Below are 72,089 nucleotides of genomic sequence, written 5' to 3'. Positions count from 1 at the left end.
ATGTGATAGTTGTCTATCACCTTTTTTGGGATAAAGTGACAATTGTTTTGATCAAACAGTAACTCTTGGTATACTAGTGGTAAACAAAAATATGATGTTCTGCATAAAGTCAGAAAGTACCAGACATCTATGCTAACAGGGACTCCGTGGGTGCACTGAATTTATGAAGAAACATAAGCTTCCTCTCATCTATACAACAGTGCCACTCCCTTCCCCAAGGTTGTCCATTTTTTTTTTTCTCTACAGTACCACATTAGTGCAAGGAGTTGCATTCCGTTCTCTGCATCCTCTTTGCCCTCTCTTGAAGGCCTAGCAACAACATATCTTTGATGGTGGCTGGCATTGAGCAATGTATACTAAACAGGTTCAGTACGGTCCACCATACGATGGCTGTCACTGTCCATAACTTCCATATGGAATTTAATGCGAGAGAAAATTGAAACTGCTGATCGGAAAATAAAATTTGCATAGAATGCAAGAAATCCTTAGAGCTGGAATGGAAGAGCTAGAACAGTCAAATAGCGGAAGATGTAGAAGCAGGGATATCATGGCCTTGCAGACCCTGAACCGATTAGGTTTCTTCATAACGGTAGATAAAGTGGTGGCATTGTTATTCAAAGGATAAAGAATATGACATGCCGCGGTGTGTTAGAGAAGTGGTAAAGGTTTGTTGTATGTGGGTGTATGACCCAAAAGTTGGTTTTCCTGTTTTCCAATGAAAATTCTTCATGACTTCCCTTTCTAGTTCAAATTCAATGACTCAAATAATTGTGATGTATGATAGTCATAATGGTTTTATGGTATTGGTGGGTCATTTTAAAAGAAAGGAATCTCAGACGTTTCGGAGGCAAAAGGAAGAGTTCACAAACTGAAGTTCAATTTCTTTTTCCTTTTAGCTTTTGGTGCAATATGCAGATTGTATATTGATAGCTCTTAGATTTCCTCAGTTACCTCTCACATTAGACTAGTAGGAACAGATTTTTTGTAAGGTTCGTGGATTTGGAAATAGATACACTTGTAAGGATATCATGATGTAGCGCACAACAGAATATTTGTGCTCCTTTTGTTTCAATAAGATGTTCACTTACCTATCAAGAAAAATAATGGTTGTATGCTATTTGTGATGTAACATAGCACGAGTGTGTGTAGTGAGTTATTTCGTACTCGCGTTTGGCACACTTAAAGTCACTTGTTTCTCACCGTTAAAATGTCTGTTGTGCCAATGGTTTAGGAAATGTGCATGATTAAAGTCTGTTCTTGTTTCCTTATTTTTCTTTGATTTTTCTTAGGGTGTGTTTGTTATGGAGGAAAATGAGTAGTTTTATCACTTGTTTTCCCATGTTTGGTTGGTGAATGGAAAACTTTTTCCGGAAAATACTTTGTGTTTGGTTAGGTTAGTGAGTAGAATTTTTTTTTTGAAAAATATATAAGTTAGGAAAACGCTATGGGAGTGGGGGTGGAGGGAGGGGGTTGGGTTTTGGGGGGGGAGGGTGGTGGTGGATGGGTTGGATGGAGAATGTTGAAAAAGAATTTTGGAATTTTCCTCCAATTGGAGGAAAATGAATTCATGAGAAAAATATTTTTTTAAAACATTTAAGCCAACCAAACATGGAAAACATTTTTCTGAAAAATATTTTTCTTCATACCAAACACACCCTTAATGTGGGTACTATGAATGTCTTCATTATTAGCTTTGCTAGTACAGTAGGTATCGCAATGATTACCAGCCGTTCTGCTTCTGTTGCTAGATAAAGGATCGACACAACGGAAATCTTCTATTGGATGAAGAAGGACATATCATACACATCGACTTTGGTTTCATGCTATCTAATTCACCTGGTGGTGTAAATTTCGAAAGTGCACCATTTAAATTAACTCGCGAACTCCTTGAGGTATATGCTGCCGAAGAATCTCGTGTCTAACTTTTTATTTCTACCCTTGTTATTTTATATTCTGAAGGTGTTTGATACAGTTTCTGAACATATATTTTTGGTTGATTTGTGCTAGATCATGGATTCTGATGCTGAAGGAGTTCCAAGCGAGTTCTTTGATTATTTCAAAGTAATATATTGTTCACTGAGATTTTATTTTGTATTTGGACTTCTTTTTCTATTCTTTGTGCTTTATGCTTTTTTATTTCCTGCCTTCAGGTTCTATGCATCCAAGGGTTTCTCACATGTCGGAAGCACGCAGAGCGTATAATTCTTCTTGTTGAGATGCTACAGGTAGACACTCATATACAGTTCCAGCTGCTAATTTTCATACATGTTTAAAATTATGTAAAATCTTTGTTTCTCATGTGTGGAATTTTCCAACATAGGGGGAATGGGGACTGGGGGCATTTTCTAGAACTAGGAAAGAATTTCGGGAAATGTCATGTAGTTCTAACGCTGCTAGAGCTTCCCATTTTTCAGTATCTTAGACATTCAGATGTGGCAGGTTGAGCCTTTACCAAGGAATGATTATTTCTCCAACTTTATTCTTTTTAGTCTTTTTTTTTAATAAGTAAAGATTTTATTATAACTGGTGCCAATATGGTACATAGAAAAAGTACAAGACCAGACTACAGCTCTTACTTAATTCATACTACATATTTTCTCCTAATAAGTGCAAAAAATCCAAATACTGGTCCATCTCATCTAACTATAAAACCAGAAATATAAATTTTTAATGCATTTGTTTTTTACTCTGGTAATATGCAGCCTCTTCCCCTCAAATCTTGCTTTATTTCGCTCCAGGCATAATGTCCACATTATGCAGTTGGGAATAGTTTTCCATATTAGCTTTAAGCTCCTTTTCACTCTCTGGGGTTGCCACACTTCCATATTAACTTTATTCTTTTTAATCTCTACAATACCATCGAATATGCAGTATAAAATATGGTAATGCTAGTTGATATCCGAAATTTAATATATTTCTTTGACTTGCCACGTATATCAAGAGAAGATCTGAAGATGTTAGTGTTTAGTATCAAAGAACCATGTGTTTGGAGCATCACTTTTCTTCTTCTTAATTAAGATTTTATAACTGTGAGAAACAGAATCGAGAAGCCAAAAATATAGCCTTGTATTTATTCAACATGTCTGCCATTTGTGTCTCACCAATTGGCAGGAGAGGAGGAAAAGTTAATCTCACATTCATATAGTATATTGTATTCATAGAGAAAATTCAATACAGTTATAGTTGGTTTATTGGGAAAAGCGTTTTGAGACTTCCCAAGATTAAAAATGGTCTACAACAAAGAAAGTATTTTTTCGCTGAAAGAGATTGATTGAAATATACTAGGCGAGGAAGGAGGATCTCCACATGGTATTCATTAACTTAGAGAAAGCATATGATAGAGTGTGCCCTTCTGGTGCACCCATGATACTCCTTTTTATATAGAGGATTGGGTGTAATTTGTGGAAAACCAGTTTTTTAGGTTTTCTACTTGTTTTGGTGTACCTCGTGTATACGGGCGCTTATTTTGCCCTCACATGAATAAAACTTATTGCTTTATCAAAAGAAGTCTCTCTAGCCGAGGGTCTATCGGAAACAACCTATCTGCCCTCCCCATGGTGGGGGTAAGGTCTGCGTACACTTTACCCCAGACCCCACTTGTGGGAACTCACTGGGTTTGTTGTTGTTGAACTTCAAAAGAAATGCGGAGAAAAATGTCCTTTCATGGTGCTTGAAAAGGAAGGAATTCAAAGAAGTATCATACAGGATATGTACGAGGGATTAGTAACAAGTGTGACGACAGAAGGAGGAGATTTAAAGGCGGTTCCTATAACCGTTGCTTTAGATCAAGGATCTACCTAAACCTCTGCTTGTTTGTTTTGGTTATGAATGAGCTAACTATTGTATCCCTGATTGAGTTACTTTAGCATACTTGTTCGGTCAAACAAGTTTTCGACGTTATGGAATTGATACATTAATCTCCTTGGAATAACACAGAATTTGTTTTCCCTCTATCTTTATATCAGGATTCTGGTTATCCTTGTTTCAAGGGTGGTCCCCGAACAATTCAGAACCTAAGAAAGAGATTTCATCTTAGTTTAACAGAAGAGGTTTGTTACTGGTACATAACTTCATTAGTTTTTTTAATTTTTATCATCCAATTTGTCATGATGCCCTCTTTGTTTTTGCCAGCAATGTGTTTCCTTGGTACTTTCTTTGATTAGCAGTAGCTTGGATGCATGGCGTACTCGCCAATATGATTATTATCAGAGGGTCTTAAATGGGATATTATGAGGTCAAATAGAGTTATCCACCACGAAAGGTGACGATATGTGTGAAGAGAGTCTATCACTAACTTGTTTGCAAGAGGTGCTTGGTTGGGAAAGAGCAGTTCTCTGATGCAGTCGGAGATTAAAGGATTGCTGTCTTGCCATTTGCTTCTCTTCCGAGGAATTTATAATTGTACCTGCGGATGTTGTATGAAATGTACCAGATGCAAGCTCTCCAAGAGCTTTACTTTCTAGTTTCACTCAATTTTCAAGATTATTGGACAAAGGCAAGGGTGTCTCAAGAATCGAGATTTTGTCAAGTATACCCATCTGTGGGTACATACTGTACAGAGCTGTGTGTAAGAGATGCAACAGAGGTGGCTAGCTGACAGAACGTCGGATAAAGCTGTTGGGATTGTTTGAATTTCATGAGTTTGCTGATAGGTTGTGGTGCAACATGAAATTTGGTTTGTACAATAGCTTCTTTGCTTTCGATTTTGGTTTTCATTCTTTTTTTCTTTTTATTTTGGCAAAAAGCATTACCTAGATAGCAGCATAGGGAAATTGCAGCCTTCTATTTCTTGATTTTCAGTCTGTGATTCTTTCTGTGAAGCAGCAGAGTTGTATTGTATCATATCTTTTGTTGACCACAGCTCTTCATAATGAAATTTATACCCCCTTTTGTTTTTACAGTATTTTATTTTCATTCTCCAGTTCAAGAACTTATAAAATTTCTCTTCTAACATCTTCTCATAGCTTAAGGCATCGGTTTGGTTTGCAGATTGGATATAAGGTTTTACCTGATTCAATCGAGGATTGTAATACTTCAACATTATTTTTGGTTTCGAGTGCTAGTGTTAAGGTTTAGAAGAACTATAATACCAGGGCATCATGCAAGAGTTTGGTTGAGTTTTAGTCCTTGGTTTGCTTCATGAAAAATGGACTATGTAAAAAATTTGAATCCATGTGTCGACATCTGTCCAGCCTGCTTTTATTTTGTATTTTACATCTTTTATTTTATTAGAAAATAGAAGATATAAGTATGAAGTAAAATTCTTGCATGATGATCTATAAAACGCTCAACCACTGGGAATGGAAAAATAATGGAATTTAAATCTTAGTGAGGTTCGTTTGATTTGCAAATAAGTTATATTTGAATTATAATATGGAAATTATAATACGGGGAATAATATTAATAGAATTATTTAGTGAATATGTTTTTATTGTAGATGTTCGATTATTGGATTGAAAGGGGGTACATTCGGTATAATATAAAAGATGTTTTTGGGTTTTACAATTAGCAAACTTGGATGACGTTCGTCTTCTTTAAGAACTTTGGGACAGCAGCCCTGGAGGGTACTTTTGTTATTTGATTATAATGTGAGAATTATTATACGAGAGTTAGATGATGTTTATTCAGTGCATATACTTTATTGGTAGATGTTTGATCCATAGGACAAAAAATAAGTTATATTCGTGTACAATATAAAACATATGTTTGGTTTTACATAGATATATTTAGATGAACTTTTATTTTCGTTTTTAATCTTGACAGTCTTGAAAGACATTGGGAGAGGAACTTAAGAGAAGGGTACTTTTGTTATTTGATTGGGTTACTCCGGGTTATATATATATAGAGAGAAAAAAACTAATATAGCAAATACTAACTCAATACACATTTGAAAATAATAGAAAGCAAAATATTATATGCCTCGTCGCTATTGATAAGTGTTAACACATACTACTATAATTCATACAATTGATTGGAGAAACAAAAGACTAATTATTATTGTGAATTAGTGACATAATCACTAATGAGAAATGAATGAGTGAAGTAACAATTTTCCGCGCTTACCTGACTTTGACCATGTCAACTTTATATTGTGTATGCTCATATGATCAATTTGGCAGCACCACTTTGTTTTGACAAATTTGTCATGGTCGGGTCATTCGTTTAAAGGGAAATATCAAATCTAGAGTGAGTGTACAACCTCCTGGCAAATTGAAGCGGCTACTCCACTGGTTGACGTTGCCAATGCTATCATACCCCTAGAGCGAATATTTGCGAGCAACGCTCGATATAAGAATGCTTTCCCTATTCCCCAGGTCCATCGACATAGAATAATCCAGCTCTTCTACAATTGACCCTTTGTAAAATTATTTTGAAAGCCTGCTCTTGTTCAGGATTTAATTTTGATTATGCTTCAAAATCTTCGTTAGATATTGATACATATATTTCTTCAATTATTTCTCTACATTTCGATGTTGATATGCCAATTGTTGTTCAAGTTTAGGAAGGTCAAATTTGTCGATGCTCTTGCCCATACTCTCCAAATGATAATTAATGTTCTTCAATGTACATTGTAGGTGAGTTGTGGCTGAGTTGTCATGTATCCTTCTAAAGTCCTCCGACATATCCTCAAAATAAGTTTCTCAGAGTGTTCTAACATCAGTAGGGTTACAGTGAACCAGAAGTGTTGCAAACAAACTAAGAAGAGCTGACAACATTTGGAAAATTCTAGCCTCGCAAGCATTCTGATATGCTGTTATCTGATTCTAATAACCCCCTTTCTTTAGCAACTTCTTTAAAGGTTTGACAATGTCTTCCATTCACAGTGAGTAAGTCTTTGAACAAAAATGGTCCTCTCATATGGTTGAGTAATAATCGCTCATAATACCTTCCCTCTCTCTAGGATTAGCTGCAGTATTGAGTATATGTTAATAATGCAGTTAAATCAAGAAAATGTGTGTAAATATGAAGACTAATAGTATATATCGTACCTGCTGCAATTCTACCAATTACTGACCTTGTTTTTCTTTTTGTCCAAATCTTATGCTGGGAATTCCAAATATAATGCTCGGAAAATTCTTTGTAAAGGTAGGTTTGTTGTAAGGCCCATATAGTTCGCCAAGGATTTAAGGTTTTATGGTGCCGATGTAGGCTAATTAAAGGTGTTAATCGAACGGGCTGGACTGGCTGAACAGGAAAAAAATAGCCCGTCCGGTTAGTGGGGCGGGCTGGTTAGTGGGCTGGGGTTCAAGGCTGGTAGTGGGTAGGGATATTCCGGGTTATATTTGGCATGTCCGGGTTCGGGCTCATCGGGTTCGAATCGGGCCGGGTTTGCCCCTCAGTATATTATGCTTTCTTGTTCAATGTAATTGATACTTAAGTATTTGCAAACTTTTAAATAATAAAATAAGTATTTTAAGACATAAAATTAAACTTTTAAACTTTAAAGTTTTAAATTTGAAATTTGAATTTTAAAATTTTAAAAATTGAAATTAAGTGGCTACATAAACTTATTTAATAAGACCAATATGTAAGGATCAAACTTCAAAATTCATTTCACATTTTCATCGTATAATAATACTTCAAATTAATTTGCAAGTTCTATTTTTATTTTTTTATTATTTTATTTTTGAACTTGCAAATTAAAAAATTTACAACAATTATTAGAAAAATTAAGAAAGAATAGTAGAGTATCACATGCTTTGCATCATTTTGTAAGTTCATCCATGTCAACATGAGGTTTTTGGTTTCCGGCATTGCTTGAATCGGAACCATGAACCATTATATCTCTAATTTCTGGGTCCTCCGGTTCATCTACCTCTTCACGCCCTTGATTTAGCTGTTCTGATCTTATCCAATCGCTGAAGCACACTGGAACTTTCAAAGCGTTGCTACCCAATGAGTGATGGTATCTCCTAGTTGCTTCCTGCTTTAAATACGCTCTCTGATGCAACTGTTGAAATCGGCACATTTAGCACGTGTCGAGCCATGGCCGAAAGAACAGGAAATTGATTTGAGTTGGTCCTCCACCAAGCCAGCGGTAGAAATTCCTTTGTGCAGGGCTCTGTTGCCTTTTGCAAGTAGAATTGGAGTTCATCAATATTTTTGCTACTGGTTTGTTGATGCTATTCTAGTGTAGACCAAATTAAATAATCTTCAACACCGTCATTATCCTCTATAGCACCAGATGCAGATGTAGAAACTGAACTTGCAGGAATATTTGCATTTGCATCTACTTCAGAAGATGCATCAACAATGTTAGCATAATAATTATATAAAGCTGGTAAATGTTTGTGTAGTTCGAAAATGCAAGTTTCAATATCAGGGGTTTCAGTTGGCCCAATATCCATATAAGCATATGAAGCAGTGATTAATTGGCGACAAGTAGCCATTTTGATATAAGGGTTTAAAATAGCGCCAATTAGGTAAATATGGGGAATAGGTCGCATAAAGAAATATTTATATCCTAGCATAACCAGCATGAAATTTTTGGAAGGAAATTTCACGGTCCAGTATGCAACCGCAGAATTATTCTGCTGACTGCGGATCCGTCGCGGATCCGGCCAGATCTAACCCAGATTTGGTGGAACAATTCGCAGTACATTTCGCGGATCGCATACCTTTTGTGCGGTCCTACCTGTGATCGCAGACCCGACTCAGATGTTAATTTTGGGAAAATGTTACCCGATCCTATTATAATAGAAAGAGGTAAGGGGGTCATTTTGAAGGGAGAATCTGATAGTTTAGAGAGAGAGGGGGAAAGCTAGAGAGAGAAGGAGAAGCTCTAGCACTTCTACACTTCAAATTCTTGATCAAGTCTTAGAAATTCAAAGGGAGAACTCACAAGGGCTTCTACTTAAGAGGTTAGACTTTATCCCAAGCTCACATGCAACATTCTATAATAAGTTTATGAGTATGATTACTATGATTGGCCTTATGAAATGGTGATTGGAAGCATAAGCCCTTAATTTCGAATTTGGGGTGCATGTGAAGAATGAGGATGCGATTCTTTAGTTGGGAGTATATGGATAGGAATGCATGTGCCAATGAAGGTTGTTGGGTATTTTATGACTATTGTAGATTGATTATTTGCTTTGGAATAGGTTATGGGGTGGAGGAATTCCATTGTCGAACCTTGTAGCCGAATTCGCATATTAGGTATTTGGCGAAATGTTTAAAAGACATATTATGAGATTTCCTTCTAATAATGATTAAATTGAACTATATTAATGTAGATTGAATTTCTAAGAGTAGTGGAACGCCGCAGTGATTCTAAGAAAAGCTTAATCTAGGTATGTTGGCAAAACTCCTTCCATAGAATCAGATTCCATGAATTCCTTGTGAACTCCAAGTATGGTTTGTCCAAGTTTTATTCCTATTTGTTTCAGATTATTTTTAATGATTGATTCACCCACAGGCTTATGATTTTAACTCATGCTTTAAATTGCAAATCACTATGCTTTTCCTTGCAATTACTTCCAACGTGTTTTGAACTCTTACATACTTATGAGTTGAAGCTATGACTTTTCCATTTTTTTTAAATGTCTTTAAATATTTTATGATGATCCATGACAAGTAAAGGGATGAAAGTATGAAATTTGAAATGCGGTCATCGTGCCAAGAATGATGATTTACATGTATGGCCAAGAATGCCAATGAAATGATAAGAGTTTAAGAAAGGCTATGATATATATAATCCTTTTATATGATAAATATTTTTGGGAGTATCGTTAGGTCACCGAGGAAGGGTGGGTTGTAAAGGCCTAAGCTCGAAACTACACATGCCGGTGTAAGAGTTTATAGAGTGATAAATTTTCGTTATGATATGTTGAGATTATTTCCCTTGATTGGGATGAGTTGATAGCCAACAAAGACCATATCGACGCATACGACATTGTGATGAGACGGCCTAGCCAATCGGCCGAAGATCGTATACCATGCCACGCACATGGTGGTATCGTATTTCTATGCCAACCCTCATACATTGGGACGAGACGTCTTAGCCGATCGGATTGAGATCGGACTCCATGCCATGTGCATGGTAGTGTGTCTGTACTAAGGATCTCCCAACCTAAAATTTTAATATTTACTTGAAGATTTACTTTGTTTTAACTTGGCATTTCGATATTATTGATTTTCTTACTGCTTTCATGCTTCTTTCCTTTTAATGTTGGCATTTCATTCCATGAGAAGGTATTTAGCTTTACATATTAGTACTATTCCATATATACTAACGTCCCTTTTGCCAAAGGTGCTGCATCTTTAGTGTAGCCAAGCGGTTCTTCAGCAAGCGGCATTAATCCTTGATAGCAGCTTACCATCTACTCAACAGATTTTGGTGAGTCCTATTCTATATCGGGGCCTTAAGTCATTTGATTTTGTAAATAATGAGGTATAGCCGGGGCCTTGTCACCGGCATTTTCATATTATATTCATGTCTACCTAGAGGATTCGTAGACGTAATGTGCGCTGTATTTTGATTAGGGAAACAAACTAAAAAAATTATAGTTTTCGGACATATTTTCTCTTTTAAACTATGAATATGTAACCTTTTTGTGATTAATTATAACTGAAGCTCCTTAGGTAATGAAATATGATGTTGAACTCTTTCATCCTCTCATTGTCTATCTCCTGTAATTCATTCTCAAATTGTTCATGGGTAGGGTTGGATTAGGCACTAAGTAGGCTTGGTTGAGTGGGGTAACTCGGTTGGAGTGCCGGTCCCGCTCCTCAAGGTTGAGGTGTGACATTCGTGCTTCCCTATCGAAGGAGAACATCCTAAAATACTCATGGTATGCTTGGCGTCGTCCCATGCGATCACATTTTGCAAATTGCAATTTTCCAATAAATACTGACGGTCGATAAGAGTAAATATTTCATATTTAATATTTAAACAAAAATATCAGCAACTATAAGTTTGTATCATAAATATTTGTATACCTGAATATTTGTCAGGGAGATGTAATTGAAGATTAAAAACTACAGATTGCATTTCAGATAGGTTGAATTCATAAATTCTCCACGATGCTTCGGGTGGCGAGACCCATCTTGCATCTTGATAGTTTTGAATCTCATCAATTATTTTTTTCTCCATCATCTGATGAATTATATATATATATATATATATATATATATATATATATATATATATATATATATATATATATATTATACTTATAAAGATAATTCATTGCTTTTACTCCCCAGCATACTTCAATATTTATGTGACAATAGTATCTCATAATCAAGTAAGAGTTATAAGTTATAACTCATTGGTTGTTCATTTCCATTCCATGGACAATCTCAAATCTTCCATACCTTCTTCTTTTGTAAGTAGGATATCCATCCTTCCCCTGTATGATTTATTGTTAAATGGGCGAGGATAATAATATTTGCATTGGCCATCTTGTATGCATGGACTCGTCGGACAGGGGTTCCCACATGGACCATGCATCATATGCTTGACTACTAATTCATGCATATTCTGTCTTGTTGGGAATTTTCTCTGGTATAAACTTATCGTATTGATTTGCTAATTTGCTCTTGTGGACTTCTTTTAGTATGAGAAAAAGATGAATGTGAGGTAGTCCTCGTTTTTGGAATTCTACAACAAAAACATGAGCTGCAACAATCCCAAATACTTGCTTTTTAAAAATTTGTTCTTTCAGATCTTGCAATTTCGCTCTGAAAACTCTAGTCACCAAGTCTAGCCTATCTTGATCAGTTTGACCTTCTCCCAACTGTTCTTGGATTTCCACCCAATTAGGATTACATATCATTGTTATGAATAGATTAGGTCTTCCAAAATGTTGAATCAATGCCATTGCATCCATATATCGCCTTTGCATATCCTGTGGGCCTCCAATGAAAGATGCCGGAAGCAGTATTCTTTGAGCAATTTTATCTCCTTTGTATTCTCCAGCCATGACACTATTAACTATACCCTAATAAATCGCTCTTCTAAAATTTGATTGTTCTTTTCTGAAATACACAAGCCTAGTTGTTTCTAGTTTTATGTACATGTCAATCACGAATTGCTATAATAATCTTGCACATAATAATAATATAGACATATCCGCTTCCCGCACTTGTAATTTATAACAATAACAACTTCTACAAGAAACATCGCCTTTTGTTTCGCGACCCACATCTACAAATATTATTTATAGTGATTATGCTTTATGTAAACGCAGTTATAATACTACAACAATTCAAAAATATTACCTTACTCCTTGTTGGCAAACATTGCATCTGCTGATATGAATGTTGTAATGTCATTGCTTATAGTTGTGGTGAAGTTCATTGTTCTGCGATGTTGTATTTTTGGCTGTTTCTGCTCAAATTCAGAGATCTACAAAGAATTCTAATGGTGGAAGAATCTAGAAGAAATGTGAAGAAGAAAGTCGGTGCTTGAGGAAATGTTCAAGCCCCTGTTCTATTGAACTCACTATGTCGTTATATACAGAGGAGCTAAGAATCTAGTAAAGGGTAAAAGGACTAATCTACCCTTTAACTTACGTTAACATCTATAACTACCATCAGCTATCTAACTAATCAGCTTAACAACTCAACTAACAAACTAACTGGTCACGTGCAAATCATGTGATGTTACAATATGCCCCCTCAAGTTGGAAGGTGTAAAATGTTGAACACTCCCAGCTTGCCAAGAAGGTGAATATGTTGAGCTGTTCCCAAAGCTTTAGTCAGTAGGACTGCCTGTTGCTCCTTAGTATTAACATGTACTACCTTAACTGTTCCTTCCTTGATCTTGTCTCAAATAAAATGACAATCAATCTCTCTGTGCTTTGTTCTCTCATGGAGCACAGGGTTTGCTGCAAGTTGAATTGCTGACTTACTATCGCTATGTATTGTGACTGGTTGAGTTATGTCTACACCCAACTCCTTGAATAGGCCAAGTAACCATGTCACCTCAGCAATACTGGCTGCGATACTCCTGTATTCTGCCTCAGCTGAGCTCCTTGAAACAGTCTGTTGTTTCTTTGACTTCCAAGAGATCATTGAATCTCCAAATTTGATGACATATCCAGTAACTGACCTTCTAGTATTCTGACATGCAGCCCAGTCAGAGTCACACCAATAGGTGAGGGTTTCTGCATAGTCAGACTTCATCAAAATCCCTTGTCCAGGAGCCATTTTCAAATATCTTACAACTCTTAAAGCAGCATCCCGGCGAGACCTTTTTGGTGATTGCATAAACTAACTCAATGCCTGCGCTGCATAATTGATGTCTGTCCTGGTAATGGTAACATATAAGAGCCTTCCTACTAACCTCTGATAAGCACCAGCATTCTGCAAAGGTGGATCCCCTGTGATCCCATTTGCCTGATCATATTCCATTGTTGTCAACTTGGAATTCACTTCCAATGGTGTGCTAGCTGGTTTGGCACCACTCAGCCCCATTTTTGAGATTAGCTCCAATATGTATTTCCTTTGATTCAGCAACACTCCACCTTTAGATCTTAGAACCTCAATACCTAGAAAGTATTTGAGTTCCCCTAGATCCTTTACTTTAAAATTCTGATGCAGTATATCCTTTGCTTTTTTCACTAGTGTTGAGATGCTTCCTGTAATGAGGAGATCATCCACATACACTAAAATGATCACTATTCCTTCTTGACTTCTCAATGTAAAGAGTGAGTAGTCATGGTGTGTGAACCCTGCTCTAGGTAATGCTTCAGTCAGCTTCATATTCCACTGTCGATAAGCCTGCTTAAGTCCATACAAGGACTTGAGCAGTCTGCATACCTTCTGCTCCCCTTGTCTTCTGAACCCCTCAGACAGCTCCATATACACTTCTTCATTTAAATCTTCCTGCAAGAATGCATTATAGACATTCATCTGAAACAAGTTCCAACCTCTTGATGCTGCTAGTGAAATGACAGATCTCATTGTGACCATTTTTGCCACTGGTGAGAATGTGTCATGATAATCTAAACCTTCCCTTTGGCTATATCCTTTTGTTACTCATCTTGCCTTAAATCTTTCAACTTCTCCATTTGCCTTGAACTTGATTTTGTATACCCATTTGGATCCAACAATGTTCTTACCTTCTGGTAAGTTTACTATTTCCCATGTCTTGTTGTCCTCTAATGCATTTACTTCTTGTTTCAAAACCTCTATCCACCTGCTGTCTTTCACTGCCTCTTTAAATGTTTGTGGTTCTATCAGTTGAGAGAACTTAGCCAAGTAGCATTTGTAGCTTGTACTAGTATGATCATAAGTCAGGTAGTTGGAAATAGGATAACTGCAGCTGGTTGTCTTCTTTGTTGTGACATATTCTTTCATCCATATTGGCTCCTTAACCTGCCTTGTAGACCTTCTGTCTGGTTTGGAAATCTCTTTCATCAGCATCTTCTTGTTTGTTGGCTGAAGTCTCTGCACCTTCCTGATGTTCATCACTATGTGTACCTGCATGAACAACATCCACACTGTGCATGTTTTGAGAAGCTTCCTGCATATCATCACCGTCTGTCTCCTGTAGAGTTGGTAGATTCCCTTGCAATCCACTTCCCTCATTGTCTTGTAGGCTCATCTCTCCTGCTGTTGGGATATTAAATGTGTTGACTCCTGTCTGTATGTGTAAAGGTGAGATTTGCAGTATTCCCCGATCCATGTGCTCCTGTGAATCATGTGATCTGTTTTCATCCTTCTTAGAGAAAGGAAATTCTGATTCCTTGAATATGACATCCCTACTTGTAAAGAATTGCTTTGTGGTCAAATCAAGCAGTATGTAACCCTTCTGTGTCTCAGAGTACCCCATGAGAATGGCTGCCTTGGCTCTCTCTCTACAAACTTATCTGTTTTGACTAGATTTGTTGCATAACACAAGCAACCTATAGTCCTTAGATGTGCAATATTAGCATTCTTGTGGTACAACAGCTCATATGGAGTTTTGCCGCCAGAACACTTGATGGCAACCTGTTGATCAAATATACTGTTGTCTTAACACACATTCCCCAGTATCTGGTTAGAATTGAACCCTGAAACCTCAAAGCCCTTGCAGTATCAAGTATATATCTGTGTCTTCTCTCCACTATGCCATTCTGCTGTGGAGTGTAAGGACAACTACTTTGATGAATTATACCAAGACCTGTTAACAGCTCAGAATATTGTGTATTAAAGAATTCAGATCCATTATCTGATCTTATCACCTTAATCACAATACCAAACTGATTTTGAACCATGGCAACAAATTGTCTTATTGCCACTATTGCTTCAGATTTTAGCTGCAAAAAGAACACCCATGTATACCTAGAGTAATCATCCACAATTGTTAGGAAATAGTGTTTCTTATCAAATGTAGCAATCTTATAGGGTCCCCATAGGTCCAGGTGTACAAGATGAAATGATATTGCTGTTCTAGACTTGCTTAATGGAAACTTCAATCTAGTCTGCTTTGCTAGTGGAAATATCAAACAATTTTCATGTGGCATCTCATTGTTTTTATTGTTTAAGCCTACTACATGTCTCATTACTGATGCAGATGGGTGACCTAGCCTGTTGTGCCAAATTTCACTTGAATCTCTGCTTGTCCTGCTCACAGCAATGCGTGCATTTATTCTGTTAGCTAAACCTCTGAGTACATACAAGCCTCCTCTTTCTTTACCAATCCCCTTCACCCTGCCATTCCAAAGATCCTGAAATACATAGAAATCAGGAAAGAAATTGGCATTACATTTCAGTTCCTTTGTTAACTTTGCTACTGAGAGCAAGTTAAACTTGAAATTAGGAACATAAAGCACATCTTTGATCTCTCTCTTGTCTAATAGAGTTGCACTACCAACATGAGTAATATCAGCTTGCTCTCCAGTTGGAAGATGTACTCTATCCTTATCAGTTTTCTTCGTGCATTTAACATCTGATAATAGCTCTAAATCAGAGGTGATGTGATGAGTAGCACCTGAATCTACAACCCATTCCTTCTCCTGTGATTTTTGTGTTACATTGCTCATTAGATATTTAACCTCACCTGCTCCTGCACTTGCTCCTGCACTTGTTCCTGGACCTGCCATGTTTGCCATGCTTGACTCAGGATGTGATTCCTTGTTCAGCAGATTTAGAATCTGATTGTACTGATCATTTGTGAAGTAGTGATGTCCCTTGTGCTCAGTAGCTCCAGAAGGGCCATCACTCATATCTTGCATAAAGAATGAACTCACATCTGCATTGTTAATCATAGCCATATGTTCTCTTCTCCAGCCACCTGGTTTACCAGCATTACTGCCATTTCCATCTTGCTTAGCAACATTAGGACTGTTTGATCACGCCTAACTATGCCTTATAAAAAGGACTAAGCGGTCGTTGCAAATATAATCTGGTTTACAAGTCCGGAGTCGAATCCCACAGAGAACTAAGGCTTAGCTATAGTTGTTCAATATCGCTAAGAAATACAAGCACAAACAATTTCCTAATTATAAAAGATTATAATGTTTATTTTTTATCCAATTAACTAACAAATACTAGAAAGCAATAAAACTATCAATTAACAAGGATAAGGGTTGGAGTCGAGATTAAGGAGGTCTAGAGTTATGATTTTCCCAATTGTCGGAATCCTTCCCGCTACGTTTTCTATAAATTCGCCTAAGTATTCTCTACCGATCATGAGCGCTCTGACTGTCGTAACTCTCTCCCGAGTAATTACCACAATTTACTAGACGCACTCTCCCGAGTTACGCTAGTTGGCTTTGTTTATTACAGCTCACTTTAGATTGCACCCAAGGCTTCGTTATCCCTAATCCCGCCTTTAAACCCGCAGTTATAGATCCCTCTTATACTTTGGGAGTGGTGTTGTTCAACAACTACCTAAATATGCACTCTCTCCCGAGTTATGCACACTAAATAGGCACAGCTAATTGAGGATCCTGTCAATTAACTACAACAAACACGTAGTTGAACAAATAGAGAAAATACTACGGCTCAATTATATAAAAATAACAAGAATATATCCTACAAAAGGTTCCATCAAAACCCTAGATAGCAAATTAGCTATTCATAATAGCATGTAAAACTACAATACTAAAAGTCATAACCAACAATGAAAAATAGGAAGAGGAAGGAAAAACTCGTAGAAGAATTCCCCGCCTTGCTCCTAGCGTGTTCTTGCCTCCAAGGGTGTTGTCTAACCCTAAAGTAGTGTCTCTCTTCTACAATAGCCTCCCTAGGTCTAAGATATGTCCCAAGTCTTCAAAATGGCATTTTTACATGTATTTATACCAAGTAGGGTCGGGCCCAGAGGAAAAAACCCTTTCCTGCGCGAACTAGGACCTAACTCTGTAAAATCTGAACAGCCGCGCCGCAGGCTGCGCCGCACCATGCGGCGCGGTAGTGCATTTTATCTGCAGCTTCATATTTTCGAGTCAGGCACAATTTTACACTGCTGCGCCGCGCCTTGCAGCGCCCCATGCGGTGCGACAGTGTAATTTTCTCAGAGTGAACTTATTTCGTCCTCTTTTAACATTCGGACTTGGTACATGACCTCCGAACACGATCCCGGCTTAATGTATTGGGCTTTTACTCAGACTTCAAAGTTCTAAATTGATCAATTTAGCTCCAAATTAGCTTTTGAGCTCAGGATCACTTCCTGCAAGGCATAAAACACGTACTAAGTGCAATTCACTATCATTTGAGCTCAAACTCAATTAAAGTGGAGTAAATTAGAGTGTAATAAGTGACTAAAATACGCAATTATAGCGTATCATCAACACCCCACACTTAAACCATTGCTCGTCCTCGAGCAATCAAACTACACTTTATATAGACACGACCTTTTTAAATAATTCTCCTAACTCATCATACCAAGAATATTTAAAATAGCCTAAGCACAAGAGTGTAACATCTTCACCTCAAGATTTGACTCACAAGTACCACGCATTATTCACAACTCACCCACTTACTCTAACATAGAGGTCACTGATATTACCTTTCTTTCATGAATCAAGTGCCCTCACACAACAAAAGAGAGGAGTTCCACACAATAAAATTTAAGAACACTTAGGAACTCAAGATAGAAAGAATTCACTCACTCTCAGAAATAACATTCATATGCCACAAAAGATGCACCATAAGCTTGCCCGTAGTGTACTACTCCACTAATCGAGCTCATTCAATCTAGGACCAATTAGGACTTTATTTGGTTGTAATGTAGGCTACGGGACGGGTAGGATACATTTAGATATAAGAGTGACTACACCTCCCTAAGCACTTTAATACATATACTTTAACATTCAAACCCAATACTTATATCAAACCAAAACTCCACCTTCACATCAATGTATATTACCCCATTCTTCTTTAAGCACACTTACATCAAGAGCCACCACTTATCAAGGAATTTTTTTCACAACAATCCAACTATTTTTTTTTCCAATTCAAGTAGCTCTTACTTTTTCAAAACAGTGCACCTTTCTCCTTATTTCATTAGTTCCACTCAAAAGCCAAACCAACCACCCCACACTTTAACTTTTACATAGATCATCACAATTCAAGTGCTTTTGAGAGGTAAAAAGGTTCAAATAGATAGTCCATTCAAACAAATGGGTAAGTCTTGTAATGTGGTTGCCAAAGAAACATGATTATAGGCTCAAAGGGGTTAACTACGATACATAACAATTAGGTGGGTAAAATATACATATCTGGCTCAACAAGGAAACGCCTATATCACTTCCAAGACTGAACAACACTACTATTTCGTTTTGCAAACACACGGGGCAAGTTCTAGGCATCAAATGCACTGCACAGAATAACACCTAAACCTCACACACACATGGCACATAACTCACTCAGGATTGGACTAATCAAGACACTCTTAGTCAAAGCAGTTAAGCAAAGTTAAAATCATACAATTTAAGGTACTTCTACAAGAGTAAAAAACTGAGCCTAAGCGTCACAACCAAAGTACTCACTATTCTCAAGGCATAACAAAGTCAAGAGATATTGCCTCAATTCAAAACACAACACAATGGCTCCTATTCCTAAAAAAACTAACTACACCCGGTTCAAATAAAACCCTTGGAAAAGAACCGTGGTTTAAAGAAAAACCAAGGGGTAATTGCTACACTACCTAACACAAAACAAAAAATCTTTTTAGTATTTTCTTTTGACTTACTTCCCTCAAGAAAACTATCTAGAAGATCCGTCATCAGGAAAAGTCCAATCTTTTAAAAAAAAATATTTGATTAAACGAACACAGCTAAAATAGCATGAAAAGTTACCCAGATAATCTTCTCACACCACACTTAAAATTGTGCATTGTCCCCAATGCACACCCATACATACAAGAGGGTAAAAGAAACTCCCTGGTAGGCCAAAGGCCGAAGCACTAGCAGTTCATGGGGTACTCAGACTTCTCCCAAGCTTGGTCCTTCGGGTGGGTACCTCACACTTAGTTCCAACCATTTGGTTTGCTGATGCATCCTTCCAATACCTTTGCTTTCCATTCTCCTAGAAAATAAAAAAAATTGACACTACAAAAATAATACAATTAAAAAAATAAAAAAATAAATAAAAGAAAGCAATAAAGCTGGGTTGCCTCCCAACAAGCGCTTGATTTAACGTCGTGGCACGACGTGAATCACTTTCTGCCCCCACTTTGAACTTATGAATCGGACCCCAAGTTTTGATTCTGCTCTATGATCATGCTCCTGGGGTGGTGGAACGAATCTGACTGGCCCAATAAAATAATGTAGTATTCTGCACTTCTTGGCCTTTATATGAGGTGTGTAATCCCGACTTTCTGGCAAGAAGAATTCCAGAATGTAAGCACTTTGTTCCTCATTCCTTGACTCCTCAAATGACTCGGACGACTCTATTTCCATAGCATCATCTAAACACAATGTGGAAAAATGCTTGGAGTGAGGACCAATGCGCTCAACTACATGAACATTGGGACTGTCTACATTCTCAACACTAATGACAATAGAGTCAACTAAATATGTATCCTCAATATCCTTGGTTGACTCTAGTATCTCTTCTACAACATCGACATCCTCAAAATCTAGTGCGATTGATTGTTGGTGTTCTACTCTAGCCTCCTCCTCTAGCTCATCAATTTCTGTATCTAATTCACGCTCTTCTTGGATACTATTCACAATATTGGCTTGTTGAGCATTAAAAACTTCAACTAGTTGACTCATGTGAACTTTCAAGTTGTGAATAGTTTCCTCCTGCCTTTCTATCCGCAGTAGTAATTTACTCTGTTGTTCCAAAATGCACTTTAACATATCTTCGAGCTTCTTTAGGTCAGCTTCCCTAGGTTCTTTGTTCCTATTAACTTCACCAGAAAAAGAAGAACCATCAAAGTAAGGGGTTGGGGGAAGGTAAGAAATATAAGCACAACCGTGAAAGTGACCATCTTGACCACCACACATATCACACACATTCCACACATAAGATTGAGTTGGTGCACAAAACTCGCTTTCAGGAATATTTTGATAATTTTGCCCTGGGTGGTTTCCTTCACAATATGCATAAGGAGGATCAAAAGTAGAATTACCAACAACAAAATTCTCATAATTCCATGATGTCATGTTTCTCAAATAAACAAATAAAATTAAAAAAAAATCAAATAATAAAATAAAAGTTCAAACTTGAAACCTAGCAATATGTACACCTACAACTACACCGTTAGTTCCCCGGCAACGGCGCCAAAATTTGATCACGCCCAACTATGCCTTATAAAAAGGACTAAGCGGTTGTTGCAAATATAATCCGGTTTACAAGTCCGGAGTCGAATCCCACAGAGAACTAAGGCTTAGCTATAGTTGTTCAATATCGCTAAGAAATACAAGCCCAAACAATTTCCTAATTATAAAAGATTATAATGTTTATTTTTTATCCAATTAACTAACAAATACTAGAAAGCAATAAAACTATCAATTAACAAGGATAATGATTGGAGTCAAGATTAAGGAGGTCTAGAGTTATGATTTCCCCAATTATCGGAATCCTTCCCGCTACGTTTTCTATAAATTCGCCTAAGTATTCTCTACCGATCACGAGCGCTCTGACTGTCGTAACTCTCTCCCGAGTATTTACCATAATTTACTAGACGCACTCTCCCGAGTTACGCTAGCTGGCTTTGTTTATTACAGCTCACTTTAGATTGCACCCAAGACTTCGTTATCCCTAATCCCGCCTTTAAACCCGCAGCTATAGATCCCTCTTATACTTTGGGAGTGGTGTTGTTCAACAACTACCTAAATATGCACTCTCTCCCGAGTTATGCACACTAAATAGGCACAACTAATTGAGGATCCTGTCAATTAACTACAACAAACACGTAGTTGAACAAATAGAGAAAATACTGCGGCTCAATTATATAAAAATAACAAGAATTTATCCTACAAAAGGTTCCATCAAAACCCTAGATAACAAATTAGCTATTCATAATAGCATGTAAAACTACAATACTAAAAGTCATAACCAACAATGAAAAATAGGAAGAGGAAGGAAAAACTCGTAGAAGAATTCCCCGCCTTGCTCCTAGCGTGTTCTTGCCTCCAAGGGTGTTGTCTAACCCTAAAGTAGTGTCTCTCTTCCACAATAGCCTCCCTAGGTCTAAGATATGTCCCAAGTCTTCAAAATGGCGTTTTTACATGTATTTATACCAAGTAGGGTCGGGCCCAGACGAAAAAACTCTTTCCTGCGCGAACTAGGACGTAGCTCTGTAAAATCTAAACAGCCGCGCCGCAGGCTGCGCCGCACCATGCGGTGCGGTAGTGCATTTTATCTGCAGCTTCATATTTTCGAGTCAGGCACAATTTTACACTGCTGCGCCGCGCCTTGCGGCGCCCCATGCGGCGCGGCAATGTAATTTTCTCAGAGTGAACTTATTTCGTCCTCTTTTAACATTCCGACTTGGTACACAACCTCCGAACACGATCCCGGCTTAATGTATTGGGCTTTTACTCAGACTTCAAAGCTCTAAATTGATCAATTTAGCTCCAAATTAGCTTTTGAGCTCAGGATCACTTCCTGCAAGGCATAAAATACGTACTAAGTGCAATTCACTATTATTTGAGCTCAAACTCAATTAAAGTGGAGTAAATTAGAGTGCAATAAGCGACTAAAATACGCAATTATAGCCTATCATCACCGTTCCATCCAGATTTACCATTATTTGTCCCATTCCAAATATTCCGATTTCCAGTGCCTGAGTTCTGTTGCCATTCACCTTGAGTCCTTATTCCTTCACCATATCTCCTTCTAGGAGCATAATCAGCAGGATAACCAACAATCTTATAACAATTTTCTTTAGTATGTCCCTTAAGGTGACAAAAGTCACATTATAGGTATTGTCTCCTACCTCTTCCTCGTCCTGCTTGCATAGCTAAAGGCTCTGTCTTATCAGAAGTTACAGCATTCACCCCTATTTTCTGTTGACTCTCATCTTGAATAATCATAGCATAGGCTTGATTTAGACTAGGTGCATTTGTCTTCATTAAAATTTGTCTCCTAGCTTGGTCATATGACTCATTCAAACCAGATAGAAACTGCATAACTCTCTGTTGATGTCAATTTTCTGCATGTTCTTTCGACTTTTCACAGCAATTAGGAAATGGAACCAAAACATCATACTCATGCCATAATTCCTTCAATTTTGAAAAATATATTGAAACAGAATTTGTTCCTTGAGATAATGTAGCAATTTCACAGTGTAACTGAAAAATCCTAACACGATTTACCTTGTTGAATCTCTTTCGCAGATCTTCCCATACTAAATATGCATCAGACGCATATACAACTCCACCTAGAAGCTCCAGTGCCGCATTATTCATGATCCATGAGAGAACAATGGCGTTGCATGTCTCCTACTGTTCAAGCAGTTCTCCTTCATACGCACTCCTGCTGTATCTACCATTAATGAAACCTAATTTCTTCTTCCCTCAAAGCGCTATTCTCATAGATCTGCTCCAAAGCCCATAGTTTTCGGTGCCTGTAAGCTTCACAGGTATCACGAGTGAGCTAGGATTATCGGAAGGTCCGATGTATAGTGGATGATTGTGGTCGATCGTTACATTTTCCGGCACGGACGAACCAGACGCCGGCACAGATGAATTTGACTCCGGCATGACTGAAAACCAACAAGCTTCAACAAATTTCGATTGAACAATGATGAAGCAGATCTAGCGTGACTTGATCTAGATACTCTGCTCTGATACCATGCTCAAATTCAGAGATCTACAAAGAATTCTAATGGTGGAAGAATCTAGAAGAAATGTGAAGAAGAAAGTCAGTGCTTGAGGAAATGTTCAAGCCCCTGTTCCATTGAACTCACTATGTCGTTATATACAGAGGAGCTAAGAAGAGAACTAGTAAAGTGTAAAAGGACTAATCTACCCTTTAACTTACATTAACATCTATAACTACCATCAGCTATCCAACTAATCAACTTAACAGCTCAACTAACAAACTAACTAGTCACGTGCAAATCATGTGATGTTACAATAGTTTCCTTATTCCCTGATGCTAGCCTCCTTCGCCTCTTGGAAAAAGAAAAGGAAATTGCAGCTGGTCATAACAACCACAATAGTGTTTGACCCGATGTCTATTCCCTCAATGCTCATAAGCAATTATTTCACGCTCGAATGGTACATTTGGATTGTTTTCATCTATCCAAATTGCTGCAATTTGATCTACAGAGGGTGTATTGTATACTCGTTGATCTGGAGTGGTATTTGCTGCAATTCGAAGCTGCAAATTCTAAAATATGGAATGGACTTTCAGCCGGCGAAAAGATTTTGCATATGGGTTTTCATCCATTATCTTCTTCATTTTTCTTACGATGCTGTTAGACATGTTAGCATGTTGAAGCTTTGATATTCTATTGCCTAACTCATTATCTGTATAAAAAAAGTACAATTGAAAGTAACATAGGTTATTATCAAGGGGGAGGGCAATTATGGAAGATCGTGATATGACCCTATGCCTTAAACGTGTACACTTCTTTCCTTGAGGATGCTAGTTCCTTATCAAGCTTAGCACCAAAGGATGTAAAAACAAATATACTATTATATGCACGAATATTTTTTCAGAACTCTCTAGCTTCTTCTGTATCAGCCACGAACAATTCATAGAGTTCCGGTGGAGCTTCTGTGCTTGATAATTTGATATATTCATTATCACAACAAAAAATTTTGGAGGTTCATATTGAAACCTTTAAGTATTACAGTAGATGCACTGGAAAACCCGTTTCAACTTATGAAGTTGTGATAATGATAAGTTGTAAGTAGTATGACCTGAACATATATCTCTGTTTTAAAAGGCAGAATTGGGACTCGCCCAGGGCTCGTCCCGAGGCGCAGCACTCGTAAAATGCCCCCGGGATTATGTGTGAGGCTTAGTTCCGTGAGACTTATGCCTCGGCCATTGGGGCATACGCCCCGGACACGCCCAACGCCCAGCGTACTGGGCTATCGCCTAATAGAACTTTATGCAATTGTATGTAACTAACCTTGTAAATCCTCAAATTTTCTTAATAAATCGTTGACTATTCAAAATTACTTTTTTTCTAATTATAAATGATTAAGTTGAGAGTATTTTATGTCATAATTAAAGTAAAAATTATTGCACTTTATCCACTAAGACTGCTATGATAGTTAATTTTAAATAAATCTTTTATTTAAAATGTATTTATTTATTAACTTTTGTTATGTCTTTACTATATAATAGTCCATAATTTTTTTTATAATTATTTTTCTAAATATTATTTTTTATACAATACTTATTAATTAAATAGCCCAGTATTAGCTAGTAACTATTTACAAATAATTAGTTATGATGGTATTGTATGGTGAAATATGTGTCACTTTATGAACTTGTTGAAACTTAAAAATGAACGATGCTTGAGAATCATATCTAAATTGTGAATTATGTTTTTATATAAATTCTCTTTCAAATACAAAGCATATTAAATAAAAGGAGTATTTTAAGAAAAATATCAAATTATAATATCGAAATTCTTTCAAGATTCATTACTCCTTAAGAGGTACATATAAGATTTCGTATCGAATGTATTACTTTTGATGTTTGAGTTGTAACGACGTTGCAGCTAATTTGCATATTATGATATATGTCATACTTTTCGTATTATTCATAGTTGAGTTATAATTTATAAATATTTTAAATAGATTATTTGTTATAATTTTGTGATTTTAATGTAATTTTTATGAATATTTTTTATTTTATACTATCTTAAAATTCTTGAAATTAGTAAAATTTAAAGATTCGGGGGACTTACGCCCCATATCTCAGGGCTTACACCTCGCCTCGTCAGAGGTAAAACGCCTCGGCTCGCGCCCCCGCCTTTTAAAACATNCTCGCCTTTTAAAACACTTATATATATATATATATATATATATATATATATATATATATATATATATATATATATATATATATATATGGGGATATACTTTAAATGACTTAAATATTATATTTTTAGAGAGAAAATTGTTGTAAAAGTAATACTTTAATAATTTAGATTCTATTTATCCCAACTTCATACTCTTCAGATAAAGCTCTAAATATCCAATTTGTATGTATACAAACAATTGAACAAAATGGACACCCACTTTCAACCATATACATAAAAGTCTTTAACTTTTATTTTACTATATGAGATCTTACCTGTGTAGCTTATTTCATTTGTCGGGTTTGGCATGTTCAATCACTTTATTGGCACAAGCAATGAATTTTTCTTTATTACTTGTCATATTAGTATTGGTGAACTTAAGCACAAATTTAATTTAAGGGACCTATACATAGTTGATCTTCTATGATAAATATATTCATCGAATAAAAGTTTTGAAAATAGGTGTATGAAATGTTAAGACTACTCATGTTGTTCCAATGAGAGGTTGAACACTCCAGAAGAGACTGAAATTTTGAAAAATAAGAGCAACAACAACTCTGTATATACACGTAGGATGATATTCTCAAAAAGGGACGAGAGAGTATACTTGGATGCTCCTGTCGCTACCCCAGTTTTCCCATCTCATGATGTCGTCATGACACCTAGTCTCTAAAACTAGGTAAGCCTAATATTTAATAATAACTTAACAGAAATAATCAAATAGAGATACTAAAGTAAAACAGATAAACTCATATAAACTTCAAAAATAGGATCTCAACAACATATTTCTCGAAATCGGTGGAACGGAGTTAAGTTCTACAAAATAATCTAAAACATCCACTTGTCACGACCCAAAACCAAGCCGTTGTGATGGCGCCTATCGTGGAACTACGCAAGCCACCTACTCAACCATTTCAACACAACAAAGCTTTGAAAAATATGGAAGCAATTAATATTTAAGGAAAACCTTTTAAAACCAGAATAAAATTCGCAACCCAATACAACTCTCTCCCATAACCGGGGTGTTATCAAGTACATGAGCATCTATACAGGGATATGGTCTAATACAATGTCTAGGGAATAAGAACTGAAATATAAATGAAAATAAGGAAGGAGAGTCAAGGTCTGCGAACGCCATGCAGCTACCTCGATAATCTCCAAAGATCCTGACTCCACAACTCAACAGCCGCCGTGACCGGAAGTACCTGGATCTGCACGAGGTGCAAGGTGTAGTGTGAGTACAACCAACTCAGCAAGTAACAAGACTAAATAAAGAGCTGAAGATAGTGACGAGCTACACAGTTTTAGTTCAATTTCAGTAATCTCAATATAAGAAAATAAGCATGCTTTCAAGTCCGTCAATTTAAGTCAAATCAGTTAATTCATGTCAAGCTCAAGCAAAACAGGATGTAATATCTCTCGGAGATTTCAAAACAGTGATATATGGTAGCTAAGAACAACAATAATGACATCAAATGCATCCTCTCAGAGCAACAGTCACTCAGCCCTCCCATTCACTCCAACCTCACAATCACTCTTTCCTCACAGTTACTCATTCCTCTTAGTCGCTCGGCACTCGGCACTCGCACTCAGTAGGTACCTGCGCTCATTGGGGGTGTGTACAGACTCCGGAGGGGCTCTTCAGCCCAAGCGCTATATCAAGCAATCATGGCATAAATCAATGAAACATGTTGTGACGTACAACCCGATCCCAAAAATATCCTCACAATCAGACCCTTGACCTCACTCAATCATCAACCTCTCCAGTCTCTCGGGCTCTCAGAAATCATGAAAATCAGCCCAAGCAGCAATTATATGATGTATCAACAAGGAATAATAGAGACTGAGATATGATATGCAAGTAAAACTGAGACTGAGTACAAACAACAATTAGCAGGTAATTCAACATGTAACACGGCCTCTATGGGTCCCAACAGTACCAGCACATAGCCTAAATATGATTTCTATCATGATGTGCACTCAAATTTCTATAACACATGGAGAGCATATAGCAAACAACAAATTATTCAACTTTACAGTTCCATGAAATGGACCAAGTTACAATTCCTACGGTGCACGCCCACACACCCGTCACCTAGCGTGTGCGTCACCTCCAAACCAACCACAAAACACAAAATACGAGGTTTCATACCCTTAGAACCAGATTTAGAACTGTTCTTAAACCACAATCCGAGCAAATCTCTACTCCAACACACCTTTGCCTCGCGAATCGGCCTCTAAATATCCCGAATCTAGCCTTAAATAGTACAATACAATCAACACGGGCTAAGGAATCAATTTCACTAAAAAATATGAAGTTATTAATCAAAAGTCCAAAATTGGCTCAAAGCCGGCCCTCGGGCCCACGTCTTGAAATTCGATAGAAGTCATAAAACCCGAAAGGCCATTCAACCACGAGTCCAACCATACCAAATTTATAAAATTCGACACCAAGTAGTCACCCAAATCCCTAAATAAAACTCTCAATCCCTAGCCTCAAACCCCCAAATTTCACCTCAAAACCACACAATCTAGGTGGGAAAATCAGTGAGGAAACAAGATTAACAAATAAAAAAAAATAAGCACAAGTGACTTACCTCAAGGATCTCCTAAAAAAACCTCTAAAAAATCACCTTAGACCGAGCTCAAAATGTTAAAATGAAGCCAAAATCGCGAACCTTTGTTTTTAAACATTCTGCCCAGGCTTTTCGCTTCTGTGGATCATTTAGCCACTTCTGCGGCACCGCTTTTGCAGTCATTATCCGCTTCTCCGGAAAAAAAATCCACTCCCGACCTGGTGCACCTGCGGCCAAGCTTTCACTTCTGCGGGTGCACACCTGTGGGCCCTGTCCCGATTCTGCGACTCCAACTCGTCCTGCCCTTTTCCGCTTCTCCGGAAGGCTCTACGCGGATGCGCTTTCGCATCTGCCTAGATGTTTCCGCTCCTGCGACCACTGCCACTTCCGTTCCTAGTCGCTTCTGCGGATCCCATCTCGCTTCTACGAGCTCACGCCTACGCTCACCACTCCGCAGGTGCGATTGCACCAGAACTGGTGAGCTTCAGCATTCCCTCAAACTCCAATTCGATCCGTTAACCATCTGAAATCACCGGAGGCCCGTAGGACCTCATCCAAACATACCAACAAGTCCTAAAACACGATGCGAACTTAGTCGAGCCCTCAAATCACGTCAAACAATATCAAAAATACGGATCGCACCCTAATTCAATCCTATTGAAATTAAGGAATTCCAACTTCTACAAACGACGCCCGAAACCTATCGAATCACGTCCGATTGACCTCAAATTTTGCACACAAGTCACAAATGATACCATGGAACTACTCTAACTCCCGGAATCCCAATACGACCTTAATATCAAAAAGTTCACTCCCGGTCAAACTTTCTGAATTTCTAACTTTTGCCGTTTCAGTCACGATCCGAATTTCCCACCGTCGGGACCGTGATGGCGCCTAACATTGTACCCGCTAGGCAAGCCAACGTTACTGATTATTTTACCTTTTTCCTTTATCTTTTAGCCATTTACCAGTTAATATAAGAAAATCAGCGGAAACAAAATGCGGAAGAACAGAATCTAACAGATTAACTTAATGCAAATACGAAACCATGATAACACTCCACCCAGAACTGGTGTCACAATCTCACGGACGGTCTACAAATACTACAAATAAAGGTTTGAACAATGAAATACACATCTATCTCGGAAATAGATAAAACAGAAAAGAAACAGGATAGAAGTGGACGCCAAGGCCTGCGAACGCCTGCAGGACTAACTCGGGTCTCCACTGGACTGAAGGCAGCAACCTCGAACTACGGTGCGTATGCTCCAGTATCGGGATCTGCACAAAAAGTGCAGAGTGCAGCATCAGTACAACCGACCCCATATACTGGTAAGTGTCGAGCCTAACCTCGGCGAAGTAGTGACGAGGCTAGGACACGACAAACATCACAAACCTGTGCAGTTAAACAATATCTAACAGAATAACGATAATAGAAGCTAAACAAAAATTAACGGGAAGGGCAACATGCTATGGGGGATACTAGAGTAAAGGAACACATAAATAGTGGAAATGAAGCAATTAAGGCACTTGAACCGATAACAACAAATAATCACAGCAAACAGAAAATGAATGCACGACATCACCCTTCGTGCTTTTACTCTCAATCCTCACCATGCAATCAATAATAAAATGTGCACGGCATCACCCTTCGTGCTTTATCACTCTTCCTCACCATGTGAATAATAAGAATGTGCACGGCATCACCCTTCGTGCTTTATCTCTCTTCCTCACCAGATGCATCAATATAAATGTAAATGTGCACGGCATCACCCTTTGTGCTTTATCACTCTTTTCTCACCATATGCATAAGTATGAATGTGCACGGCATCACCCTTCGTGCTTTATCACCCTTTCCTCACCCAAACAGCAGAAACAATAACATCCCGGCAAGGGAATCAACAATTGAAACAAATACATCCCGGCAAGGGAATCAACAATAGAAACAAATACATCCCGGCAAGGGAATCAGCTATAACCAATCTCGTTCCAACAGTTAACTTCATAAAATAAATCTCAACTTAAGCCAATACTCAACAATGGTCAATTACCAAGAAATTATCATATGTCTTGTCCAACATGGATAATCATCAATTTAAGCATGGACAGTACATAATAAGAATCACAACAGTCACAGTATAGGACTCACGGGCATGCTCGACACCAACGTATAGATACTCGTCACCACACCTATACGTCGTACACAACACTAACATGTAGAAAATAAGACACAACACCTATTCCCTCAAGCTAAGGTTAGACCAAACACTTACCTCGATTCCACGGCCAAACTCAAGCCTCAAATACCGCTTTCCCCTTAGATTTCGTCTCCAATTCACTTGTATCTAGCCATGACTAACTTAACAACATCAATAAATGCTAAAGAATTCAACTCAAATGCTTAATTATAGGTTTTCTATCATTTTTCCCCAAAAAGTCAAAAATCGACCCCGGGCCCGCTTGGTCAAAACTCGAGGTTCGGACCAAAACCCATTCACCCACGAGCCCAAATATGTAATTAGTTTCGGAATCCGACCCCAAATCGAGGTCTAAATTTCCAATTTTGTAAAAACCCCAATTCTTCCCAAAATCCCTAATTCTACCATGTAAGAACAAGATTTAGGCCTAGAAATCTAATGGGTGTTGATGGAAAATGAAAGAGATGAGTTTAAGAACACAAACCTATGATTTGGTGTTGAAATCCCTCTTCAAAAATCGCCCAAGGTCGGTTTCTATGGAAGAAAATATGAAATTGTGGAAGACTCCCGTTTTGATTCTGTTTTTAAAACACTGGACAGACTTTCTTCGCATTCGCGAAGCATTGCGGCCAGAAGGGCCTTCGCGTTCGCGATGAGCTGCTCGCATTCGCGATGGTCTGTCCCCCCTGACCATCGTGTTCGCGGGCCTGGGACCGCGTTCGCGAAGAGCAACTCAGAGACTTCCCCAGCCCCCCTCCATTACACTACGCGTTCGCGTATGGCCGGTCGCGTTCGCAAAGAGCAATCCCCCTAGTGCTCGGCGTTCGCGATCAAGGCCTCGCGTTCGCGTAGAAGAAACCCCTCCCTAGCCCAGCTTGCACTTCGCGTTCGCGAGAGTGTGCTTCGCGTGCGAAGCACAAAGGATCAGAATACTAGAAGCAGCAATACAGCAGAAGTTCCTAAGTCCAAAACATCCCGAAACCTATCCGAAACTCACCCGAGCCCTCGGGGCTCCAAACCAAATATGCCCACAAACCTAAAAACATCATACAGACTTACTCGTGCGATCAAATCGCCGAAACAACATCTTAAACAACGAATTTAGCATCAAAATCAACGAATATCTCAAGAACTCTTAAAGTTACTATTTTCACAACCGAGGGTCCGAATCACGTCATATAAATTCCGTTTCTTACCAAATTTTGCAGACATAACTTATTTACCATATTAAATCTGTACCGAGCTCCGGAACCAAAATACGGGCCCGATACCATCGAAATCAAACATCGTTAAATTTCCAAAAACTCTTATATTTTCAGGTAAAAAATTTAATTCAAAAATTCATTTCTCGGGCTAGGGACCTCGGAATTCAATTCCGAGCATACGCCCAAGTCCCTTATTTTCCTACGGATCCTCCGGGGCCGTCAAATCACGGGTCCGGGTCCATTTACCCAAAATGTTGATCGAAGTCAACTTAATTCAATTTTAAAGGCAAGATTTAGCATTTTTCTTAAATTTTCACATAAAGGCTTGTTGATACCCAATTTTTCCTCATATATTTTCAAAATAGCACATATGCAGTTATAAGCATGCATAAATATTTTTTATAATTTTTTTATAATTTTAAAAGCTCCAAATCAATTTATTCCTTCTCTTTTTATTTATATAAATATTCAATAATTATCCTTCAAATACTTTTGTGATGATTTAGTCATCTAAATTCTTTATTTATGCCAACATACTATTTAAATATTTTAGTGCATTTTTTTTGCAATTATATTTACATTTTTAGGCTAAATTGCACATCTTTGCAATAATAGCCCATACTAATGCATAATTACATTATTTATGCATAAAATGGTCTTTTATATTTTAAAATATTAAATAACTATTTTAGATCATTTTTAGTACACGAAAATATATTTTTTGGAACTCATTTATTATTTTATAAAGTATTTAGTTATTAAAAGTGGCTATTTAAAATCTGGCCTATTTTTATTTCAATTTTAGTCCTATTTCAACCCAATACCAGCCCAATTTAAATTTAAATTTACCCAGCTCAAATTAACCCGATCCGGCCCAAAACCCTTTCAATCTCGGCCGTTGATCATAGAGATCAACGGCCACAAAGAGCCCCTTCCTTTTTAGTCCCAAACGACCCCCCAAACCCTTTCATTTCCCACCATCCGCCGCCCTGAAATCCCTCTCCTCTCTCAAACGCTCTCAAGCCTAACCCTAATCGGACCTCACCGTCACTCATCTATGGCTATCTGTGGTGGTTTCTCACCACCCCCCAGGCCTCTAGTAGCCTCTCTTACATTGGTACTGCCATCTCCAGGGTCCTCAAGGGACCAGGGTTAGTTGGCTTGCATCTATGGCCCCTTTCTCGCTTGTTTCAGGCTGTTCCAGTGTGATTCCGAGTAAGATCGTCCTACATCGACTATGATCTATGGGTTTCTAAGCATGTTTCTTCACCTCTGTGTTGTTCTCCTCGAAACCCTAATTTTTTCTTCTGAACCTCTTAGATCTGCACAGATCTGAGATGACTTGGACTTATTTCATATGAGTTTTATAATAACCTTGTGATTCTTTACAAGAATCGTATGATTTTCGAGTGATTTTTCATCTTTCTCTAAACTAAGGTTTCCTAGTAATTTCTTTTACCAAACTAGTTTAGGTTAATTTTTGAGTTGTTGTNTCTTTGCAATAATAGCCCATACTAATGCATAATTACATTATTTATGCATAAAATGGTCTTTTATATTTTTAAAATGTTAAATAACTATTTTAAATCATTTTAGTACACAAAGATATTTTGGAATTCATTTATTATTTTTATAAATTATTTAGTTATTAAAAGTGGCTATTTAAAATCTGGCCTATTTTTATTTCAATTTTAGTCCTATTTCAACCCAATACCAGCCCAATTTCAATTTAAATTTACAAAGTCCAAACCCTAATACCCGATCTGGTCTCAAAACCCTTTCAATTAGTCCCAAACGACCCCCAAACCCTTTCATTTCCCACCATCCGCCGCCCTGAAATCCCTCTTCTCTCTCAAATGCTCTCAAGCCTAACCCTAATCGGACCTCACCGTCACTCATCTATGGCTATCTATGGTGGTTTCTCACCACCCCCCAAGCCTCTAGTAACCTCTCCCGCGTTGGTATTTCCATCTCCAGGGTCCTCAAGGGACCAGGGTTAGTTGGCTTGCATCTATGGCCCCTTTCTCGCCTGTTTCAGGCTGTTCTAGTGTGATCCCGAGTAAGATCGTCCTACATCGACTATGATCTATGGGTTTCTAAGCGTGTTTCTTCACCTCTGTGTTGTTCTCCTCTAAACCCTATTTTTTTCTTCTGAACCTCTTAGATCTGTACAGATCTGAGATGATTTGGACTTATTTCATATGAGTTTTACAATAACCTTGTGATTCTTTACAAGAATCGTATGATTTTCTAGTAATTTTTCATCTTTCTCTATACTAGGATTTCCTGAAATTTCTTTTTTCCAAAACATTTGGTAATTTTTGAGTGTTTGATCTTCTACTTCTTATATGTTTTGACTGATTTCGTAAGTTTGCTACAACCTTAACTCGTTTATACTAAAAACCCTAATTTCTGACATTCTTTGCTTGGTTTCTGAGTACTGGTGTACTGACTGTGTTCTTGCCTTGGTTCTTGTGATTTCTCTTTAGCCATTTAAATGTCTCGTGATTTTCTTATCCTAATATGCCTCTACTAAGTTCTTGGTTCAACTTTTCTACTGATCCTATATGTCTATGTTCATTCTAACTGTTATTTCTTGCTTTATTTAAGTTGTTTGTGATACTTGCTGACTCTTTACGTGATTTTCTCTTTGATTGAACCCTTGATTATTCTGAAATCCTTATTTCCTGGTTTGATTTGAACACTTTTCCTTAACAAAACTTTTGATTCTTACCTCTCTACCCGGTTTAATTGAACTGCTTGCCTTAATTAATTTTCCCTTGCCTTATTTGTTATTTTGCTGATTCTTACTGATTGTTTCCTTAATTGAAACCCCTGTGCATTCACCCCTGATTACCTACTATGTACTCGATTTCCTTCCTTAAGTATTTGTCCTGCTTTTACCATTAATTATCCCTTGATTAAAGGGAAGACTTACTGATTTTACATGTGATTGATTCCTTGAATTTTTCTAATTGCTACTTAATTGATCCCTTACCTTATTTTGCTAAGCTTTTGATTACTATATAAACTCCCTCCTATTCTCACTTCAGACAAAAAAAAACATTAGTTCACGAAACACAGTTACACTCTAAAGCTCTCTTTTCTTCTCTGCTACATGTGGTATTCACTGGTCTAGCCGGCTGAAAGCCAAGGCAAGATATTGGAACTACATCTGCTTTATATTCTGCACTCTTTTCTTCAAGTGGTATGTCTCTAGTTAAATTTTGAAACCCAAACCCTATGTGTTTCATTCCTGCACTAGTTCATCAGCTATGAATTCAACCTGTCTTCCTGCTTACTTCTTTGCCTAGCATGTCTAAACTCTGTCCTGTTCAATGTATGATTAGCATGCCTACACTTCACCTAGTTATCTGATATTTCACCAGCCTGTTTGTGAATTTCTGTTTAATCCCTTAATTATGTGATCATGTTGATTATTTGATGTATATGATTGACCCTGCCTGTATGTTTAATCCTGTTCAAGATATGTCAGGTTTTCTATATTACATCTGTGATATCTGTCTTAACTATTTACTGACCATGACTAGCCTGCTAAGTCTCTAAGACCCTAAGTGTTTTATGTAGTTATTGACTATATGTTTCCTCTATACCCTATCCATGTACCCCCAATGTGACTCTTATGTGCCCCAATGCCTTTATCCCCATGTGATCTGTTTGTTGAGTGTTTCTGAATCTGGATGTTTTATGACCAATGGATTGTCTGCTATTTTCAAAAGAGTTTTGGTACTCTTCTCAAACTGTCTTTTACCACCAAACTATTTCCTGTTTGAGAAAACCTTTTCACTCCTAGAGTCATCTCTGTACTATTTTCAAAACCTTTTCAAAACTATGTCAAGCACTCTCACTTTACTCTTAGATTATTAGGTTTTGCCCCTCTGATATGTGTACTGCCTTGAGACCCTTGAGATCTCTCTGAGCTCTAGCATATCAGGGCTAGCACTTCCACACCGCACAATAATCAGTTACCATTTGAGAAAAGTCTGGGTGTGAGCACTGCCCAGAATTCTTGAGGTCCTTAGGGAACTCTGACACACCTGGACATGAAATTGGCTATGGAACTTTGACATTTGAGACTACTGGAGGCTTGTAAATCATTTGGGCCTACTGCATGCTCCCTATAGCTTAGCTTCTACTTTATTTATGTAATTTATATTCAGTTCTTGGTCTGTAATAATTATTGTAAACAAACATTTGGGGTGATTAGTGAAAAGGGGTGGGTAGTTGCATATTGTGGGTAAAATCGGGTAGATAACATGCCTATAGGGTCTATTTTAATGTATTTGTTAGATAATATGCCTATAGGACTTGCTTTGGTGAATTCTGCATGCTTTACTTTCACACAATTAGAAGCCATTCCTATAGGATCTAAATCAGCTCTATAATTAGATATCATGCCTATAGGGTGTAAAGTAATTGAAGTTCAGTTTCCCTTACAGCATGTATTCAAATTCATCTCCTTAGAAATCATGTCTATAGGATTAAAACGGCTTTAATAGAAATCATGCCTACAGGATCTAAAACCGGCCTAACTTTAAATCACGCCTGCAAGTTCTGAATCAGATTAACTAACTTACTCGTTTCTCAATCAATGTCAGTAGAAAGCATGCCTATAGGAGTCAAATCGCCCGTTTGAAATTGTTTACAGTTTTACTGCATCCCTGCTCAATAATAGATATCATGCTCATAGGACATCACTGTTAAACTCCTAGGCAAGCCTATAGGGCGATTAAAATTCTGCAACTATAAAATCATGTTCTGTTATCCGTAATTGTTCATATCCAACAGGTCTAAAATCAGTAAGCAAGCTGAATAGGTCTTTGGCACTTCGGTCCTAATTTAATACTGTATACTCTCAACTCACCTAGATATCATGTTCTAAGGTTTTTCTCTTAAGCAGTTGTTTGAGACGTGCACTTATTTGTTCTGCCTGTGGAGGTAAAATGTGAGCCTTTAATTGTTCCCCCCTTTAAATGCAGTCCTAATTGTTTTGGTTGACGCTTAGACTTTTCTCCTTTAAACACCTTAGGATGGTCTAGAACTACCCAAATTAGAGGTCCTAAATACCTCCAGGGCCACAAAGAAGGGCGTGGGCCCGGGTTGGACTTTTTTTGCCGATTTTGGGCTTTTGATTCAAGATTTAACCTTTTTCCGATTGGGATTGGTTCCTTTAGCATTGTTTGATGTATTTGAGTTGTTTTTGGATAGTTTCGAGCCGTCCGGAGATCAGAACACGCGGGGTGACTTTTTTGGAGCATCGCTTGGCTTGCTCGGTATTGAAATTGGCTCGTACGAGGTAAGTAACACTTCTAAACTTGGTGCTGAGGGTATGAAACCCCGAATTATGTGTTACGTGTTTGGTGTTGAGGTGACGCACATACTAGGTGACGTGTGTGTGGGCGTGCACCGTGTGAATGTGACTTTATTATTTCTATGGTACTGTGTAGTTACCTGATCTTATCCGTAACCATGAAATCTCTACGTACTTGAGCTATTGAGCTGTGATACATGTTAGAAATCATGCCTAGGCTACATGCTTATTCTGTTGGGACCCACTGAGGTCTCTTTTTACTGTTGAGCTATCTGCTTTCATTGCTTTACATACTCAGTCATACGCATTCATATGCATATCATATCTCAGTCTCTGTTATCATTTATTGACACATCATATCATCATTTTGGGCTAGTTTCATGGCATTGTAAGCTTGAGAGACTGGAGACAGTAGAGACATTGATGACTGAGTGAGGCCGAGGGCCCGAGTGAGAGCGATATTATGGGATCGGGCTGCCACGCTGCAACATGTTATATTGATTACATTTTATGGGATCGGGCTGCACGCCGCAACGATATAGCACTTGGGCTGAAGGAGCCCCTCCGAAGTCTGGACATACCTCCAGTGACAGTTAATTATATATATATATATATATATATATATATATATATATATATATATATATATATATATATATATATGGATCGGGTTGCACACCGCAACGAGTCTTATGGCTATATGTATATGGATTGGGTTGCGCGCTGCAACGAGACTTAGGGCTATATATATGTGGATTGGGTTGCACGCCGCAACGAGTATTGTACAATGCTGAGTGATTTAGTATGCTGAGAATTGAGCACGGTAAGATAGAATAGACGGTGAGATTGAGTACTCTGAGAGTGTGAGTACATGAGTTCATCACTGAGAGGCATTATATTTGACATGCGTACTTGAGATACATGCATAGGGATGCATTTCCTTCTACTACTCGGTTTTGATGACATCCATGATTTTACATGTATCTTGACATGTAGGCATAGAGATGTACATTCCTCATGCTATCTGAAAATGAAACATTTACTTGTTGAAAGGTTTTTGGGAAAAATTACAGTTTTCAAACTTACCCATATTTTCGATGATTTCGGTAAAGGATTTGGGTTTTCACCGATATACTTGAAAAGCGGAACTATTTTTAGGAACTATGAATAACCTGAGCATTTTACATTCCGAGTTACTTCTTTTATTACTTGCTTTACGTTATTATGAACTGTTGCTAGCTATTGGTGTTGTACCCAACCTTTGTTCCGGCTCGTCACTAGTTTCAACCTAAGGTTAGATTTGTTATTTATTGAGTACATGAGGTCGGTTGTACTCATACTACACTTCTGTACCTTGCATGCAGATGTTGACTGATGATGTTGTTGTGTTCGAGGGGAGCCGGACTTGAAGACGTACCTGCGTTCCGGCTGTAGCTGCCTCTTGTTCATGGTAGCCTTAGACTCATACAACCCTGTTTATGTTCTTTTCAAACAGATAATGTATTTACTTCATTTCATCTTTGTAAACTCTATTCTTAGAAGCTCGTGATTTGTACTACTAGTTCTTGAGAAAATGTATAAGATTCAAACAACTTCTCTATTTAATTGTTTTCATGATTTCATTGGACTTGGATAGTTGTTACTTAGCTTACCTAGGGGGTTGAGTTCGGTGCCATCACGACTAGTTAGATTTTGGATCGTGACAGTTGTACTCACGCTACACCCTGCACTTCGTGTGCAGATCCAGGTGTTTTTGGATGCGGTGGGTGTTGATTCTCTGCGCAACTTGATCGTTTGGAGATTCCAAGGTAGCTGCCCGGCGTTCGCAGACCTTGTCTCTCCTTCCCTATCTTTTAGCTTTATGTATTTAGTTCAGTCTTTCATAGATAGTATTTCCAGACTTGTGTTGTATAGACGCTCATGTACTCAATGACACCCTGATGTTGGAAATTTTCATAATAGGTTTTGACCTTTTATCTAGTTTTGAGAGTTTGATGATTTAAACCTGTGTTATTTTATTTTTCATTTAAAAGTGTTGGAAGTATTTTGAAGTGTCGGCTTGCCTAGTACCACGTTAGGCGCCATCACGAGAGGCTAAATTTTGGGTCGTGACAGGGCCTTTTTGAACTATTGATGATAGTAGAGAGACATATCAGACCCATTTCCGTTTTTTATAACGGTGGGATACTATTTCATGGATAACTCCACAAAATTGCAGCGGTTGACCCCTAAGGGTTGATGTTTAGATATTGTCCTCGTTTTTAACTTTGTTACGAAAATAGATATCTTCTTCGCCAGGAACAACATATTACTTACATATTGGAAGCTTGAATTTCTTGTTTGGTGGTGAAAACTAGAAGTTAATGATTAATTTGTTAAAATTACTTAATACGTATAAATAATTTGTGCTTAACTTTTTAGTTCAAACACTGATTTAGTGATTTACTTTAAAAATCTTTGTACTTCATTTTGGTCCTTAAAAAATATTGAAAAAAACAAACTGATTCTTTTTGATTTGGTCTTATTTGACTGAATTGGTAATTGAAGATTGTTTGTGTTGGCATTTGAAGGTTTTGTTTCAAAATTAAGATCATTTGGAGCAGATTTGGGTTGGTTTGATTGAAACTAAAATTTTAATTTCGAAAAATATTTTATTTAATTACATAAACAAATTATGTCAATTGGGTAGAGTTAGATGGACAATTTAACATATAGGTTGATTGTACAAATTTTTTGGTTAAATTTGTAAAAAAGTAGTATTGATTAGAACTCTATTTTTCTCGGCGTAGCTACAATTCTAATTTTTAAACACGTAACAAGCTATTACATATTAAGTAAAATTTTACTATTTAAACTGGCACATCTTTGGAATTTATATTTTTATGATGGTGGAGTCCGAGTCTAACTTGAGGGTATCATAATATTCCACCAGATACTTGATATTTATAATCAATATAATATTAAATAACTCTATCCATCAAAGTTTAGAAAGATAAAAATAATCACCAAGTATTTTTCGCTCCCACCAAAACTTCATAATTCTCCTTCAACTTCATTAATTATTAGGCTACTATTCGTACATCTTTAATTTGGAATTCATTTTTTCAATCAGACTAGTAATATAGGCTTGACTAGAATTCTATTTTCTTGACGTAGCTACAGTTCTATATCATAAAATGCAACAACAAAAAAAAAAAAGTTTATGGGAAACAAACACGGTCTTCACCCGGTAAACTTTGTATTCCACATTTCCCCTTCCCGGTAAAAGGAAAGCTGAAAATTTTACTCACCACCGGTTGAAGACTGGTAACAGAACTTGTAACAGAATAGACAACTGTCTCTGCCCGCAAAAGAAGCTCCACCGTCACGTATTCCGTTAATTTCTTCCCACTCCCTCCCATCCAACTGAACTGATTCTCGCGTTTTAAATCCTTCCCTTCATTCCCTCCTCTCCCCCTATCTCGACACTTCTCTCTCTTTCTTTTTCTTTTGGCCTCCGCTTGGTACGTTTTTCCTTAACATTCATTTCATCTCTCCTTTTCCCCACCTTTAATTTCACCTCTCTCTAGAAATTTCATATGTGCGTATATTATAATAAGCTCCGATTTATTAAGCTAAAACTAATAATTCCATTTTTATTTTTCTCCTCGTGCATGTGGTGATTTTCAGCCAGAGGCTGCTTCTTATCTTCATTGTCAAGCTTCGTAAGTTTCCTTCGTCGTTTCGGTCTTCACCGATCGTATAAACGTATGCGTTTTTGTGTATATAGTTGATTGATAATGTAAGGAAAAACTTTTGTGAGTATATCATTGTGGTGTGTGTGTGTGTGTCCATGTGTGTGTTCATGAATATGGACGTATATGTATGTTAATTTCGGAAACGAGCCTGTTTATGCGTCGTATTATGATTACGAATTTACGAGAAATATTATGCATATATTTGACTATCATGATCAAAGCTGATCTTCATTTTATACAGGTTTAATTGTAATTTCAGCCGGTTAAACAAGTAAATATATACCTGAATGTACATGTGTGTGTGTGTATCCAGTGTATCTGCATAATGCATGATTGTGAATGTACGTACTACAACGTGTATGTATGTGTTTATTTACGAATTAATTGGATCCGTGTTCAATCATGATTGTTGGATGTATGATAATGTGTGTACGTGTTTAATCATATATGTAGATGTATAAGCGTTAATTTTCGTGAATTTTGATCGTGAATATGAGTGAATATGTGTATATTTTGAACAGAAATTTAACGGAAGAGAGGGAGAAAGGAAAAGCGGAGCTGGAGGAGCTGGAAGGGAGCGGTGGTGTCGAAGCCTAAGCTACATTCAGTTAGCTAAGCTACCGACAACACTGACTTAGGAGAGAAAAAAAGTAAAAAAATGACGAATCCGGCGAGACCGGCAGAGGGAATGGATCCCCAAACACCGGTAGCGGGTGGAGCGGGGCCGTCGTCACTGACTCGACGGCCGTCACGCAGCGCCGCCACCACTACCTTCTCTATGGAGGTATTTGACAACGAGGTTGTTCCCTCTTCTCTCCAGTCCATTGCCCCAATCCTTCGCGTCGCTAGAGAGATCCAAAATGAACGCCCTCGTGTCGCCTATCTCTGTATGTCTCTCTTCACCTACTATATTACATTCAACCTATGTACTATCAAATGCACGAATCTCTGCAATTACATTCTCTATTTTTTCTGTTGTTATAGGTCGGTTCTATGCGTTTGAGAAGGCGCATAGATTAGACCCCACCTCAAGTGGACGTGGTGTTCGGCAGTTCAAAACCAATCTCTTCCAACGTTTAGAGCGTGTACGTATGATTCCATTTATTTATTTTAAGAGTTTAACTAGTCTTGAATTTTAAAAAAAATATTTCTTTACACACGTGTATATAAGATGAACTCTTATTTTAATATCCTCTTTATTGTTTTTTTTTCTTACTTGAGGGAGAAAATCAAGTGGTTATACATTGGGAAATGTTACTTTCCCTGTTACATAGGGGCAAAGAGAGGCATTATACCGGTTCGGTTCAGTTGTTTAACAAGTTCGTCAGTTTAATGGGGGAAAATATAATAGGCAGCTATTTTTTGATGGAAATTTTCAGAATGTAATGACGGGTTCATGCAAAGTCGTGTACAAATGCTTGGACAATGTGCATAAATTTTCATATTGTACTCTGGGTTTTTAACTTTTAGGGGGTTATAAGGATTAATTACCGGTAGGGCACTGTTGGGTCAATTGTCTCGGTCCTCAATATTCCCAGCAGATTCCTGTAGTCCCAATTGTTAAGTATAGGGTTTAGCTAAAGGAATTGGTTTCACTCAGGACAATGCGTCGAGTCTTGCTTCTCGGGTGAAAAAGACTGATGCACGGGAGATTGAGAGCTTTTACAAGCAATACTATGAGCAATATGTCGTGTCTCTTAACAAGGGAGAACAAGCAGACAGGTAACTGTAACTATCTTTGTTTCGTAAACATCCTTTTTATAGATTTGTTGCGAGGCCTGGTACTAATTTGTTTTGGTTTTTTAATCTCTTGAAAACAGAGCTCAGCTTGGCAAAGCATATCAGACTGCTGGAGTGCTTTTTGAAGTTCTTTGTGCTGTTAACAAGTCTGAAAAAGTTGAAGAAGTTGCTCCTGAGGTCAGTACTAATATAAAAAAAAATAATAATTTGTGCAATTATGAAGGTTCCACTTAAATGTTCTTAACTTTTCTGGCATTCACTGGAGGATTCTATGCAAGAGCTGAATGACATGAATTATTGAACAGATCATTGCCGCAGCAAATGATGTTCAGGCCAAAAAGGAAATATATGCCCCCTATAATATTCTTCCCCTGGATTCAGCTGGAGCGTCCCAGTCCATTATGCAACTTGAAGAGGTACTACAGACACACATACAGACAGAAAAAATAGGCACATATAGTTTGGAATAGTATGTAAAGACTCTTAGCTTTCCCTTTAAAACTCCTCACCAGGTTAAAGCGGCAGTTTCTGCTCTCTCGAATACACGTGGCTTGAATTGGCCAGCTTCATTTGAACAACAAAGGCAAAAAGCGGGGGAACTGGATGTTCTAGATTGGCTAAGGGCCATGTTCGGGTTTCAGGTAATAGTTTCTAATTCGAAGAATAAGATTAGAATTGCTTGAAACTCTACTCAGGTCTTTGGTCAGAATGAAAATTGTTAACCCGTTTGTGTTGTCTGCAGAGGGATAACGTAAGAAACCAGCGGGAGAATTTGATTTTGCTTCTTGCAAATATTCATATAAGGCTAATTCCCAAGGCTGAGCCACTTAACAAGGCATGTATCACATATAGCTAAATTATGGTGTTTTCTGTTCACCATTATATTCAATATTTTGTATCGGTGCTCCTAAGATTTCTTATTCATTTTACCTTGGATATAAACTAGACCTTGTAGTCTAGCTCTTAACCACATGCTTCGTACTAGTTAATCTTCTTATCAGTCTCGTCTGATTGATTAGTCTAAACTCTAGAGTAAATGCATTTCTTTATCTGTCTGGATTTGTTATAGCAAGAAAGCAAAGGTATACAAGAAAGTAACAAAATCATAATCTATTCTTATAAACTATTGTTTCTCATGTAGCTTGACGATCGAGCTGTGGACGCACTAATGAACAAGTTGTTCAAAAACTACAAAACATGGTGTAAATACTTGGGGAAAAAACACAGTTTACGGTAAGATATTGGAAATACATATACTTTCTTTCAAGTGGACTCTCTCATATGCTTATGCTGTTTTAGGGTTTTAGAAGTGTATAAACCATAAATAATGAGTACCATTTCATGCAACAAATCTTATTGCTTTTAGGCTTCCTCAAGCTCCACAAGAAGCGCAACAGAGAAAAATACTTTACATGGGACTTTACCTTCTAATCTGGGGTGAAGCAGCTAATATTCGCTTTATGCCGGAGTGTCTATGTTACATCTTCCATAATGTGAGTGGTTCATTAATCTCCTTTTATACCACCACTTTGAGTCTATAGATGTCAAAATACACTATACACCTACAGTCACACACATCTGCAGTGGAAGCCTTCCTTAAATGCGAAAATAACTTCTGAAAATAATTGATTTAGATGGCATACGAACTCCATGGCCTCTTAGCTGGAAATGTCAGCATTGTCACTGGAGAAAATATCAAGCCTTCTTACGGTGGAGATGATGAATCTTTCCTACGAAAGGTCATTACTCCCATTTATCGAGTGATTGATAAGGTAATGTGTCTCAAATATCTGCATTTTCTTACACTTCAAGTTTCCTTTTCAAGATGATCTAACGATGATTTTCCCTTCCAGGAAGCCAAGAAAAGCAAAAATGGAAAAGCACCATACTCAACTTGGTGCAATTATGATGACCTCAATGAATTTTTCTGGTACTTGAAGTTTAATTAGAACAATTAATTCTACTGTGATAATGGGAATAACAAAATGACAAATGGTTTCTTATGTAAGCATTGGATTTGATATACGTTGTTCAGGTCGCAAGATTGCTTTTCTTTAGGTTGGCCTATGCGTGATGACGGTGATTTCTTCAAATCAACACGTGACACCACACAAGTATGCCTTGTACTTTCATCAGAAGTTTCCCCTTCTATCAGCAGAAGAGTTGTTTACCTAATGACTGCTACTACAGGGAAAAGGAGCTTCTACTAAAAAACCTGGAAAAATGGGAAAGTCCTATTTTGTTGAGACCCGATCATTTTGGCATATCTTCCGAAGCTTTGATCGTCTTTGGACCTTCTTTGTCCTGGCTTTGCAGGTGGAAAACTCAAACTGTATTTAAGATTATTAAATACTGTTTCTTTTCTCCTTACTATGTACTTGTTCCATTTTTGGGACATTTTGGTAATGTACTCTTGCAGGCCATGGTCATATTTGCGTGGAGTGATATCTCTGTGTTGGATATATTTCGGAAGGATTCTTTATACAACTTGTCCAGTATTTTCATCACAGCAGCGTTTCTTCGCTTTCTCCAAAGTATGTAATTAATTATGAATTTCTTTGAAATAGCATTTTTATCTTGTGTAATTTTCTGCTCTTATTATTTCCAAATTTACATGTTAATTTGTAGCAGTTTAGTAGAAAAATAACCATCCCTTGTGTTTTATGCTAGGCATCCTGGACCTTGTTCTGAACTTTCCGGGCTATCATAGATGGAAGTTCACAGATGTACTGAGGAACGTTCTGAAGATAATTGTCAGCCTTGCATGGTCTATCATCCTCCCATTGTTTTATGTCCAAGAAAGCAACTCAGAGCTATTTACGAAGATTCGAAATTCCCTGACATTTCTGGACAAGATGAAGGGCATTCCTCCTTTGTACCTAATGGCTGTGGCTGTATACCTACTACCCAATTTACTCACTGCAGTTTTGTTTATATTCCCAATGCTCCGTCGATGGATTGAGAACTCGGATTGGCTTGTTGTAAGGTTTCTACTGTGGTGGTCACAGGTAATAACAAAAAAACTTCTGACCAATAAAAGTGCATATTTAGTTTCTTAAGAACAGTTTATTCTCCTCTGTAGTCAGTCATGAAATCTGCAGTTAATCAATCTTTTGAGCTGAAACCAAATTCTTTACTAATACTATCTATTCTTCTGCTTCTTCTTTCACCACGTCTGAACATTATTGTATTTTCCTTTAGTTAACCACCAATAAAACATATCACTTTTTGGTCTGAGTCCCTATACGAAGCGTGAAGATCTTCTACAGAGGAAATAATACACAGTATTTTACCAGAATTTTAAATTGAAATACTGCCGGCTCCCATGCTTTTTCAAAATGATGGCTGAAAGAACTTAAATCCTGGGAAAAGGGAAAAAATTTGGATATCAATGGTGCAACTTGAATGAATCTATGTGAAACTTAATATGTTTCAAATTTTAGATGAATTTGTTTGATGTGAATTTCTTTGTACTCTGATCATATGGTTTAGCATTTGCAAAAATAGGATTTATCTATTTCCATAAGACGCAGCAGCTCATACATTCTGTCCGCTCATCTCACTACTTTGTAGTTTGTATATATATGCCAATATTTTATTTTCTAAAGCTAACATTATTTAACTGTCTTCCTTCTTGTTTTTCTGCAGCCAAGAATTTATGTTGGGAGGGGAATGCATGAAAGTCAATTTGCACTAATAAAGTATGCTAACAAGTCTTTTACTTTCATCTTCCTCTGATTTATGTTTACACTTGCTGTATTGTTGCTTCACTTCTTGCATCAGGTATACTCTTTTCTGGGTGCTACTTCTTTGTGCAAAATTTGCCTTCAGCTATTTTATTCAGGTAATTGGATGCCTATTCAGTTGCTCTTATTTGGAATATGACTGGTAGATGTCTTTGCCTTCTAATTGTGGTATATATGTGACTCCAGATAAAACCTCTTATAAAACCCACGAAAATGATAATGGACATCAATCGCGTTCAGTATGCTTGGCATGAGTTCTTCCCTGATGGTATATATTCCAAAATTCACTTCCTCTTTTTCACATTCAGTATATTCGAATTGATGCTTATGAATATATCCTATCCATACAGCTAGGAGCAACTATGGGGCTGTGCTTTCCCTGTGGGCACCAGTTATCTTGGTATATCTTGCTTTTGTTTTCATTTTTACATGTTTCATGTTTATTTCTTACTAGTAAATATTGTATCCAAATTTATACAGGTTTACTTTATGGATGCTCAAATTTGGTATGCTATTTTCTCAACTTTGTGCGGTGGTGTTATAGGGGCCTTTGATCGTCTTGGTGAGGTAATGACTTTCAGAATGTATCTTGATTGACATTTATTTTTCTGTCTATTTTGTATGGTTAATGTCTGGTCACTTTCGATGGATCTTAGTGGAATTTAGTTTAGAGATAACTTGATTATTGCTGCTCATTAATCATTGTGATATCTGGGGTAGAGCACTGCATAGTGGTGATGGTCCTTGGAAAATATTTGAAGTTGGAAACCTATGTGTGCTGCAGAAATTCAATCTCCTGATTGCAATCCAACATCAGGTTTGGGGTAACAGAAGTGAGCATTGTTGAAACTGGGACAACCTTAAATTATTTGTTAACCTATTTATTCAATGTGCTTCTTTTCATTCGAGAAATATTCCAAGATTAAGAAGGTTGTTATAGAGCATTCGGATGAGTGATCATCAGTAGATTGCAGAAGGCATATCTGAAGTGTATCTTCTTTTATGTACAGCAACGAGATTTAGGCCAAACTTAAATGTTTGTGGACAGTGATAAAGGCTGTATTGACTAAAAAAAAAGATGAAGGCTGGTTAGGAAGTCAGTGGACTGCATTGCTATAATTATTGTTGCAACTAATTATCCATCTATAATTAAAAAATTGAAAGTAGTAGTTCCTTTTCTGGTAGAAAAACTGTGGTTATATCTCTCGAATTGTCACTTGTGGGTTCTGCTGCATCAAATATCAGGTCTGGGTTGAGTTATTTTAGGCCTGAGGCAACTTTTATTCTTTCCTGTAAAGCTAGACTTTCATCTTATAAAATTGTCATTTACTTTTTTGAGGTTGCTAATCTTTATTAATATATGGTTCTGCTCTTGTTGTTGCTTTTCCTTTACACAGATACGAACTCTAGACATGTTAAGATCAAGATTTCAGTCTCTGCCTGGTGCATTCAACTCTTACTTGGTGCCTTCTGACAAAACTGACAAAAAAGGATTTTCACTCTCCAAGAGTTTTAATGAGGTTTCTCTTTCCTCACCTTTAACGTGTGTTATGCTTTTAATTCTTCTTCCATGAAGATAAATAGATTGCCCAAAGACTTGGAAAATATGAAACTCTTATTAAACACATTCTTTTTGGATGTCTAGGTTTCACCCAGTAAGAGAAGTGAAGCTGCAAAATTCGCTCAGCTATGGAATGAATTTATATGCAGTTTCCGTGAAGAAGATCTTATAAGTGACAGGAAAAGTCCCTTAACTCATCTTTTTGTTTTCTAGTTGGTTGTTCTTCTTACATCGAGAATTGAACTGTGCGCACATTATTTCAGGGAGATGGACCTATTACTTGTTCCTTATTCCTCGGACCCCAGTCTGAAAGTTATTCAATGGCCACCCTTTTTGCTTGCTAGCAAGGTAAAGACTGTCGGCTGATGCACCTCTGTTTTTTCTTCTACATGGATTGACGTATTCCTTTGCAGATCCCAATTGCATTGGACATGGCTTCACAATTTCGTTCTAGAGATGCTGACCTTTGGAAGCGCATATGTGCGGATGAATACATGAAGTGTGCTGTCATCGAATGTTATGAATCTTTTAAACTTGTTCTTAATGCGCTGGTTGTTGGAGAAACTGAGAAAAGGTTGCTTATTCAGCTGATTCATAGCTCTGAGAATCATTATTTTAGCTTTGTCATCATTCAACTTCACGACAGCATGCATCTTAGTTCAAGTATATTCCTGAATATCCATCAGGATCATTTGGAATTGTTTCTTTCCTCTCTCCTAACTCCTTTTGTTCGTTAAGCCAAACAACGCTTTCTCTAGCTGTAGTATGTCGTAATGCTTGGTTTTCAGATACAGTGACAACACTGTTGTATTAAAAGCTCACTTGGTACTTTTATTTCATAACACTAGTCCCTTTTTATTTACATTTTTCACTTCATTTAGGTCCTAATGTGAGTTCTAATTCTTCTGTCATTTATTGAATTTCTCTTTTTATCCTGTAAACTGTCCGGTTTAACTTGTGTTTTATGTCTTTGAAAGATCAGTTGCATTCTCTCCAACTAACTTTTCTTCCATTCAACTTTTTTTATCTGACCATTGTTTTGGTACCTCTGTGGATGCTCATATCTGCCACTTTATATAATGTGGTGATGCAACATATCTAAATGTAGTTTGCAACCTTCATGCATTATTTCTGCTGTTTACTGTGATCCTTCCGATTTTTGCATCAATTGACAATTAATACTTCTTCATTAGATGCATATCTTTTAATCTGTCTAATTTGTGTGTTCAGGATCATAGGAATCATCATAAAAGAAGTTGAAAACAGCATTTCAAAGAGCACATTCCTTGCGAATTTCAGAACAGGTCCTTTGCAAAACCTTTGCAAGAAATTTGTTGACCTACTTGAGATACTGGTAAGTAATTCGCTGACCGGTGTCTCTGTAGCAGTGGAACTTCATATGCTAGATATTTCACTTTCTTTCTTGTTGCAGAGAGATGGAGATCCATCTAAAAGGAACAACGTTGTCATAGCACTGCAGGATATGTTAGAAATAGTGACCCGAGACATGATGGTGAATGAAATCGGGTTGGTGAATTCTGCGCATTTTAGGATGAATATTTTTGATAAATAGATACATATCAATAGTGTTATTTAAGATATTCAATTTGATATTTTCTTTATGGTCTGTAAATTATTTCAGGGAACTAGTAGAACTTGGTCATAATGGACGGGATTCAGGGAAACAACTCTTTGCTAATACTGACTCGAGAACAGCTATTGCATTCCCTCCTCCAGTGACAGCACAGTGGGAAGAACAGGTCTTTTGATATGTGTATGATCAGATGATTGTCTTCAATTAATGGATTAATAGAAAAAGAAACATCATCTTGATTTATTTCTCAGATTCGGCGTCTTTATCTTCTCTTAACTGTAAGAGAATCAGCAGTTGAAGTTCCAACAAACCTTGAGGCACGCAGAAGGGTTCACTTTTTCACAAATTCATTGTTCATGGAAATGCCACGTGCACCTCGAGTGCGCAAAATGCTTTCATTCAGGTGCTGCTCATAATCCACGAAGGCATACATCCTTATGTTTATAGATCGATTGTCGATAATTTTGAGGTTCTCCTTTGAGAATTTCACTATCCTATGACATGCATTTAGTATTTGGAGTGAGCATAAGGTTTCTATTCAGTCTACATTCAATGATATGAAGTTAGCAAGCAACATTGCATTATTATAGTCATGAAAATACGCTATTAATATGTGGATAGTGGAAAAAATACCAACGGATTTTTTGATGATTAATATTCGAAAGATTCAAAATATCTCATTTGTTGAAGCGCATCGATACATTGTACTATCATCCAAAATTCAGAAGTTCAATTATATGCTTTAATGTGCAGTGTCATGACGCCATACTACAGTGAGGAAACTGTCTACTCAAAGGGTGATCTTGAGATGGAAAATGAAGACGGTGTATCAATCATTTACTACCTCCAAAAAATTTATCCAGGTTTCATTCTATTATCAACTACTTGAAGACGAACTTTCTTTCAATATGATGTCCCTCTTCCTACTTCATTGGTATATTTTCTTGTCTATTTGACATGGCTTTATTTCCTTCTAGATGAATGGAATAACTTCATGGAACGTCTTGGGTGTAAAAAGGAATCAGAGGTCTGGGAAAATGATGAAAATATCTTGCAGCTACGTCATTGGGCTTCCTTAAGGGGACAGACTCTCTGCAGAACAGGCACCTTCAAAGACTTTTTCTTATCACATTCTTTTTGACTTTAACAGTTTCCTATTGATTGTTTATCGTTACTGTATATTCTTTTCAGTTAGAGGAATGATGTACTACAGGAGAGCTTTGAAGCTTCAAGCATTTCTCGACATGGCTTCAGAAGGAGGTAAACCATAATATTCTTAAAGCCATTTTCCTGTAAAGAGATTTTATCTTAGGGCTAAGAACCTCGACTGTTCTTGTTAATAAAAGAAAGAATGAGCTAGATTTGCAAAAATCTCTTTAGTAAGAAATAGTTGTTATCTGCTCTAAATTTTTTCCTTTCCAAATGATATGTGCTCGATATAATTGGTAGTTGAAGTCTACTCAGGCGAGCTATGTTCTACAAGTAGCCATTTGAATCAATAGTAGGACCCGCAAAAATCACCCGTACATGTATATACCTTCTAATACATGTGTGGTCTCAGAGCTCGGAGTTCTTATGGATTTAAGGTTCCTTTGAGGTGGAAAAACTCTGTATACTTTTCATGCAAACACTAATAAATTCCCTGTTCTGTACTAGTCTTACATGTCAAGTATCCCTTAATTTTTTCATAATCAGAATTTCTTCTGGCGGCTCGTTCTGTTACATGGTAACAGGAGCTATAAATGAAGGAATGCAAAAGAACTTTTTCATTCTAAGACTCTCACTCTGTTATATCTAAGATTGTAACGAGTGTTTATATGATGCAATAAGAAGAGAAAATATACTGTTGAATACCTATCAGTTTTTTATGCTGAGTCTGTTTTACCAATACTTTCTAGGTGCTTGAAATAGGGCACCAAGTTCTAAATTTTCTTTCTGGAAACTCACTGCATTTTGACTATTTATTTGCAGAGATTCTTGAAGGATACAAAGCTGTTACAGTACCATCTGAGGAGGATAAGAAAAGTCAAAGATCATTGTATGCTCAATTAGAAGCTGTGGCTGACATGAAATTCACTTATGTCGCTACCTGCCAGAATTATGGAAATCAGAAGCGAAATGGAGACCGGCGTGCAACTGATATTCTGAACTTGATGGTCAAGTAAGTTTTTATTTTTCCGAATAGACAAGAAAAACTACAAAGAGTTGAATTCACCTATACTCGAATGTATTTACTGTTGAAAACTGCTTTCTCCTTTACCTTTGCAGCAACCCCTCTCTCCGTGTAGCATATATTGATGAAGTCGAAGAACGGGAAGGTGGAAAAGCTCAGAAGGTTTACTATTCAGTGTTGGTGAAAGCAGTTGATAATCTTGATCAGGTTATCATTGTTTTTTATCTTAAATATTATTTTAATTTATTCTGTGCACTACAAGGCCTCATTTCTTCTATGATCTCTGTTTGAAGGAAATATACCGTATAAAGTTGCCTGGTGCAGCAAAGATAGGAGAAGGAAAGCCTGAAAATCAGAATCATGCAATTATCTTCTCTCGTGGGGAAGCTCTTCAAACAATTGACATGAATCAGGTGAAGTTAGACTGAGTTGAAATACTTACTGGTAAGTAATCAGAAAATAGTCGCTTAATGCTTTCTCTTGCAGGACAATTACTTGGAGGAAGCTTTAAAGATGCGTAACCTTCTTGAGGAGTTTAATGAAGATCACGGAGTGCGTCCACCTACAATATTGGGTGTTCGTGAGCATATCTTCACTGGAAGGTTGCATAATAATTTCTTATAGAGCCTGCTTAGTTTCTTTAAATCCAGGTTTTGACATGTCTAATAAGGCATCGCATCTTCCAAATTGCAGTGTTTCTTCTTTGGCTTGGTTTATGTCTAATCAAGAGACAAGTTTTGTCACCATTGGTCAGAGAGTTCTTGCAAGGCCCTTGAAGTATGTTTTTCGGTTCCTTGATGAATTAAATTACTCAACAGACAGTCCTGTATTCCCATATCAATGCATCAACTTTTGGCAAAAACATTTGCTGTAGTGCTGTTCAACTTTTATTCTTCTTTTGCTGAAGACTGCCATTATGTCACGACTTGAATAACTAAAGCTATGTGTGATTGGGTGAAAAGAGGAGGAGTTGGATGATTAGACATAAAAGTGTAGGGATACAGATCATTTCCCTTATTTGGCAGAGAAGTAAATAATATGTCAAGTAAAAATGGACGAATTGGATAATCTCCAGGTCAGCTTTCTCAATCTATCCAAACTGGACAGAAAGAGGGAGTATATCTGTTTTACTTCCTTTCTAATTGTAACAAACAACTGGAAGTAATTCACCAATATCTAAGGGCAAGGAAACAGTTAGTTTCTCATTATTTTCCCCTTCCCTTAACCTTCTAAGAACTAAACATAGTGTAAGTAGCTTTTTCTCTTTCTCCAAATGGAGAGGAAGAAACTTAGTATACTGGATTGTTTATGTGATGTAGAGCAAGATCCTTTCCTGGACAAATGCACAGTTTTCTTCTGTTAGAAACTAAATCAGGAGCAGTGGGGACTTTCTTTCGCTGGTTTGCTTGTGGTTAAGAGTTCGCTTGGTTTATATCTAAATAATTTAAATTTATGCTATTTTCTGACTTCTGACAAGGCCATGAGATTTTTATATTCTACTTTGATGATTTTAGGGTCCGCTTCCACTATGGACATCCAGATGTATTTGACAGAATTTTCCACATCACTCGCGGTGGCATTAGCAAAGCTTCAAGGGGTATCAATCTTAGTGAGGATATATTTGCAGGTAATTTTCAGAAATATGTTTGTTGATGCATAAAAAGATCACCTTATTGTCTCACAAAGTTTGGCTCTGTAGGCTTCAACTCAACATTGCGACGTGGAAATGTTACTCACCATGAATACATTCAAGTTGGAAAGGGACGAGATGTTGGTCTTAACCAAATCTCTCTCTTTGAGGCAAAAGTGGCATGTGGTAATGGAGAGCAGACCCTTAGCCGTGATCTGTACAGATTAGGGCATCGCTTTGACTTTTTCCGTATGCTGTCCTGTTATTTCACAACTACTGGATTTTATATCAGCTCAATGGTAAGTCCTGTAACATTTGATGTCATTAATCTACAAAGTTTTATCTCAGCTGGTATGGGCTACATGACTTCAAAATCATAATACATTGCAATGACTTCCATTTTGAAGCATGTGGCGGCAATCACTTTTTCTTCTGCGAGATGATGTAAAGGAAGATATACTTATGATATCATTTTGTTTATTCCTCGCAGCTGGTTGTCCTCACAGTTTATGCATTTTTATATGGTAAACTCTACCTTGCATTGAGTGGATTGGAACAGTCCATTGTCAAAGTTGCAAGATCCAAGGGTGATGATGCTCTCAAAGCTGCAATGGCCTCACAATCTGTTGTTCAACTTGGTTTATTAATGGCCCTGCCAATGGTTATGGAGATTGGACTGGAAAGAGGCTTCAGAACTGCTGCAGGTGATATCATCATCATGAACCTGCAGTTGGCTGCTGTCTTCTTTACATTCTCTCTTGGAACAAAGCTCCATTACTTTGGCCGCACAATTTTACATGGTGGAGCCAAATACAGAGCAACTGGGCGTGGTTTTGTCGTGAGACACGAAAAGTTTGCTGAGAACTACAGAATGTACTCAAGGAGCCATTTCACCAAAGCACTGGAAATTTTGATTTTGCTCGTAGCTTATCAAATTTATGGCACAGCTGTTACTGATTCTGTAGCTTTCTTGCTTCTCAGTGGCTCAATGTGGTTCCTTGTTGTTTCATGGCTGTTTGCTCCTTTCCTCTTTAATCCTTCAGGCTTTGAATGGCAAAAGATAGTGGATGATTGGGAGGATTGGGCCAAGTGGATCAGCAATCATGGAGGTATTGGTGTTCCGGCAACCAAGAGTTGGGAGTCTTGGTGGGATGAGGAGCAAGAGCATCTGCAGTATTCTGGTTTGATTGGCCGCTTCTGTGAAATTCTTCTTGCTCTGCGCTTCTTACTTTTCCAATATGGAATTGTTTATCAGCTAAATGTGTCCAATAATGATAAGGGTATCATTGTAAGTACATCTAGAACTCTCTTGAGAATAGATCTCCCTTGAATTTTCAGCTTTCAATACAATATCTGGAATGTATTGGCATCCCACTTATATGATAATCCTCCTCTCGATACGATTGCAGGTTTATGGTTTGTCCTGGTTGGTCATTGTGTTCGTCATGGTCGTCTTGAAGGTCAGCATTCGGACCTTTCTTGCATTATGAAACCATTCTTTAGAAAGATGCTCTAAATTCTCGTCACATAAATTGTCTTTCTGTAGCAACTTCTGAAACTGTACTTTCTATCTGCAGATCGTGTCCATGGGTAGGAAGAAGTTCAGTGCTGATTTCCAGCTGATGTTCAGGCTTCTGAAGTTGTTCCTGTTCATTGGCTTCATAGTCACACTTGTTGTGCTGTTCAAATTCCTAAGCCTTACTGTTGGAGACATTTTTGCCAGCTTATTGGCCTTCTTGCCAACTGGATGGGCTCTTCTTCAGGTGACTATTTCTTATCTTCAATGTTATTCACTGAGAGGTTTTTGTCTCAGCATTATTGCTACTAATGGTAGTGGAATTGAGGCTGTGTCAGTGAAAGAGATTCTTTACAATTTTGACAACTTCATCGCATTTGAAAAACACAATTACCTGCCTTTGATATATAGAACACTAAAGAAGAGAGAGAGTGTGTGTGTGTATCTGAAGTCTTATCGTGTGCCCTGCAGATAGCACAGGCATGTAGGCCAGTAGTGAAGGGCATAGGAATGTGGGGATCTGTGAAGGCTCTAGCCAGAGGATACGAGTACCTAATGGGGCTCGTGATCTTTGCACCTGTGGCTGTTCTTGCTTGGTTCCCATTTGTCTCCGAGTTCCAGACAAGGCTGCTTTTCAACCAGGCTTTCAGCAGAGGGCTTCAGATTCAACGTATTCTTGCTGGTGGGAAGAAGCACAAGTGAGCTTAATTATCAATCACACACCAAACGTTCTGTATCTTTGGCAAAGCAGAAGTATGACTTCCACACCATTGTTCAAAATTCCACATCAAGCCTTCTGCTCCCTGGTCCAGGACACATTGTAGAGCATAAAAATTCTTAGCATATTATAGTTTCAGAATACTACAGCACAAGATGTATACTCCTTTGTTATAAATGCAAATAATTGCTCATATATGCAATATTTTTTTGGTTTATATTTAAGATAAATGAGAATTCAAGAGTTTATTCTTTTCTTTTGATGCTGTAACAGTTTCTGCGCAATAGTGTCAGTTAGACAAACGTTACTCTAAAAGTTGGTAATCTAAGAAACATGGTGCATGATCAGTAGTAACATGTCAAATTATGTAACGAACCCAACACTAAGCACACACAATTTCACGCCCAACAGATTAATAAGTGTATTTCACCACGATAAAATGGGAATTACAAGGAGAAACTAAACAATGAAGGAAATTGCTAAGAACAAACATAGTAGAAGAAGGGGATGAGGAGTAAGTACATAGAGAATTGGGGATGAGGAAACATAATTCGTATAAATCCTAAAACTGCCGATGACACCCCTTTTATCCCCTTTGTACTCCCTACTCAACCTGGATCCCAAGCATATGTATCGTTGGGCTGTCTAATTCCTTGGCCATATCGTGGGTTAGCCCCAGGCCCAATAGCTTGGCCAACCTTTGTCCAACTAACTGGCCCATAAACATTATATAACTTATCCATGTTCACAACAAATTACAATGTCTGTTCATTTGTCAGTGGATAATAACATTACTGATGCATAAAGAAGATGAAGTTAAGAAGTCCTAGTTTGGGTAGTTTGTTGGTTCGCTTGGTTGAGGTGTTTGATAATTGGAAGTGAAGATCTCCAATATGTCAATAATGGTTGTGGTCTTAGTTTAGCAAAACGACTAAAAATAGTTTATGTTAAAAATTTTATGTTTCTCTCGTATAATCGAACCAAAAAGAACAAATATCAACTTAAGATCAAGTTTATGTGGTCACTTTATACTACAGTATCCCTATTTTTAATTGTTTTTTTGTTCCAACTAGCTAACAAGGAGGCGAAACCACTCTGCCACATGACACGATGTAATCGAAACAAAAAAAGGTTACGTGAATAAAACAACCACAACATAAGTTAAGTTGTAAATCGAGTCAAGTTTAAGAGGAATTTTATATATTATCCCCCCAAAAAATATAGGCTGTGATTGGTGTGACGGATAATATTCGGGAAATATTTTTTGGAAGAAATTTTGTCTCACTATCCAACATTCTCTAAAATTTATAACCAGACAAAGCTACTTTTCAACCAGGCCTTCAGCAGAGGGCTTCAGATTCAACGCATTCTTGCTGGTGGGAAGAAAGCACAAGTGAGTTTAGTTATAATCACACAACAAACGTACAGTATTTTGGCAAAGCTGAAGCATGACTTCTACAGCAGTGCTCAAAATTTCGCATCTAGTTGATTTGTATCTAGCAGAAGTAAAATGATAAAATTTATTATGTCGAAGAACAAATAAGTTTTGCAGCAGTGAACCACAACAATTTTAGACATGATATTTGAATGAGAAAGTTTTATACCTCCAATGTTTCATGGATGTTACAGTATGAACCTAGACACTTTACACAATGAACATAGACTGTTTCTTAGTAGTGTACATAACCCATATATAGATAGCAGATTTGTAGGAATCTCTTTCCTTAGTTAGCATTTGATGTACATGTATATACATGTATCACTACATGGAATAATATACCAATTTGATTCTTCCATACCTTGTTAATTACACGGTATCAGAGATCTGTGGCTTCGCCGGAGTTGAGTTTGTCTTACCAGAGTTGACCAAAACTTTCCGGCAGACACGTGAGGTGCGTGTGTGGTCCGTTCTCTGTCCAACTTCGTTCTCCGAGATCAGCTTGATATTTTCGATCTGTTGTTGGTTATCGGTTATCCTCTGATAATAGAACCTTATTTTCGTGAAGAACAGACTCGGACAAGGTTGTATTACACCAATTTTGGTCAGGTTTGAGTTCTTCTACTGTTTGGTTTTTTTTTGGATACTGAAGTAGTCGTGGAATAATAATCTTGCATCTGATTGCTTGTTTTGTGAATTGGTATTTGTTGGGTCTTCCTGGTAACACGCTTTGTTACAATTTGAGACTTTTATATTATCTGTTGAGTCTTCCCTTATCAGAAACTTTGTTGGTCTCTAATTTTATTTGATTTTGGGACAGATTTGTTTGGTTCTCTGACTTGGTTGAGTGGGTTATTGGAATGGAGTTCTGTTAAATAGATTGTTGACTTCGTGTCTACCAGAGATATGTTTTGGTACCTTTTAGCTTTGGGGACCTCTACTAATTTAATCAGTTTGTTATTCAAAGGAAAAAATGATGATAAAGAATAATAATGCAACAACTCCTAGTTCTTGGTTTCAGATGAGTTTCTAAAATTTCTTTAGTATCATAAATCAGTTAAGGAATCTTCTTTAGTTAATACCTTTGCTGGGTCAGATAAAACATGTCTTATCACCTCTTCCAGTAAATGGATGATCGATAGGTGCCATAAATCACATGACAGGTAATCCAAATATTTTTTCTAGCTTTTGCTCACATAAAGCATCCTCTCCGGTTATTGTAGCTGATGGATCAACTTGTAACAGTGTTGGATCTGGGACTATTAAACCAACTTGGCCTACCAAACTTGGCTTTTAACTTGATTTCTGTTAGTAAAATCACCAAAGACCTTAATTGTTGTGTTGCATTCTTTCCCTATCATTATTTGTTTCTAGATCTTACAACAAAACAGGTTATTGGTAAAGGATATTTATTTGGTGATCTTTACATCCTTGATGAATGAGAGCCACAGTCTATTGCATGCTCTAGTGTTCTATCTCCCTTTGAAGCAAATTGTCGATTGGGACACCCATCTCTGCCTTTGTTGAAGAATCTTTGTCCTCAGTTTCAGAATATTTCTTCATTGGATTATGAGTCATGTCGATTTGCAAAACACCATCGTATCTCGTTAAGTCCAAGGGTTAATAAATGAGTTGTGTCAGCTTTTGAGTTAGTTCATTCTGATGTTTGGGGACCATGTCCCGTTGTTTTCAAAATTGGACATAAGTATTTTGTCACCTTTGTAGATGATTTTTCTCGAATGACTTGGATTTACTTTATGAAGAGTCGCTCTGAAGTGTTTACTCACTTTTCTGCCTTCTGTGCTGAAGTCAAAACTCAATTTAACGCTTTGGTGCGTATTCTAAGGAGTGATAATGCTAAAGAATACATGTCAGAGTTATTTCAGTCGTACATGAGACAACATGGTATACTACATCAGTCTTCATGCGTTGATCTACCCTCTCAAAATGGAGTTGCTGAGAGGAAGAATAGGCATCCACTTGAGATAGCTAGGCTGATGCAGTCTCTACGACTTGCTTTCTGATTAATCGCATGCCGTCAACTATGCTTGGTGGTAATGTTCCTTACAGTGTTCTTTTTCCAAACAAGGCATTATTTCCAGTGGAACCTAAGGTATTTGGAAGCACACGTTATGTTTGAGATTTTCGACCATCTATAACCAAGTTGGATCCCAAGGCATTGAAGTGTGTTTTCCTTGGCTATTCTCGCCTTTAAAAGGGATATCGGTGTTATTCTACTGAATTTGGAAAATATTTGGTGATGATATATGTGGTATTTTCAGATACTATACCATTCTTATATGCACCTCCCATTTCTACAAGTCAGGGGAGGGAGATGAGTGGCTAGTATATCAGGTTACTCGTACTTTGACAGAACGACAAGATGATGTTCCTCCATCTCCTAGTTCTATCGAGCACCGATCCACTATTCTGCCTTCAGCACCTGCTCCAATCGTGTTAGCAAGACCACCAATTGTTCAAGTTTACTCGCGGAGGCAACAGACGAATGATACATGTTCTGCACCAGTTCCTTCGTCATCAGTTCCTTCATCATCAGATTTGCCTCCACCTGACCCTCCAGAAAACCTTGACTTTCCAATTGCTATTCGCAAAGGTATAAGTACTTGCAAATCCACATATTCTATTGTTAAATTTGTTTCCTACGACCACTTGTCTCTTGCATCTAGGTCTTTGATTGTGTCTCTAGACTCTGTATCTATACCCAAAACAGTGAAGGAGGCTTTGAATCATCCTAGATGGTCTGAAGCAATGCTTGAGAAAATACATGTCTTAGAGAAAAACCACACTTAGGATTTAGTGGATCTACCCAGTGGAAAGTAAGCAGTGGGATGCAAATGAGTCTTCATGGTCAAAGTTAATCGTGATAGCTCTATGGCGTGACTTAAGGCCAGACTTGTGGCTAAGGGATATGCTCATACTTATGGGGTAGATTATTCAGACACCTTTTCTCTGGTTGCCAAACGTACTTCTGTCCGCTTGTTCATTTCTCTAGCTGCTTTTGAGAATTGGCCTTTGCATAAATTGGATATTAAGAATGCTTTTCTTCACGGTAATCTCCATGAAGAGGTATATATGGAGCAACCACCTAGTTTTGTTGCTCAGGGGGAGTATGGCAAGGTCTGGCATTTGAAGAAATCCTTATATGGCTTGAAGCATAGTCCCCGAGCTTGGTTTGGTAAATTTAGTGGAGCAGTTCAAGAATTTGGGCTGAAAAAGAACAAATGTGATCATTCTGTCTTATACAAGCAATCAACAACTGGACCTATTCTCCTTGTTGTATATGTGGATGACATTGTTATCACAGGGAGTGATTATGTAGAAATCTCTTCTCTCAAGTCTTTCTTGCATACTAATTTTCATACAAAAAGATTTGGGACAACTGAAATACTTCTTGGGAGTAGAAATAACTCGAAGCAAGAAGGGATTTTTTCTATCTCAGAGAAAGTATATTCTTGACTTACTAGCATAAACTGGTAAGCTGGCTGCAAGGCCTTGCAGTACTCCAATGGTTCCTAATTTGCATCTTATGAAAGATGATGGCGATCCATTTAATGATCCATATAGATACAGGAGGTTAGTTGGGAGATTAAACTATCTCACTGTGACTCGTCCAGATATTGCTTTTGCAGTGAGTATGGTTAGCCAGTTCATGTCCGCGTCCAAAGTTAAAGTGTCACGACCCCGGTTCGTCCTCCGTGAACCATCATGACGACACCTAGTCTCTACGACTAGGTAAGCCTAAATTGCGAAAAAGAAATCAAAATTTGCGGAAGTAAAACAATTTAAAACAGAAATAAGAATTTACCAGTGTATAAATGTGCCACTCTGCATACACCATATTTAACTCTCAAACCAACACATAAATCCAAGATCCGGAAACCCATAAATCATAAGCTAAGAAGTACTACATAGCTCTAACTCCAGATTGTCTAACAAAGAAAAGAAATACAGAAGGGCTAATACTTAAAAGCGGGAATAGAAAGGGACTCCTCGGTCTGAGGACGCGGCAGATATACCTTGAAGTCTCTATAGAAGCGCCTCGCCTCAAGGATGATAAGACTGAGCGAAAGTACCTGGATCTGCACATGAAAAACATGCACAGAAGGGGCATGAGTACACCACAACGGTACTCAGTAAGTGCCAAGCCTAACCTCGGTCGGGTAGTGACGAGGAAGGTCAGGGCCCTACTGAGGTTAAATAAAATATAAGGGTTAACAGTGTGAAATAAACAGTATAAATAAGTGCAACAGTAAGAAATAACATAGAATTGGAAGAACAACAACAACCAGAACAGAGACAAACAAACCATGGAAAGAATACAGCTCAACACAGAGATAACAACCGGGGCACCTTCCAGGATACCGTCCTGTAGTCCCAATTACAACTATCCAGTGGATCTCCCGGGATACCGTCCCGTAGTCCATCATATATGTGTCCGAAGGATCACCCGGGATACCATCCCATAGTCCAACTATCAATGCGCGGGGGATCTACCGGAATCCCGATCCGTAGTCCCCAAATATAAATACCCAGTACTGCGGAAATCTACCGGGTGCATTCCCATAGTTCCATATAACTGTGCAGGGGGATCTACCGGGAATCTAACCCGTAGTCCCAGAGTAAATGTACAGGGGGGATCTACCGGGAATCTAACCCGTAGTCCCAAAGTAAATGTACAGGGGGGATCTATTGGGAATCTAACCCGTAGTCCCAAAGTAAACAGACAAGGGGGAGCTACCGGAATCCACATCCGTAGTCCCAATGTAAATACACAGCAGCAGCAAGAAAATATTCAGAGAAGGAAAACTTCATATTAAGGCAACAAATAATTCTAGCCTAGCATGCTGCACAGAGCTCAGGTAAACAGATTTGAACAATTAAAGCAATTAAATCACTTAGACATGCCTTCCTAAGCTAACGACAGGCTTAATAGTGCAAGTAATAAAGCAGGAGAAGAAACATACTAATAAGTACTTAAAGAAAACCGGATTTCCAACAATTTGCACAAGTACGCACTCGTCACCTCACGTACAAGGCATTTCAATTACCAAATATATCAAACCTAAGGGGAAGGTCCCCCACACAAGGTTAGACAAGCCATTTACCTCGAACTCGCTCAAAATCAATCCGACACCACGTCTTTGCCACGAGTACTCAACTCCAAATGGCCCAAATCTATTCAATTCAATTGCATAATATAAATAACACTTCAAGTAGCTGATTCTACAATTAAATTCTAAACTAATACGCGAAATTATGTAAAAGGACCAAAACGCCCCTCGGGCCCACGTCTCGGAATCGCGTAAAATTTATATTTTCAGAAACCTCGTACTCTCACGAGTCCAACCATACAAAAATTATCCAAATCCGATGTTAAATCCCCAATCAAAATTTAATTTCTTGGTCTAAGAACTTTTCCCCAATTTTCATACAATTTCTGAAATTAAAGGATGGATTTAAGTGTAGATTCATGGAAATTAGTCTAAACCGAGTAGGAATCACTTACCCAAATCACCTAGGTGAAAATCTCCTCAAAAATCGCAATCTTCCGAGCTCCCAAGTCCAAAATATGAATTATGGTCTAAACCCTCGATTTTGGGTTTTAAAAATCTGCCTAGGGATTTCCTTAATCGCGATCGTGGAAGGCCAGTCGCGATCGCGAAGAACAAAACCTACGCGCCTCAGATTTACATTACGTGAACGCGAAACCCCGTCCGCGAACGCGATGGCTAGCTCACTTAGACTTACACGATCGTGGTTGGCTCCACGCGACCGCGTAGAGAAACATTTAAAACGACACTGCCGCCTTATTTCTTCTACGCGAACGCGGCCTTGTCCACGCGTTCGCGATTCAGCACTGCCCCAAAGCTACGCGTTCACATTCCTCTCCATGCGAACACGAAGAGCAAATTTCCCTCTGCCTAGCCTAAGCCTTCGCGATCACGATACTCTCCACGCGATCGCGATGAAGGAAAACCTGCAACACATACCAGCAAAAATCTGATGCCTTTCCAAGTCCAGAAATGGTCCGTTGAGCATCCGAAACACACCCGAGGCCCCTGGAACCTCAACCAATCCTGCCAACCAATCCTAAAACATCATTCAAACTTGTTCCAACCTTCGGAACGCTCAAAACAACATCAAAACACCTATTTTTCCTCGGATTCAAGCTTAGGAATTCCAAAAACTCTAAAAACACGCTTTCGATCAAAACGTCTGTCAAACCTCGTCCGAATGACCTGAAATTTTGCACACACGACACATTCAACACTACGGAGCTACTCCAACTTCCGGAATTCCATTCCGACCCTCGGGTCAAAATCTCGCTATCGAATCGAAAACTTCAAAAATTCAACTTTCGCCATTTCAAGCCTAAATTAGCTACGAACCTCCAAAACACAATCCGAACACGCTCCTAACCCCAAAATCACCTAACAAAGATAACGAAACCATCGGATTTCCATTCTGAGGCCGTCTTTACACTGTTCCGACTACGGTCAACTTTCCAACACTTAAGCTCTCACTTAGGGACTAAGTGTCCCGAAGCTCCCCGAAACTCAAAACCGAACATCCCGGCAATTCAAAATAGTAGAAATAAACTTGGGAAAGCAGTTAATAGGGGAACGGGGCGTTAATTCTTAAGACGACCGGTTGGGTCGTCACATAGAGATTGGGAGGCCTTGGATCAAATCCTTTGTTACTTAAAAAGAGCTCCTGTACTCGGCATATTATACAATGATCACGATCATTCTCGCATGAAAGAACCAAACATATTGAAGTTGACTGTCATTTTATGCGTGAGAAGATTCAGGAGAACTTGATTCCACTGGCTACATGAAGACAGAGAGCAGCTAGCTGATTTGTTCACTGAAGCATTGAATGTCACTCGAGTTGATTACCTTTGTAACATGCCGGGCATGATCAATATATATGCTCCAGCTTGAGGGGGAGTGTTACAGAATGAACCTAGAAACTTTACACAATGAACATAGACAGTTTCTTAGTAGTGTACATAACTCATATATAGATAGCAGATTTGGAGGAATCTCTTTTATTTCTTTCCTTAGTTAGCACCCGATGTACATGTGTGTTACATATATATATATATATATATATATATATATATATATATATATATATATATATATGTATATATATATATATGAAATAATATACCAATTTAATTCTTCCATACCTTGTTAATTACAATGAAAAACTTTTTCATTTAAATCACTTCATGTTTAAAACTCTTAAACTTAAAATATTAAAGATAAATGAGAATTCAAGAAAACTTCTATCTTTTGACCAATGGAAAGATTTTTGTGCAATCATGTCAGTTAGACAAGTGGTTACATCAAAATAATATTCTTTGGATGATAAGTTCGTGTTTTTCATTTGTTTTATTGGTTAGTCAGTAAGTGTTTAATATGCACAATTTGATAAATGTTGGGTGTTTAATTGTAACAAGCCTTAGTAGAAGTATCAATATGAAAATCCACGATAACTTTAAGGGGCGACTTATGTATTTAAAGAATGCTTAAAGGTGTAACAAAGATATTAGCCTCACCGTATATGATCAACAAGTCTCATATTGTTATAAGAAAAATCATATTATGGTGGATGTCTACTATTCCTCCGTGATCTTCTCAAATGGTTAATGAAATGACATATTTCTATGCTTAATGACATATTCAATGACATATTTTTTCCCACTTTTCATGCCTATATAAAGGCCTTATAATAGATAGAAAAATACACACAATTTAAGAAGAAAATCTCTTCTCTCCATTTCTTGTTCATGTTTTACTAAATTGCTTTTATTTCCTTGTTCCATATTGTTACTTTGAGTTATATTTCATAACACGTTATCAGCACGATTCTCTAATATTTCATTTATATCATCATGCCTACGACATTTCATATGCCATGTTGATAGTTTGCTTATATTGTCTATTTTAGTCACATTATGTTTATCAATAATGTTTTGGTCTTCTTCAACTTCAAAGTAAGCCACAAAATTAGGCATACAAGTTGAAGCGTTGCAGCAAAATTTCGTATGGTCTTTCCATATCTCGCCATGAAAATGAAAAGGTAATATTGTGAATTCATAGTGCAATCCGAGGTATGCATCTGAGGTCTATCATAACTTAAACTTGAAGGTATACTAATATATTAAAATAAAAATTGAACTATTGGTTTGCGCACTCTTAAATCTTTTAAATTTTATGTAATTTATTACTTTCGATGTTGTACTAACTATCATGAATTGTAGGAGTTATATGTTAGTTTAATGTGGATAAAACAAGGTAGGACCATCAGATGCTAATATTTAGTTCGTTAAATAACCTTTTAGTGGTTCTATAAATTATAACATAATTACTACAAAATTTAGACGTGTATATTAGGTAGATAATAATTACTATATCCTAGAGTTCCCATGAAACTAAATTTCAAGCATGTTAGAGCTAAATACTGTTAATCTGGAAAAAGGTGATTTTCTTACTCATAATAGTTATGTCACATGATCATGTTGGAGGAATGACCATATTACTTCAAGGATTTTAATTTGTTAGTAATACTATGTTGAGATTTTATTCCGATTTTTGTTTGCTTCATGATGTGATTCTATTGCTTCTTTGAGAAAGAAAAACGTTTGCGAGCGAAAAACTTTATACTTAGTTTTCTATTTTGGCAAAGGCAATGTATTTCGTTAATCTTCTGCTTTAGGCACAGGAAAAATAATGTCAATATTATGATCCATACTAAGCTAATTAGATGCAACATGTTTTTTATGTTGATAGTTGGGAAAGTTATATCATTATGTTTTACTAGTCTATTTTAACATCTTCTGTATAAAAACATAATATGCTAGCAATAGTTATTACTTAAGATTATTTGCTTTCCGAAGTTAAGTATATTTAGTTATGTATTTCAATTCTTGTGCTCATTTTATGTAATCATCATGCATTAGTTTGCAGTAACACATCATATAGTAATAACGCTACATGGTAACTTTCTGTTTTGAAATGTTTATATGTAAGATACTAGTACACGAGTTTGTACTCCATCATATTTTTGTTGATAATAGTTCTTATCATTTCTATTTACTTATTTATGGCTACATAAAATTATGTTCTATTCCTAGAAGTGAATGAGACAAAATGTGATAAATATTATTGTAACGACCCGGCCGGTCATTTTTGGAATTTTCGCCCCGATACCCTATTAACTGCTTCCCCTAAGTCCATTTCTGCTATTTTGGTTTGCTGGGACGTTCGGTCTTGGGTTTTCGGAGAGTTTTGGGACACATAGTCCCTAAAGGAGAGCTTAAGTGTTGGAAAATGGTCCATAGTCAAAACAGTGTGAAGACGACCTCGGAATGGAAATCCGATGGTCCCGTTAGCTCCGTTAGGTGATTTCGGGGTTAGGAGCGTGTTCGGAATGTGTTTTGGAGGTCCGTAGCTAATTTAGGCTTGAAATGCCGAAGTTTGAATTTTTGAAGTTTCCGGTCCGATAGTGAGATTTTGATCCGAGGGTCGGAATGGAATTCCAGAAGTTGCAGTAGCTCCGTCATGTCATTTGGGATGTGTGTGTAAAATTTTAGGTCATTCGGACGTGTTTTGGTTAGGTTTCTGATCGAAAGCGTGTTTTGTGAGAATTTGAAGTTCTTAGGCTTGAATCATTGATTAATTCGAGTTTCAGGCGTTGTTTTAGGTGGTTTAAGGATTGGTACAAGTTTGAATAAGGTATTAGGTGTTATTGGTGCTTTTGGTTGAGGTCCCGGGATGATTTCGGATGGTTAACAGAAAGATTTTTGAAGTTGAGGGATTGCAGCTTTTGCTGCTTTTGATATTTTCGCATCTGCAGTTTGGGGACCACAGATGCGGCGCCGCAGATGCGGCTAGGTGTACCGCAGATGCGGATTTTTGGGTGGCTTCCAGGTTCCGCAGATGCGGAAGTATAACCGCAGAAGCGATTTTGCATCTGCGGAAGAAGGACCGTAGATGCGGCTCCTGGCCCTTTTAATGAAGCCATAGATGCGGCAAATGTTCCGCAGAAGCGGGACCGCAAGTGCGGTCCCTTGACCGCAGATGCGGAATTCACTGGCCAGAAATAGTGAGTTCGAGGGTTTAGTTTCAAAGTTAGAAAAATCGAATTGGAGCTCGGGAGAGGGCGATTTTGAGAGGGATTGAAGAGGAGATCATTGGGTAACGATTCTTTAACCCTTTCTAGTTATATTTCATCAATCTTTAGTTAATTTCATCATCTAATTTCGGATTTTGAATGGAAAATGGGTAAAAACTTCATAGACCTAATTATTGAGATTTGAGTGGGTTTTTGACCTCCGATTTGAGAGATTTTTATATGGTTAGACTCGTGAGAGTACGAGGGTTCTAAAAAAGTTAATTACATCCCAATCCGAGACGTTGGCCTGAGGGGCGTTTTGGCCATTTTACCTAATTTCGCATCTTAGCTTTGAATTAAATCATAGAATCAGTTGCTTGAGATGTTATTTACGATATGTAATTGAATTGAATAGATTTGGGCCATTCGGAGTCGGATACTCGTGGCAAAAGTGTGGTTTCGAGTTGATTTTGGAGCCGGTTCAAGGTAAGTGGCTCGTCTAACCTTGTGTGGGGGACTTTTCCCCTTAGGATATGATGTTTGGAAATTGAATGCCCTGTACGTGAGGTGACGAGCGCGTACTTGAGCTAATTGTTGAAAATCCTGTTTTACTTAAATATTTAGATTGAGTTTCTTTCTTACCTGCTTTATTCTATTTGCAATTATAGCCTGTGTTAGTTTAGAAAAGCATGCTTAGCTGATCTAAATTGCCTACTTTCTTAAGTTGCTTTGTTTGTACTACGTGAAGCATGTTAGGCTAGAACTATCTGTTGCCTTGTATTTCTTTGAACTTCATTGCTGAATATCTTCTTGTTGTGGCTGCGTATTTACATTGGGACTACGGATGTGGGATTCCGGTAGCTCCCCCCTTGTTTGTTTACTTTGGGACTACGGGTTAGATTCCCGGTAGACCCCCCTACATATTTACTTTGGGACTGCTGGTTCGATTCCCGATAGATCCCCCTGCACATTGATAGTTGGACAATGGGACGATATCCCGGGAGATCCTTCGGATATACACATATGATGGACTACGGGACGGTATCCCGGGAGATCCACCGGATAGTTGAGAAAAGGACTACAGGATGGTATCCTGGGAGATCCTCATTGTTACCATTGGTATTGAGCTGTACATATTCCATGTTTACTCCGTTCTCTGTGTATTTGTTATTGCCTCGTTTAACCTGTCTTATTCACTGCTGTACTCATTATTGTTGCCTGTTTTCATACTGTTAATTCATATTATATTGTCTAACCTCAGTAGGGCCCTGACCTTCCTCGTCACTACCCGACCGAGGTTAGGCTTGGCACTTACTGAGTACCGCTGTGGTGTACTCATGCCCCTTCTGTTATGTTTTTCATGTGCAGATCCAGGTACCTCCACCCAGGCGTATCACCCTCGAGGCGGAGAGATCTAGTAGAGACTTCGAGGTACATCTGCCGCGTCTGCAGACCAAGGAGTCTCTATCTTATTCTAGCTTTAGCAGATATCCTTCCTTTCTTACTGTTGTTTTAGACATTCTGAAGTTAGAGCAGTGTACTCATTCTATTAGCTTGTGTTCCCGTGAGTTTCCGGGTTTTGGGATGATATTGTAGACTTCCATGTTATGGGATTGTATATGCCAAGTGGCATCTATACACCGTATTTTCTTTTAACTGTTCAAGTTGAATTATTATTTTCCGCAAGTTATTTTGTTTTCTGCATTTTAGGCTTACCTAGTTGTAGAGACTAGGCACCATCACGACATGTTCACGGTGGGTGAACTGGGGTCGTGACAATTATATGAGGGTAAGACGATGGGTTCAATTCCCAACGCACCATAAGGATAAAACATCAGGTTTAAGTCCTGATGCTCCATGACGATAAGAGTTGGGTTTAAGTCCCAATTCATTATGGCCTAACATGCCTTTATATTGGTAAGACATTGGGTTTGAGTCACACTGTACCATATTGATGATATAATGATGACTAAAGAAAAATAATATATTTTTCATGAAAAGTCATAAATATTGTCTTACTTGATTTGCTCCATTCTTGAAGTGAATGTGGTAGCGACGCATAATAAGTCTAAATGAATACAAGTGGTTGAACAATGAATGTGAGCGTTCCAAATAATAATAATCATCTCAATGATTATAAAAGGAGAACAACAAGGGTTCTCAAAATAGTCCTTCAAAATGTGAAGGCAATGTTTACCATCAAATTGGTATGAAGCACATCGCTGATTATGATCCATTCCTTGAAGAGAATGTGACTTGTGATTGTCGATGCCCCCTTTCTCTCGCGAAATCGGGCTTATGACATTTGGGCGGATAACTCATTTCCTTTTGGGAATTGGGTTTGCAATTGAAGAGTCGTCACCTAATGATTAAGTGCATTAGGACACTAAAGAAATTTGATTTAGAAAAACCAGAGATTGGGTAAGGGCTTGAAATTATCTCGAGGTGAATGTGTTAGGCACCCCTCAAGATCCACTAGTGTGGTTCCCGGCCATGCTACAATGGTGACTTTAAGTGCAAATGACAAGTGAACAAGCAAGAATTGCAAATACGAGATAGTTTTCACATAACGGTTGTAAGCAACTGAAGCAAAAGAAGTTAAAGAAACTGAAAGTTGGGAAGAAAGCAATTTTAAAGTTCTGAAAATAAACAAGTAAAAGGAAGGTTTTTACGTAATTGATGCAAGTAATTGAAGTAAAAGAAAAGTTAAGGAAGCTAAAAATTGAGCAGTTTCTTTTTAAAAAAATAAGAAATTCTGAAAGATTAAACAAGTAAAGGGAAGGGGGGGGGGGGGTTCCTAGGTTTATAAATAATATGGATCACCCCACACAACACCTGGTAACCATTTATACACGTGGTGTTATCGCGTGGTCGTCATATCCATATCTACCCTTTCCCACTCCGTTAAGGTATTAAAGCGCGGAATAGTCTCGTTACTTATTGCATGCTATTACCCGTCCCAATCCTATCAGTCCCAGAGGCATTTGGGACTACTAGTCCTAAAAGGGGAGGGAGATTTGGGGCTTTTCAGAGTTTAAAAGGATAAAATTCTAAGGCGACAAACAAAAATACATAAAGCAGATATGGGAAACACATAACAGTTAAAAAGGCTCAGACAGGCCTCCACACTTAAAGATAGATTATTTAGCATGTCTTGCACGTACTGGTTATGGTCTGAATTAACTTAAAGCGTTAAGGCAGGCTGATTTATCACATATTTTCAGATAAGAAGTCCGAATTAGGCCTGCCTGCTGGTTGTAATTATCAAAGATTGGTGCAGTTGATTAATTACCTAATGGCTTGCCTAGGTGAAACCTATAGGCATGATATCTAATAATGCAGGAGTACACTAATTTTAAAGAAGGCTTGCTGATTATAGAAAAACATAAGTTCTGCGGGTATTGGGTATCGTTACCAGTGATTTTAGACTTGTAGACGATTCAAATTTAGCTGGTTACTCCTATAGGCATGCTTTCTAAGCGTGGTTGGTTTGAAAAACGTTTATACAAATGTAGGAGTCCTATATGCATAGTATCTAGAAGGCAATTTGTTATTTAAACCTATAAACTGTTTGCCTAGTGATAGATGTTTATACAGAATTTAAGAGATCCTATAGACAGGTTCTCTATATGAGATGCAGAAATGCAGAATCCTATAGACATGTTCTCTATATGAGATGCAGAAATGCAGAATCCTATAGACATGTTCTCTATATGAGATGCAGAAATGCAGAATCCTATTGACATGTTCTCTATATGAGATACAGAAAAGCAGGAACTATTGATATGATATCTATGTATGAAAGAAAGAACTTATAGACATGATTTCTAAAATGCAGAAGTGCAGAAAACCTATAGGGCAGGATTTCGAGAATGCAGAAACGAAAGCAGGATACGATTGCAGAAGTAAATACCTAAGAGCATGATATCTACCCTTATGCATACATGAGTGACCCTTCCCTTTTCACTAAAACACCCATAAGTTATTACAAAATTATTACAAACCAGAATGAATCAAGAAGAGTAAAATTACATCAGAAATTAGAGTACAACCAAGGAGAGCCTGATTCAGACTCCAGGTCTGAAATATGAAATAAACCAACTCCAAAGATCCAATTCCCAAAGCCTTTCTCATTTTCTGGGTGTGTCAGAGTTCCCAAGAGCCTCATGAACTCCAGGCAGTGCTTACACCCAAATTCATTACAGAATTGAATTATAGTGCAGTGGAAGGGCCAGCCCTCAAATGTCCAAGTTCAGAGGGAACTCAAGGTCCCCAAAGCAAGGCTCATAGGAGGGGGGCAGAACTTAGAAACTAAGAGTGAGTGTAAGTACAGAAAGGGGTTTAGGGGAAAGTCAAGATAGGCTGGTGGCCATACCCAGTAATTGAAAGTGCTGGCACACCCCAACCAGCCTGTTAGCCACATTGTTTGGGAGTTAGGATCTTTTGAAGGATCAATCACAGTCATGAACAACAATTTTGATGCTGCCATGCCTGAACCTTAACTCAAACACATAAAGGGAATAGGGGTATGGGGATTCACAGCAGAAAACGGATGCAAAGAGGACAACATACATATTTAACACTAAGCATAGACAGCAAAGTAGACAGGATGATAGAAGCTGTGAAATAAACACATTGGGATGAGGCTGAAACTTAAATTAGAACATACCAGTTTCAGGGAAACAAGAAAGTAAAAGCAGTAGTCTTGTAAAGCCAAATTGCAAGCAAATAGTCAGAATATCTCAGAAGAGAGTAGAGTGTTGGGTGAAGCGTAAGAGTATTGAAATTGAAAGTAAGTAATGTGTGTTAGAGTATTGAACTCAAGGTGTCTTAAAGTGCTGAAAGGTCGTGCCCTTTATAGTGCAGGAAGCAAGTAAGAAAAAGGTAAGAAAATAGTTTTGAAATCAATTACACAAGGTCTCCCTTTAATTAAGGGATTCTGATTTCAAACGGGCAGAATAAATAAGGAAAGAATTTGATCAAAATCTTTTCCAAAGTAGTACAAGAAGGGCAAATACACAGAAAACTATTTAAGGAAAGGGTTTGATAGCAACACGATTTGTGCAAATAAGGAAAGGCAATCAATCAACAGCCAGTAACAATCAGAAATTGAGTTTTGGTATGAATGAATCCAACCAGAAAAGGTGAAGAAAGGATTAATTAAAGAAAATCAGTAACAATCAATCGAACCTTATTAAAAGGAATTTTGAATCAATCACAAATTGGCAAAACCTTTTTTTTGAAGGAAGAATTCCTCATATATAAAGCATACAGACATGTCAAACAAGAAAGAACTGTCATGCCAATTAGAAAGAATCTAGTATAGAAAAGTTCAGAGTCACAAACAAAGAGGCTCAAATTCAGTAGATAGACTCAGACTTAGTTTGAGGGAATCCGGGGGTTCCATAAT

The 72,089-nt window shown here is 37.7% G+C and overlaps 2 protein-coding genes across 3 annotated transcripts in view; both read left to right on the top strand.

Moving 5' to 3' along the window:
- The window catches only part of LOC109232532 (phosphatidylinositol 4-kinase beta 1-like), a 12,426-nt gene extending 7,526 nt beyond the window's left edge, over positions 1-4,900 (top strand). Inside the window, exons 6-10 of the mRNA XM_019398298.1 lie at positions 1,749-1,892; positions 2,008-2,061; positions 2,151-2,225; positions 3,966-4,049; positions 4,132-4,900. Coding sequence (XP_019253843.1) covers positions 1,749-1,892; positions 2,008-2,061; positions 2,151-2,225; positions 3,966-4,049; positions 4,132-4,233 — 459 coding nt within the window. The 3' untranslated portion in view covers positions 4,234-4,900. The remainder of the gene's footprint in view (positions 1-1,748; positions 1,893-2,007; positions 2,062-2,150; positions 2,226-3,965; positions 4,050-4,131) is intronic.
- Positions 40,116-55,351, top strand: LOC109232069 (callose synthase 5). Of its 2 annotated transcripts, XM_019397731.1 has the most exons (44): positions 40,116-40,183; positions 40,350-40,384; positions 40,939-41,304; positions 41,402-41,502; positions 42,018-42,139; positions 42,238-42,334; positions 42,463-42,573; positions 42,670-42,798; positions 42,900-42,992; positions 43,299-43,390; positions 43,524-43,650; positions 43,792-43,929; positions 44,011-44,087; positions 44,193-44,271; positions 44,348-44,473; positions 44,577-44,691; positions 44,828-45,165; positions 45,806-45,858; positions 45,941-46,001; positions 46,090-46,171; positions 46,254-46,303; positions 46,384-46,470; positions 47,301-47,423; positions 47,549-47,643; positions 47,728-47,812; positions 47,878-48,038; positions 48,695-48,818; positions 48,897-48,991; positions 49,107-49,224; positions 49,310-49,461; positions 49,812-49,921; positions 50,036-50,161; positions 50,250-50,318; positions 51,030-51,219; positions 51,327-51,438; positions 51,525-51,644; positions 51,718-51,833; positions 51,925-52,008; positions 52,746-52,858; positions 52,931-53,160; positions 53,352-54,149; positions 54,271-54,321; positions 54,439-54,624; positions 54,849-55,351. In XM_019397731.1, the coding sequence occupies exons 3-44, from the start codon at positions 41,076-41,078 to the stop codon at positions 55,077-55,079; spliced, it is 5,796 nt and encodes a 1,931-aa protein (XP_019253276.1). In that variant the 5' UTR covers positions 40,116-40,183; positions 40,350-40,384; positions 40,939-41,075; the 3' UTR covers positions 55,080-55,351. The 2 variants fall into 2 exon arrangements, with proteins under 2 accessions (XP_019253276.1, XP_019253275.1); XM_019397730.1 differs by lacking the exon at positions 40,116-40,183 and having other exon boundaries at positions 40,278-40,384.

This window comes from Nicotiana attenuata, chromosome 9 (assembly GCF_001879085.1).
Source record: "Nicotiana attenuata strain UT chromosome 9, NIATTr2, whole genome shotgun sequence".
Taxonomy (NCBI): Eukaryota; Viridiplantae; Streptophyta; class Magnoliopsida; order Solanales; family Solanaceae; genus Nicotiana; species Nicotiana attenuata.
The sequence above is the reverse complement of the archived record's forward strand: the minus strand, read 5'-3'. Positions and strand labels throughout refer to the sequence as shown.

Coding starts and splice junctions, on each gene's coding strand:
- LOC109232069 (XM_019397731.1), top strand. CDS start 41,076: ATGACGAATCCGGCGAGACCGGCAGAGGGAATGGATCCCCAAACACCG. Junction 49,225..49,309: donor CAGCACAGTGGGAAGAACAG/GTCTTTTGATAT, acceptor TTTATTTCTCAG/ATTCGGCGTCTTTATCTTCT. Junction 51,645..51,717: donor AAACAATTGACATGAATCAG/GTGAAGTTAGAC, acceptor TTTCTCTTGCAG/GACAATTACTTGGAGGAAGC.